The sequence below is a fragment of the Eucalyptus grandis genome, chromosome 6, assembly GCF_016545825.1.
Source record: "Eucalyptus grandis isolate ANBG69807.140 chromosome 6, ASM1654582v1, whole genome shotgun sequence".
Classification (NCBI taxonomy): Eukaryota; Viridiplantae; Streptophyta; class Magnoliopsida; order Myrtales; family Myrtaceae; genus Eucalyptus; species Eucalyptus grandis.
The window spans coordinates 12,352,742-12,422,769 of record NC_052617.1 but is presented as its reverse complement, the minus strand read 5'-3'; the positions used below and the strand labels follow the sequence as shown (position 1 = coordinate 12,422,769).

At 37.8% G+C, this 70,028-nt stretch overlaps 3 protein-coding genes and 2 long non-coding RNA genes across 10 annotated transcripts; all 5 read right to left on the bottom strand.

Annotated features, from left to right (window-relative positions):
• Positions 1 to 13,980: 13,980 nt before the first annotated feature.
• LOC104429254 (disease resistance protein RFL1) lies at positions 13,981 to 17,473 on the bottom strand. 3 transcript variants are annotated; one of them, XM_018866574.2, is made up of 3 exons: positions 17,292 to 17,470; positions 17,060 to 17,097; positions 13,981 to 15,037 (listed from the first exon to the last, which is right to left on the bottom strand). In XM_018866574.2, exon 3 carries the CDS (start codon positions 14,942 to 14,944, stop codon positions 14,117 to 14,119), a length of 828 nt encoding a protein of 275 aa, XP_018722119.1. In that variant the 5' UTR covers positions 14,945 to 15,037; positions 17,060 to 17,097; positions 17,292 to 17,470; the 3' UTR covers positions 13,981 to 14,116. The 3 variants fall into 3 exon arrangements, with proteins under 3 accessions (XP_018722119.1, XP_039171068.1, XP_039171069.1); XM_039315134.1 differs by lacking the exon at positions 17,060 to 17,097 and having other exon boundaries at positions 13,981 to 15,040; positions 17,292 to 17,473; XM_039315135.1 differs by lacking the exon at positions 17,060 to 17,097 and having other exon boundaries at positions 17,292 to 17,471.
• An 11,626-nt stretch (positions 17,474 to 29,099) lies between these two features.
• Positions 29,100 to 31,468, bottom strand: LOC120285912 (disease resistance protein RFL1-like). Its single transcript, XM_010062244.3, has 2 exons — positions 30,523 to 31,468; positions 29,100 to 30,054 (listed from the first exon to the last, which is right to left on the bottom strand). The coding sequence occupies exons 1-2, from the start codon at positions 30,831 to 30,833 to the stop codon at positions 29,124 to 29,126; spliced, it is 1,242 nt and encodes a 413-aa protein (XP_010060546.2). The 5' UTR covers positions 30,834 to 31,468; the 3' UTR covers positions 29,100 to 29,123.
• Positions 31,469 to 32,845: 1,377 nt separating this feature from the next.
• On the bottom strand, positions 32,846 to 35,713 carry LOC104448430. 2 transcript variants are annotated; one of them, XR_001988465.2, is made up of 4 exons: positions 35,509 to 35,713; positions 34,005 to 35,267; positions 33,371 to 33,906; positions 32,846 to 33,093 (listed from the first exon to the last, which is right to left on the bottom strand). It is a non-coding gene; the product is annotated as an uncharacterized LOC104448430 (long non-coding RNA). The 2 variants fall into 2 exon arrangements; XR_005552319.1 differs by lacking the exon at positions 32,846 to 33,093 and having other exon boundaries at positions 33,221 to 33,906; positions 35,509 to 35,712.
• An 18,135-nt stretch (positions 35,714 to 53,848) lies between these two features.
• Positions 53,849 to 55,855, bottom strand: LOC108960580 (disease resistance protein RFL1-like). Of its 2 annotated transcripts, none has more exons than XM_039315250.1 (2): positions 55,343 to 55,855; positions 53,849 to 55,145 (listed from the first exon to the last, which is right to left on the bottom strand). In XM_039315250.1, exon 2 carries the CDS (start codon positions 55,133 to 55,135, stop codon positions 54,221 to 54,223), a length of 915 nt encoding a protein of 304 aa, XP_039171184.1. In that variant the 5' UTR covers positions 55,136 to 55,145; positions 55,343 to 55,855; the 3' UTR covers positions 53,849 to 54,220. The 2 variants fall into 2 exon arrangements, with proteins under 2 accessions (XP_039171184.1, XP_039171183.1); XM_039315249.1 differs by having other exon boundaries at positions 53,849 to 55,142.
• A 6,493-nt stretch (positions 55,856 to 62,348) lies between these two features.
• Positions 62,349 to 64,897, bottom strand: LOC120295010. 2 transcript variants are annotated; one of them, XR_005552378.1, is made up of 3 exons: positions 64,766 to 64,897; positions 62,489 to 62,780; positions 62,349 to 62,370 (listed from the first exon to the last, which is right to left on the bottom strand). It is a non-coding gene; the product is annotated as an uncharacterized LOC120295010 (long non-coding RNA). The 2 variants fall into 2 exon arrangements; XR_005552379.1 differs by having other exon boundaries at positions 62,349 to 62,363.
• Positions 64,898 to 70,028: the final 5,131 nt, after the last annotated feature.

Sequence of the window (70,028 nt, the reverse complement as noted above, 5' to 3'; positions counted from 1 at the left end):
ATCAGACCAATCCCCATGAGAATTGTCAATTCCTAGTGGTCCAGGTGATTCCTGTTCTTTTGCATACCCCTAGTTTTCACAATCTCCTCTCTTCTAGGATAGAAGTCACAATGAAAGAACTAGTAAAATTTTGGATTGAGACCTTACTTATTTCCCTTTCACCAAGCTTTACTCTGTTTCTAGTCCATTTGCATTTTGTTTCAAATTATTCTTCTTGCTTAGCTAATGTTCCAAAAGAAATGAAATTGTGATTGTTTGAGTCAACTTCATGGAGGAGACAATTGAGTTATATGCCTTGTTAATCTAATGGAGAGCCTTGATTGGAAGATCAAATGTGTTTGTGTAGTATTACGGTCATAAATTTTTCAATTCTGTAGCAGAATCAAATTATTAGATTCATAGATTGCAACTTAATATCCATTATGTTTTTTTTTTTTAAGGACAGTGTAACATATGGCTTTCAACGAGTTTGCATGTGCCTGAATAATACATAACAAGAAAATAAGGAACTTTATTGAATTTGCCGCTATGTCCTTCTATCCGCTTCCTTTAATCGAGGCCTCCTTCTCGGTAATGCTACTTGTCATTCGAGTTTTTGAGGAATACTTTGGTTCAACGGCAAGCAAAACGGCTGAGACAGGGAGGAAACTGAACTTTGGAGATGGAGGATCGACCAAAAAGATAAGAAGGGATTATGAAGAAAAAAGTTGCATTTATTCATAGATGGCAAGTTCGTCTTTTGGAGTTACTTAGAAAATAGTTAAAGGGCTGTGGCTGGAGCATATTTGGTCGTGGAAACCGGGTCCCATTGTGAATGGTCCGAGTCAGACATAGAAAATGCCATGATTCCCTAGGCTATGACAAAAAAAAAGGGGGAAAAAAACAACATGGTGCTCTAGGCCAAATTAACAAATAGCCACGCCATTCAACACATCATCTCTATTAGAATATTTAAATAATAAATCGCGCATTCATCTAACAGCTTAAGCTTTTAGAACAGTTGGCAGTGATCCCACAAAATTTCACATGGTATCAGAGCTAAGAGGTCCTGAGTTCGAATTTTCCAGGCCCCTATTTGCCTCCCCAATTAAATTTTCACGCCTAGTACTAGGCAAAAGACCATACTAAGCGTGAGGGGGAGTGTTAGAATATCTAAATAATAAATCATACATTCATCTAACAGTTTAAGCTTTTAGAACAGTTAGCAGTGGTCCCACAAAATCTCACAATCTCGTCAAATTTTTTTCAAAGTGCCTCCCTCCTCTCTCCGAGCCGACTTCTTCGTTCGTCGCTACTCCTCTTCGCACCTGGGTGGGACCTTCTCGGTACTCGATCCGGCAAGAATGAACAAGTGCCCTCAACGCCTGTAGCCTATAGGCATGAGCAAGGCCGCCTTTTACACGATTTTCCTTCTTCTGTATAAGGTCCCCATGTTCCTTTGTATTTATCCCTATGAAAAAGAAAAAGAAAAATTAAGTGATAACCTTTAATCTATCATAAAAATAAGAATCTGTTTTATATCATAAAAAGTTAAATAATAAATATTTTTAAAAATTATTATGGACTTATTCCTTCGAGAATTTATGGCTCATTAGAAGTTGTTATCTAAGTAGCATTGATATTGATATGCAACACACGATATGACATTGTTCTACATTATACGCCAACACGTCGGTTTTAAAAAATAAAGAATTTCGACACCTTATGACACTTTGTATATTAAATATATATTTTTATATATACATGACGAATTATTATTTTTTTGTGATTATTTTAATCAAATTAATTTGATTCAAATTCACAAATAAATAAATAATTAACAAGAACCTAAAATGAATTTACACTAAAAACATTAATAAAATATTTATTAATATTATTCATTGTTTCAATTGGACATATGCAATTTCATTCCAATAATTCATAAAAATTTAAGGGGCAAAAAAACAATCCACATTTTGGACTCGTATGCCAGTATGTTGGAAGAGGAGAAAAACTTGGGATGCATTGTGTGTTACGAGAAGTGAGAGTCGGAGAGAAGAGAATATTAGGTTTTTCTTATTTTGCCTTTATTATTTATTTATTATTTATTATTTTTACATATTTACATTTTGACCCTTAATTTTTTGAAAATTTTTAAAATTGACTTTGTGTGTGTCGAAATTAATTATTGGAATTCCAAATTTGCATAAACTCAAGTGTCAAGAAAGTTGACTAGCCGTTAGATTTTCTGGCATGTGTTGATCAAGTATTGAAGAGTGTTGAAAATTATCGAACACGTGTCGAAGTGTTTAACACGATACGAAAGCTCCCTAACAGTGTCAATGCTTTTTAGGTTGTTATTCTCACATTCACCCAAAGACAATTAACTCTATCCTTATCTTATCCCTTCGTGCGGGGGGACGACCCAAGCCCCACACATACTTACACAGACACCAGCTTCTTCTGCAACGAGAAACTGCTCGATGAAGCTGAGCTTCGTGGGAGAGAGACAATGGGATGGGGAAGCGCATGGCGCGAGGACCAGCGTCTGTGGCTTCGTAGTGAAGCTCTCTTTCATGGAGTTTTATCATTCAATTTGCAGTTGCCAAAAGAGAGAGGGGAGTGAATGAAAGGTGAAGAGCAGTGGAGACGGTAGACGGAGAAGTAACCAAGTGAAAGGGGGTCGAAAAGAGCAGAGAGGGATTTTGAAAATTTTTTGACAGGTGGGGTCGGTTTGGACACATATCACACGCTGAATGGCGTGACTATTTCTTGACTTGGCAAGATTGTCTCACCTAATATTTTTTCGCACCGTCAAGTAAGACATGGTTCTACGCAATATGTTTCAAGTCAGTCAGACATGATTTTGCACAGTATGGTTTAAGTCAGTCAGACAAGTACGGATCAAAATTTTAGGCTTTCACATTAGAGGCACTTGTCCGGAAAAAAAAAACATTTGAGGCATTTTTTATTTTTGGATATGTGCATTATAAATCCTAAAACTTATTACGGAAGTGTAATTAAGTCTTAAAACTTTTTAAAAAATGTAATTAAATCCTAAAATTTATTAAGTTAATGTTTAACTCTGTCTATTTTCATCAAAATGAAATGCTAACATGGTTTTTTTTTTATTGTTTTATTTCCTACATGACATTGACGTGGCTAAAACGACATAGATCCGATCCAAATTTTATGTTTAATAAAAATATTTAAATTATATTCAAAATAATTTTTTTTTTTTTTGAAAAGACCTTAAAAAAACTCCAAACTTTGCCTAAAGTGACAAATTTATCCCAATTTTTTTTTGTGACATGAAAAATTCCAAACTTTGCCAACCGTGACACATTTATTTTAAATTATAGGACATCTTGGTGTTTTTACTTTTTAATTTTTCTTTTCTTTTTTTCTATTTTCTTCTTCTTCTCTCTTTTCTCCGCTGGCCATGGTGAAGGGAAGCCAGCGTCTAGCGAGGGCTGCCCTTGCCGGCGTCGTGCAAGGTTCGCCCTCGCTTGGGCTGGTTAGGGCCGCCCTCGCCAGCGTCGGGTGAGGGGTGCCCTCACTAGATCTGGCAAGGGCTATCCTCGCCCGACACAAGTGAGGGCAACCCTCGTCGGCATCGGGTGAGGGCCGTCCTTGCTCGATGGAGGGGAGGGTGGCCCTCGTCGACGGTGGGCAAGGACAGCCTTCACCAAATCTAGCAAGGGCACCCCTCGCTTGACCTAGCTGAGGGCTGCCCTCGCATGACGCCGGCAAAGGTGACCCTCTCCCGATGTAGGCGAGGGCAGCCCTTGTCGAACGCCAGTTTCCCTCCACCATGGCCGGCGGAGGAAAGAAAGAAGAAGAAGAAAAAAAGAAAGAAAAAAAGACGAAAATGCCCTTGGTAGGGTAAATGTGTCACAGTTTGCAAAGTTTGTGATTTTTCATGTCACAAAAAAAAAAAGTTTAGGGTAACTTTGTCACTTTGGGCAAAATTTGGGGTTTTTGATAGTCTTTTTCCCTTTAAAAAAAAATAGAAAAAGTAAGTGAAACTAGGTGGGGGGTTGCATTTGCCATCTCGCCCTTGCCAAGAAGGGTTGGCGAGCCAAGCGTTGGGAGGGTTGTCGGGCCCTAGCGAATGGCAAGACCCTCACTGACCTTTGATTAGCCATCCTCCACCGTCACTGGCCCTTCCTAGCAATGCTAAGATGACACCGGTGAGGGATGCGTAGGTTCTTGTTGTTTTCCCTTTGTTTTTTTGTTTTTTTTCCTTAAATTTATTTTTAATCTAATTTAAATAATATTTGGATTTAAAAATCATATTTAGACCAAAACGATATTGTTTTAGTCTTATTATACATGTTTTAGCCACGTCATCGCCACGTAGAATAGAAAGAAAAAAACACGTTAATAGTTAGCGAAATTAACAGAATGATTTAATTGCATCAATTTTGACAAGTTTTGGCTTGTAATTTTTTATAATTTTTATGACTTAATTGCACTTTCATGATAAGTTTTATGATTTTCAGTAAATATATCCATTTTTTTCCTTAATTGCACGATTAATTGAAAAACAAATTCCCTTCTTCATCGTAAGACATATTTTTTGCGTAATACAATTGTCATGGAAAAATAAAAACTATAGTAAAATGATACAATTAATCACAAATCTTGGATTTGCCTTTGGGAAGACATCTAAAAGTCGTGGGAGTATTTCATGTGAAAGAACTAGTAGAGACTCAGCGCGTTGCCCTGATATACGTCACGTCTAGTCTATAGGAAATAGTTTTAGACTGTTTATCTCTTTTGTCTCCCAACTAAAATGAAGATTATTAAAACAAACACAATTAAGTATTTGACCTAGTTACGATGAATCCCATTATGAAATACTTCCAGCATAGAGAATGTCTCTTAAGAATTGTATGTATGTTTACTTTAGTGCCATAACTTTAAATGTAGATAAACTTAAATCCATGAAAAATTTCAAATGTTGATAAGGGCAAATTCATGAATTCAATTATGGGATCCAATGCTTACTGATGCATTAGTAGCAGAGGCTAAGGAAACAAGTCACGCTTCGCATGGTTAAGATTATAGAATTGAGTAAATGGTTGATTAAGAAGTATTAACATGTATAATCCCTATGCATACTAATTAGTTTCTATTTCACCAAAAAAGTGCTAATAACTAGAAATGTGCTAAAAAATGCCGTGGCTCTGATATTAGAAAATTTCTCTATGATACGAGTAAAGGAAAATGAAAACAAAATTTGCAGCAGGTTTACCATTCTACACGCATGGCCCTTCCATCCTTAAAATAGGGACTACTTGGTAGTCACAAATTTCCTTTTTATTTTTTGACTCATATCAATTTTTTTTTTTAGATAGTAGAATTCTGATGCATAAATTCCACACTGTGGCAAGTCATTGATCAATGAGTGAATTGACAAAGGTTTTAAAAAAGAAAAGGATACTCGAAGTGCGAAAAGTTGTGTACGATATTAACTTTAGAGCCAATTTTTTTTTTTTTTGGATCACTTAAGTGCTGCTTTAAAAAAAAGGAAAGAAATTTAAGTGCCAACTTCAATCTGGGTTACCGGAAATCTAACGTGATAATATTTTATTAATTTCTTAATCCTATGTGGCCAACCAGTGTGCCCAATCAACATGTAACTCCTAGACAATATCGTGTAGGAGGTTAAAATGTGATTACTTCAGTGTTAGTCTTTGTTAAAAGGAAATTACTTTGGTGCTAATCTCAATGAAAAAATAATCACTCCAGTGCAAAAAAAAAAAAAGAAGCCCAATTCATATAAAAATTTTAATTATTAAAGCCATATAGTTTTTTTGCGCCTGAATTTCTTGTTGGGGACACTTAAGTGATCTTTTTTTCTTTGATTTGACACTTAAGGAAGTCGACAAAAACTTTTGGCACTAAAGTAAGCGTTATGATGCTTCACTTCAAAGGATAGAAGTGGCCTTAAAAGTAGCCAAATAAGGGTAGTAAAAAAGATAAAGCTTCTTGGCCAAATAAAATGAATGAGTTATCAAGACATTAAAAGTTTAAATAAATGATGTAATACATGATATCAAGGTTAAACTAAGTTCAATGTCACAAACTAAGGACATGTAGCTTCAAATACTTGGTAGAAAAATGAAAAAAAGATGTGCACAAGTTAGAGAATAAACCAATGGCTCGACTCTATGGTTTTTAAAGTAGATATTTTTCTAAGTTACAGAAACACTTGATAAATTAGTATATGATTAAGGAAACTAGTGTTTGCTCTGCACATTGATAAATCTAATATTTTGAACTTACTAGAATTATTAGTAAAAGATATCGAATGTTACGAAAATCTCAATTTAGTAATTTAAAACTTGAATAGCATCAAATATACAATTTGATGGAAATTAGCAGTAAAACAAATATCGTCATCTCTACACCATCAACCTACATATCAATATCTATCACTTAAAGCCTGATGCATCTGACTCCGGACAATAATGATCAAGAAAAATCAGCTTAGATATTATTATTGAAAGTCGAAATTTCGAATGTTGCGTCAATTTCTTTGGCCACCAAGGACTTGGCTCTGTTTTTGTTGGACGTCTCCGTCTCTCTTTCATAATGCGAGAGAGAGAGAGAGAGAGAGAGAGAGAGGTCATCATTTTGTGGCCGCCCTGCCTACGTTTAATTTGCACGAGAGGATTCCTTCGTTCACTTGCTGCGTTAAACGAAAGGACAAAGGAGACTCCTATTCTCCTATTCTCCTTTAATTTGCTGCCAAGAAAAGTCAATAAAATATCGCCCTGCTCATGCGGCAGGGAGTCAACAAAGGACATGGGCTGCCAAAGTAAATCCACGCATACTCACTCAGAAAATTCTTTCCATTGCCTTCTTCATCTTTTGGAGAGCGACTTGGCGTGAAGGGAATTAAGGGTGAATTTACTTCGCGAAAAATAAGTGATTAAATATTTTTAAAAATAATTATCTATATTGCTTAAAGTAAGTAATCAATAATAAAAATTTTAATTATCGATAATAATTTATGTGTAAATATTTTTGTAAATAATAATTTCTTTCGTTCATTACTTTTTTGTGAGAGATACAAGTCATCATATTTTAAACACTATTTTACAAAATATTTATTTTTTGCGAAACAAAAGCACCTTAAATGGTAGTTTGCAAAAATCAGTTGCTTTCTTTGTCTTCATCCTTCCTTCTTCCCTTCCTATGCAAAGTATTAAATGGATGAAGTATAGCCAGCGTGCTAAACAAAATCGTAGACGATCACAAAATAATCCAACATGGACTTATCAGATAGACACACACGCTTTAATTTTAGTATTTGTTTAATGTGCTCAATTCAAGACATCATTAAGAGAATTTCATTATGACAAAATACTTTCTCGTGTTTACTGACACGACACGATTAAAAGAACAATTCGTGATGGTTCCAATGTGTCAAGCTCATCAGAAAGGAGGACATCAGTCCCAAAAAAAAAAGGCCTTAGAAAACGGGACTAGAGAGAGAGGAATGCTATGTGTACTAAGAGAACCGTAAGAAATTTTACGAATTGGCATCTGATTATAGTACAGAGACTATAGGAAGGATTCATTCACTCTGGCCCTATTGACCAATATGACTCATGGAGCCGTACCTATGGATTCAAAGTCTTGCACATTTCTCCTGAGCTGTGCAATAATTTCGACTTTGATGGCAGCTATTTTTAATAAAGTAATAACTGAAGATACGAAGCATGCACTAGCGGAGAATGTGAAAGAGGAAGAAGTGAAGCAAGCCAAGTTCCAGTTGGGTGCCTGGAAATCTCCTGCACTTGATGGCTTTGCGGGAATCTTCCTTCAGACTTTCCGGGATGCGGTGAAGGTGGGCCTTTAACAACTAAAGAAGTCATCCGTTTCTTCCACGCAGGTCGGTTTACTTCTCTAATTAACTTGTCATATAGCAATTTGATTATAAAAAATTGACTCCCTGAGGAGTTTTATCGCTTTAGACCAATTGATTCATGTAGGTTTGTGACATCTTATAAAAAATCATTGTGAATGGGACTGAATCTTTTTCTTCTTGATATCATCTCACCTAATAAATGTGCCTTTTGTGAATGTTACACAATTCTAGGACAGCATGGTGATTGCTCATGAACTTTTTCATCAGTTGAGGATTAAGAACAGGGGACCGAAACAGTGGTGTGAAGGATGTGTGGAATAAATCAAGGAACCCTAGGTTAGACAATTTAGCAGCACAAGTCACATGGAATACCACAACGAGAGATTAATTCAAAAATGAATTTAAGAGACAATACCGGCGGAAAGGGAGGGAAGGCTGCGAGAGAGAAGCCAAAGTCGAGGAAAATGGTGAAGAAAGCAGAACTTCAAGTCAATGCCCGTAGCAAAAGTATTGAGGGCCGGGATTTTCGGGACACCTTCCTGGAAGTTGGTTGAGGCAGACAGACGATGCAATTATTATCAAGAGTCTTGCATCCACCTTCTTGGAACTTGCCAAGAGTCTTTTGGGTCATTTGGGAGACGTTTCCTAGTGGCTCTTAGGCGACTAGTTGGTGCCTTGTGCATTGTGCTGCTACATATGTATATTGCATTAGGTACTTGAGACCATATCTAGTGCCTTTTTAGCTTTCCTGCTTCATCATCATATCACGAGATGCTATAATTCAGATGAATATTCCGGATGCATTTCTTTTGCGAAAAATTAACGATTCGAAAAGACTCTTTAAAAACGATTGCTTGCACTTGCTAACAAACACGAATCAATGATTAATACCTTGATTGACAACAAAATTACTTGGGAAAAGTATCATAAAAGTTCTAAATTTTTTAATAGTATATAAACCTTTTAATTTAGAGCTAATTCGGTTTTAAACATTTTGATATAATGTCAATTTAGTCATTTTAGCTAATTTCGGTCAAATATTGTTGACATGAATGCTGGTCAACCTATGTGATACGGTTGATGTTGGTGTAGATAATTTTTAATAATATTTTAATATTTTTTCAAATTATTTTATTATTTATTTTCTTTTTCCTTTATTTTCTCTTTTTTTCCCTTCCCCTTCCTTCTTCCTTCGGCCGGTCGCCAACCGTGCCTACCTTTAGGCTGCCTTGCTAGCCACTAGCGAGGTTGACCTCGCCAAGCCATGGAGTGGCTCAAGCCCTTTGTAGACACCGCGAGTTCTTAGCCCTCAACATATTTTATGAATATATGATATTCGATGATTATTGGAATAGTTACATGTGGTTTATACTGATATATCTACATAGACAATAAATAAATAATAATGGAACATAAAAACGACAATTATATATATTGTTTATAGAGGACAAGTGTATTTTCAACATAATATACAATTTTACAATTCATAAGTAAACATGGCTAAATGTCTAATTAGTTATGGCTCTTATGATTAAATGTGTTATTGTATTATTTTTAAAGGTTTAAATTGATAATTAAATGTCTAAAAAAACCAAAACAAAATTAATGGCATGTTATTGTATAATTTTGAAATTATTACAAGACCTGCTTAAATGAATTATCAATGATAATTCCTACCACCTTATGATTGATGAAGATAATTCCTATCATTTTATAAAAAGTAGTTTCACTATTCTATCGATAAGTCTTGGAGAAATTCTCTCAACAAGGTATACTTTAGTTAGCAAAGATCGTACAAATACGGGATTAAATTGAATGAAATGAATAAATAGGAAATCGAAGGAAATAAATTACCTATGATTTGAAATTTATAAAGGAAAAATATTGCCTCAGTGTTGCTTCACCAGGAATAATGAGATAAATAAATATTGTATTGGCATTAATCTAGCTAAATTTGGTAATGAAAAGTAAGACTTCACATATTTTTATCTTCGCCACAGGTGTTGCTTTTCTTAGAAAAATCAGATAAATTTGTATATGTTGGGACTTGTTAGGAAAAATAAGGTAATTCAGATGAATTTTCTAAAGCAATCAAGACAATTCCGATCAACAATTAAAATATCTAGTAGAATTTATCAATGCATTAAAAATATTTTTGATCAACTATTGGCATTCTGGTGATTTCTTTAAACGTTCAATTGTTATTTTGTTTAGCTGATATAACAACCACGTAGCTTATTTTTACAGTTGCAAGAGGTTCAAAGCCACTAAAACCCCTAAATTATCTGCATTACACTTTAGCATATATTTTATTTTATTTTTCACTGGAAAATTTAAAAAATAATATCTTTCTTCTATTTTCCCTTAATCTTGAAATTCATCCATCTATTATTTTAGTGGGAAAAGCCACTAAAATCCCTAAATTATACCTACCGTAATACATTTATTCTAAACTTTTTTGTGACATAAAAAATCTCAAATTTATACCCACGTGACATATTTACTCAAAACTTTTTTTCTGACACAAAAAACTCCAAACTTATACCCGTGTAATGCATTTAATCCAAATTATTTTTTTGTGACATCAAAAATCTCAAATTGTACTTGTGTGATATATTTATCTGAACTTTTGAAGTAAATGTGTCACACTAATATAAGTTTAGAATTTTTGGTGTCACAAGAGAAAAATTGAGATAAATGTGCCACATAAATACAAGTCTAGGGTTTATTGCATTACAAAAAAAAAATTGTGAGTAAATACGTTATAATAGGCATGATTTCAAGTTTTGGTAACTTTTTCCCTATTTTAATTAAATGCAATTCTATAATATTATTTCATGATACAATGAAAATGTCCTAGGGCGACTTGCAAGAGAACGAGCCGCTCTATTAATACTACACCCTCCTTGAGGGGGTCATCAAGATTAGGGAATTGTACAAGTGACATCTAAGACACAATAAAACATCAGTTAGCACATGTCATTTGTTTGAATTAGTCTTGGTAATGTCACAATTCTCCCAATGTGATTGTGGCTAAGATAGAGTCACCACTAACTTATTAGGATCAACTTGTAGCCAAGTGAGTTATGGGATGAAATCTCACTTCTTACACAAATAGAGTTTCAGAGTTGATGTCTTAATTACACTAGTTATCTAATCAATGCCCTTTCAATATCTAAACTTATTTGTCAACTCATGAGTCAACGCAATCTTTTTACTAAATATGGATCATGAAGTTCATTCGCTAAGTTTCAATGCAATATTGTGTGTGTTTAATATGGCTCTAAAGTGTAACCTAAACAAGCAAAATCACAACTCGGTGAAGACAGCATGAAAGAAACACAATCGACTAATCTAGGAAAGCAATGAAAGAATGAGCGAAAGCAAAGTGCAGTAAAGTAACTCAATACGCGTCGGATAAAAATATGACATGGCCTTATTATTAAACCATAGGGCAGCAATTCCCATGAGCTATGTTTAAATTCAGTCGAATTTATTGTCCAAAAGATTTATCTACTAAGACTAAAATTATACCAAAAGTGCTCACTAAGATCCCTCAACTTAAATGCTTACTAACTAGAAAAACTAAGCATAACCTAATGCTGAAACTTAACAACCTAATCAAGTCCTCTTTCTAAGCAATTTTCTGATTTTTTTTTCTTAATTTTTAAAGTTTTCTCTTTTTCGATTTTTTTCTAAATTATTATTTTAATATTCTGGAAACAGGGACTCCGGATGGGCTCTTGGGCCCGGTCCAAATACGAGCTGTGCCTCGGATACGAAATTGGGCTATGCTATCCGCCCCACTCTTTTCAATTCCAACCTATTCAAGCCCAAATTAGAATATTACCCTTAACGAGACGACTTTTATTATTAAAACTGCATCAAGCCCACACCGAATCCTCCTCACATTCATAACTGCGCCCAGCCTGGTAACACCGACGCTTTCATCGTCTTCCTCGCAGGACCGAAAGCCTACCCATTCGCTCATGCCTCGCAACAATCGAAACACCAGAACATGAACATCTCACATCACGCCGAATCGGGTAAACGTCCATCATTGGACTTCCCTCGTCAGCCGCCATTTCCAGATGCCACTGTCATCCATCAACCGTTGACCGGAGCAGATGGGGCACGAAAAAGGATTTTTATGGACAAACCGGTGTGGACTCATGCAAGGATCATCACAAGGCCTTTGCTTCTCCGACGAGCCATATTGCTTGACCACTGGCACACACATGGTTCACCAGAAAAACAGAGAAGATATTGCTAAAAAACATTCACAGTAGCCATGAATCGCACTAAAAATTTCGACACCCCAGTTTACCAAACGGGACAATAATATATAGAACAGATCAGGAGATGCTCGGATTTGGACGAAAACAGAGATTAACTTATAAGACGGTCTCTCTGGAAATCGTCGAACAGGTTATATGCATCAGTTTTAAAGAAGCCCATTGTAGTCGCTCCAAATCGAGGTTCACAACTACGCTTGAAAAGACTCAATATAGGATGTTTGTACCAAGGAGGAGGAGTTTGAAATTACGATTTCTTTGAGAGAAATCCCACAACATCTCACCTTCTCTCTTCTCATAACAGGGCATCATGGTGGGTTTAAGTTTCTGTTTGAAATTAACGTCGGTTAGCTAGAACCGAGAACGAAGCTCTTCACTCTTCATGGCTAAAAAAACAGAGAGGGAAAGAGTAATAGAGTTTGCAGATCTGGAATGACGAAAAACGGAAGCAGCAAGGGCCAATCGACGTCGGTATAGCAATAGAGAAGCTGTCCAGAGTGTCAATACAAGCTTGTGTCGGTGAAATAGACAAACCGACAACTGCAACTTCATCTCTTCAATGACTGTGACCGAGAACGAAGGTTTAATGCGTAGCGAGGGAGCTGATTTCCTGCAACGATAGGAGGCTATGAAGGTTTGAGGAGAATCCGTGGTCATTTTCTTCCTTCCCCCTTCTCTCTGAGAAAACTCTCCTGCGGTAATTTTCTTCGTCCCCATGTTGGGTATATGGATGATGAGTTCAAATTGCCTTTATATGTAGCTTTGCTTAAAAGAGATGTAATACTCATTTGAATGGAACAGAAAGCAAGCCATTTCTTTTTCTGGCATTCTGATTGCACGGCTCATTTTGTTTTTACTTATGCAAGTGATAAAGGTTGATCATGAGGCTCATGGTGTTGATACTCCAGCAGATGATAAAATATAATCATTTACGCATGAGAGAAACTTGTCCTAAGTATCTGGGATTTTCTTGTTCTTTTTTTCTTCGGTTAATATGCATTTGTAAGCTACAGATGTCACACTTCATCTTGCTCAAAGTTAGTTAGCCCTGTTCGGCTCGAGGGTGAGAGAATTCGGGAGACACGGGAGCACTAATTTTGCATCACGCTTTACTTCGTGAGGTAATGTTATCTACTCGTCCAGATGATCTATAATATACAGGGCTTACGAACACATTATGGCAGATGCCGATGGTAGTACTTTATGATAGTAGGTTTCTGGTTCTCTGTAGTGCATGGAGTCAAGATAAGTGCTAGCGTATGTGGGAAAATTGCGGAACGTAGTCGTAGCTTTTGCTTCTTTTAAGGAAATGATTTGTTAGATTGGAGAATGATTGGTTCTTCGATGATTAGAAGAATGCTTGCCAATTAGACTCTATAAATCACCCCACCGTTGTTGTTAATTATGTGGATGCCATTAAGCGGTATTCGGACCACCTTTGGCTTGTTTTCTTTGGTCGATCACTTGTGTAGATTGTGCGCAAAACCATTTTTCTTTTGGCTTAGGTTCTCGAAGAGTTGTATCATAAGTAGATATACGAAGGAGGATCGCGCATATCTTCTTCACCATTGCTGTTACTAATTACGAAGAAGTCGGAATTATCTCGCTCGAAAATCCACTTTCACTTCTCTCGGAGATGGAGTTGAATAAAGGCGAGCATAGCGAGTGAGAGGACGAGAGTTGAAAGTCGAGTCATTTCATTATTGCGTTTAGTTATTATTTCGGAAGTCGCACGAAAGGGAGATTAGTAAAACAAAAATGAGGAGGTGTTAATGTCAGGTGCACCCGAACATGTTCACATTTGAGGAGTTTGAAGACAAGTTCAAAAGAAAAGTAACAGCACTCGTATTTTAACATGAATAGGCAGAGAAAAGCCATTCGGTGGATACACAAATGTCAAGCTAAGCTCAGACAATGAAATTGTCATCAACTTCCCCAACCCTTCTAATTCTAGTTTTTACAATTCTTCTAACAACTCTTGAGGTATCTCATCGGGAGGAGTTGGTATATGGACAACCTCGTGGCAATTCATTCGCTCACACACCTCTTTTGATCGCGACGTCACGATCAATTTGCATCCATTTCTTTCTAGGGCTATACCCAGTTTTTCCAAAGAGTAAGGTTTCCTAACATCGTCCAAGATAAGGAGGAGTCTCCTACCCTGCAATGCCTCCCGCAGTCTTGCGCCCCAGTAAACACAGCTCACCTCTGTCAAATCTAGTTCGAGATAGTTCACAATATCAGTTTGTATCATACCAACAGTGCCTTCTTGTGATACATTGACCAAACAAGCACCATCGAACCTTGAACAATCTTGCACTATCTGATCATGTATATGCTTCGCGAGAAAGGTTTTGCCCACTCCCGCCTGTCCCCAAACACCCACTTGGAGCACCTCTTCGTTCATCAAGCAATCCCAGATCTCATCCCTTTTTGTCCGAGAAGCTTGTCCCACCAGTTCACCTGGTTGTAGTTCATAGCCTCGGGCCGGTTTCACAGCCAGTGTGAGACCGTTATCAAATCTAGCCTTCTCGTGCAATTTGTCCACTTCATTCGCAAGGCCACGGACCTGATGCGCCAACATGAGACAAGAATAGGAACGCCTCTCTCTAACTTTTTTTCCTAACTTGTGGACTTGATCCTCCAGCGATTGTGCTCTTTGCATCCACAAGTCAACTTCTCTCTTCCTCTTCTTTCCCGGTCTCCTCTCTTCCTGCTCTAGTTGTATACTTATGTCAGCCTTCCTGGCTGACACCATACTCATATTCATTTCCAGAGCACCCATATTCGTTTCAACTCCACTGAGGTCACCGACCTTTTGAACAAGACTCAAGATACTTTGATGAATCCCATAAATTGGTCGACATCCATTGTCAGCCTGCTGAGAGCATTAGGGGAAAAATGTGGTCAGTTAGTATTCCATTTCCAGCTGCAAAACTGTTTAGCTTTCAGCATTTATATTTTGACTTCTATCCAATAAATAAGTACTTCGGCACTTCCAAACTGTTAATTGTAATCGAGGTGCGAGACCAAGAATGAAAATGGAAGGACCCTAAAGAAAGAAAAGAAGCATACAGCATGATTTGGGTTGTTATATTGGTGGAATTTGCTAAAGAGGAAACCTGCAGGGATTTGAAACGGCAACTTAATTTGCTTTTGACCCTGCTATAAATTTGAGGCAAAGAAGCAAATTGGCAAGAGTCAGAACGTCCCAAGGACGTCATGTTCTTCCTTCAATGGCAAATTCCAGGCCCATGAGCTGCTACCCCTAATAACCCTGATGCTGGTAAGGGCAAATCGAAACTTGGGTGGCCACTGGGGATCCGGCAAGCCTTGCTTCAGTGTCGGTGAGCTTTGCATGAGCATTGACCAGGCTACTGGAGGTGAGCATCAGTGAGCTTCACATGAGCATTGACCAGGCTACCAGGGGCAGCCGAGCAAGTGTCAGCGAGCCTCTCATGAGGGTCGACTAGGCGATCATTGGCAAGCTTCGCGAGGGAAGGCTATGACAGGTTTGAGGGGGGTTATTTAGCAAAAAGTCATGGGAACAAGGGGTTTTGATGCTTTTTTTTAATTTTTATTTTCTGGGGTCAGAGTTTTGATGCTGTTTGGATAAAATGGATCATGACTTACCTTATAGACTAGTTATAAAAGGGAAAGAGTCCAGCATCATACGATCTTCTTAGGTGAATAGTCAGGGAGACACTCCATATTCATTTCTATTCATAATTCTCACTGATTGCTTGTCTGCCTAACTCAATAAAGCCGTCGTCCGCATTAAAATGAAGGGTATCAAGGTGAAAAGGAGCTGCTCAATTATCGCACTCTTTTTTTACTGACGCTTCTCCGTTCTTTATAGAAGCTTCTGTTTCTAATTGTAGGACATTGAAGGAACTTTTAGAAGGTTAACCTTGCACGAGGTCAAGAGATTAGTGTGCAGAATCTGCTGTGTTTCGGTCCTGAATCTTCTCAGAACACGAAGAAGTGTGTAATGCTCCAGGTATGAATGTTGCGGAAAACTTTGCTAAATTCCTGGGATTTCCTTCAATATGGACCTCTGAGGAATATCTAAAAGTGAGGCCGTAAACTTTTCAAGGGAAAGCGTGGCCAGAAATATGCACGGTGGAAATGAGTTGATACCATGATTTTCAACAACTACTGGGGACACAGGGGACAAGAGGGTAAACTCCTTGGAAGACTTGCCAGTGTCTTACTCAACCCAAATTTACGGGAGGGTTAGGTTTATAGGACCTTGCTAATGATAGTTCATATTTGCCTCGAGAACAACTGAAGAACATCATGCTTTATGGCTGAAGGTGCTGAAAGGAAGCTGTTACCTTAATTGCTCCCTTTTTAATAGCTAAACAAAGGGGCAAGAGTTTCTAGGGGATGGGCCAGTCTATTAGAAGGAATGGAAATAGTCGGACAGGGAGCAACGCGGCAAGTTCATAATGGAAGAAATCTCAGCACATGGAATGAAGATGGCTACAGAGGGAAGTCGATCAAAGATCAGCAGGCGTAGTAGATGTCAATAAAAGCATGTTAGTGGAGCGCCTAATCGGCAAGGCTACAAATACATGGGGACTTCTCACCCATCCAACCAACTCTGAGCAGGGATAAGAAGTTGACTATTCTAGGTTTTACTAACGGTGGGCGACTTACAGCAAAATCTGTCAATTATTCTTTGGAGTTGTACAGGAGACCATGCAAGAAGGGACATCCAAGCTCAACATAATGTGAATCAGAGGGCATGGGAAGGCCATTTGGAGTGGGATAACAGGGTTATTGATGGTTCTCTGTTCTTTTCAGAAGCTTCTTTTTCTTTTTGTTCTGTTCTGGAAAGTATATTAGAACGAAGTAATTCTTTGGGCAAGGAAAAGAAACGTAAAGAAAAACAAACCTGACCATGTATCTTAATTTGCTCGAGAATTAACAGATCTACAAAGGAGAGAACAGACAAACAACACAACACAGGATGTAAATTTTCTTTTCGTTCCTTGTGCGAAGGATGTGTGGAATAAATCAAGGAAAAATAGGCATGACCATACCAGCACCAGTTACATGAAGAGAGCAGGAAAATTTAGGGAAGAAAAGAGAACTCAAAATTTTCATTTAATCTGGAGAAGTCTCACCTGGTAAAAACTTGCTGATAATCCTCCAAATGAAATACCGCAACGAGAGATTAATCCAAGAATGGAATTAAGAGGCAAAGGAAGGAATGGATACATGAAGGCAGCCAAGGTGGTGGAAAACAGGGGAGCGGGGGAAGCTTATATAGTAGAGCGAACCGAGGCGACTTGACTCAGGTATTCAACGAAGAGAGATCAGAGAAATTTCACCTTCCTGGAAAGGAGGACAGCTTGCTAAACATGAAGATAGTGGAATGACTAAAAACGCCTTCTACGGAATCCCAAGCTTCCTCTAATTTGATTCTTCTTTTAATTGCCACAATCTCTCTCTTCTAGGAGAGACGTCAAAAATAAAATGAAACAAATAGTAAAATTTCGAATTGAGAAATTACTTATTTTCCTTTCACCAAGCTTTACTCTATTTTGACCCAATTCCATTTTGTTTCGCATTATTCTTCTTACTTAGCAAATGTTCCTCAGGAAACGAAATTGTAATTATTTAAGTCAATTTCACTAAGGAAACAATCGAATTATATACCTTGTTAATGTAATGGAGAGCTTTCTATTAGCTTTCCTTAATCGAGGCCTCCTTCTTCAGCTCAACAGCGAAGCAAAACACGAGACAAGGTGGAGACTGAACTTTGGAGATGGAGGTTTGGCCAAAAAGATTATAAAAAAAAAAAGGAATTATGGAGAAGACACTTCCCGAAACATATAATTATATAGAGGGCAAGTTTGTCTATTTGAGTTTCGTCGTAAGTGAAGGGCTGTGGTAGGAGCATACGGTCGTGGAAAAAGCGGGCTCCCATTGTAAATTGCCCGAGTCGGACCTAGAAAACGTGCAAGAAAATGCACGAGTCAGACACGATAACACAATCTTGGGGAGCCAGCAAATTAGAGCACCATTCGGCACGCGACATGGGTCTCGAGATTATCTCATCATCCCCTCGGAAATTATTTTTGAAGTCCCTCTCTCCTTCTCGGACATTGTCGTCTGGGCAACGGATGCACCCCCCATCAAGGATGAAGCTTGACAAGTGTCAAGGTGCCCTCAAAACCTGTAAGCGTTGAGTGTTCTCCGTAATACAAATAAAATAGTGTTTTTCTTTTAAGAAAAAGTGAGCCAATTTTGTGGATATTTTCAAGCTTGTTCCAACGAAGGCAATGAGATGTGACCTAGATTTCATAATATCCGCATGTGGATGCACTCTCGGGAATAATAATTAGCACTAATCCTCATTTATTTTGTATGGTTATCTTGGTTATCATACTTAGTCGGGTCACAACTTTTGAAAGGTTATATTTGTTCAATCGATATTTTTAGAAGTTATGAAATTCGAAGTTAAAAAATACATATATTTTTAATTATTATTTATTATTTTTATTCTCAATTTTAACATGTGTTTTCAAGATAACATTTGAGGATGTACCCTTCACTTTACAACCATTTTTGAAGGGTTACCTTGTTAAAGAATATTGAGATAAGTACGTTGATTTTTCCTTTAAAAAATACAGATGTTATTTTAATCATTTTCCTTGAGAGACTATAGCGAAATACTAAAATTGTTATTTAGTATTCTCAATTGAGATATATTGTATCTTGAAGGATTAATATCGGTAATCATTAACAACGTAATGGGGTAAACAATCTTTTAAAAAGAGTATTATCACGCCTTAAAGTCTGACTTCATTGTTCTTCCTTATCATTCATCATATTTTCCCAATAGTAAGCATGAGCAAGCTCCAGAGATGCACCTCCTTTGATAAAGCTGAGCTTCGTGGGAGAGAGACTATGGGATGGGGATGGGGAAGCGCATGGCGCGAAGACCAGCATCTATGGCTTTGTAGCGAAGTTCGCTTCCACGGAGTTTGAGCTTTGAGGATGCAGGGAGGGAGAGAGAGGGGGGTAGATAAACGGTGAAGAAAAGTGGAGACAATAAACGGAGAAGTAACGAAGAGAAAACGGGTTAGAGAGAGGAGAGAGAGAGAGATTTAAAAAAATTTCTAATAGACGGGCCGTCTAGATATGTATGCTACGCCGAATGACTTGGCTATTTGCTGGTTTGGCAAACGTCCTACCTAATAATATTTTCTTAACAAAAAAATGACAAATGATTCAAGAACTTTGGTTCAATGTATAAGATGGTCCATAATTTTTTATTTATTCAATGTTGCCTATAAACTTTAGCCCAATGCGTAATGTGACCCTTGAACTTTTAAATTATTTAATACGATCCCTAGGCTTTTGTTATATTCAATATAATCTCTAAACTATGTGAAAATATTTAATGTTGTCTCAATGAACAATTTAAAAACCCGGGCATCATATTGGACGTTGAGCCAAAGTTTCAAGACAATTTTTATCATTATCCCTTTATTAGACAGTCAAGTCAAACCTGGTCCTACGCAGTATGGTCCAAGTCAGACTAGTGCATGCACCTTCGTGGAAATGGCCAAAGTTTCAAGCTTTAACAAGGGAGGCATTTATCCGACTAAAAGAAATACATTGGACGGGCAATTCGCGATAGCTCCAATGTCGTGTCAAGGTCATCTGAAGGAAGGACATCAGCAATAATAATAATAACAAGGCCTTAGAAAACTGGACTGGGGAGAGAGTGAGAAGTGCAATGTGTACTAAGAAAAATGTAGGTGATTATTGGTAGTGATTTAGTCTTTGCATCATATCTAACTTGTAAAATATCGAAAAAAATTTGATCACTGTGATTAAACATTATATACTAGAGAGACTATAGTATAGATTCATTCATTCTAGCCCTATTGACCAACATTACGCATGGAGCCAGCCAAGTTCAGCGGTACATATGGATTCAAAGTCCTTGCACCTTGCACCTGAGCTTTGCAATAATTTCGAGTTTGATGGCATCTATTTTTGATAAAATTATAGGTGAGGATATGAAGCACGCACTAACAGAGGATGGGACAGAGGAAGAAGTGAAGCAAGCCATGTTCCAGAGTTGGGTTGCCTGGAACTCTCCTGCACTTGATGGCTTTCCGGGAATTTTCCTTCAGACTTCTTGGGATGTAATGAAGTTGGGCCTTTAATAGCTAAAGAAGTAATCCGTGTCTCCCACGCAGGTCGGATTCCTTCTCTGATTAACTTGTTATATATCATTTTGATTATCAAAAATCGACTCCCTGAGGAGTTTTATCACTTTAGACCAATTAGTTCGTGCAGCTTTGTGACATCATATAAAAAGTCATTGCAAATGGGAATGAATATTTTTCTTCTTGACATCACCTCACCTAATCAATGTGCCTTTATGCAATTTCAGGACGACATGGTGATTGCTCATGAACTTTTTCGAGGATTAAGAACAGGGGATAGAAAGAGTGGCGTAAAGAATGTGCAGAAAAAATCAAGGAACCCTAGGCATGGCCATATTTACTAGTTCAGTTACACGGAGAGCGCCAGAAAATTTAGGTTAAAAAAGAAAAGCTCCAAGTTTCCACTGATCTAAAGCAGTCTCGCCTGATAAAATCTTGCTGATAATCCTCCAAATAAATTACCGCAACGAGAGATTAATTTATCAACGGAATTAAGACATTTATACAGGCAGAGTAAAGGGAGGGATGGTTGCGAGAGAGAGGCCAAAGTCGAGGAAAATGGCGAAGTCAATAGAAGCAGAACAAGTCAATGCCCGAAGCAAAAGTCTTGAGGCGCGGGGTCTACGGGACACATTCTTGGAAGTTGGTTGATGCTGACAGGCGATGGAATCATCATCGAGAGTCTTGCACCCACTTTCCTGGAAATAGCCATAGTCTTTTGGGTCATTTTGGAGGCGTTTCCTAGTCGCTTTCATGCGACTTAGTTGGTGCCTTGTGATCGTGCTGCTAAACATATACATTCTATTATGTATTTCAGACTATATCTATTTGTCCTTTAGCTTTCCTGCTTCATCATCATATCACAAGATGCTATAATTATATAATAAAATGAGTTTTCAAGATGCATTTATTTGGCGAAAAATTAACAATTTGAAGAAGATTTTTTGAAAGTGATTATTTGTATCACTAATAAAAATGAATCAATGATAAATACATTGACTGACAACATAAATACTTAGACATAGATTGTTATGGATAATATAAATATTTTTCATTAATTAATAATTCTAAGCGATGCAGATAATTTATTTGTTAGTGAAATGTCTGCAAAACAATTGCTTTTAGGAGGAACAAATACACCATTGGTTTGAAAAATGAAAATCTCTCCTTTTATCACAAAACCTACTTATTGCATGATACCCTTCTCATGGTAGATTAAAAATTATAGTAAAACGATAGAACTGATCATGGCAGAGTAAAACTTGGAGTGTTTTTGCACGACTCACATGGGAGGGAAAACTACTGTTAATAATACCTTTACTTTGGCCGCGTTTGTCTCATGTTAAGAACTAATTGAGACTCAGTGTGTTGCGCGGACAGACATCTGATTAACGGAACATAGTTTTTAGACTATTTTATCTTTTCTGTTTTGGAACTCATATGAAACTTTATCAAAACAAACAAAGTAAGTATATGACCCCGTTACAACAACTCCATTTAGAAAATACAATATGAAGAAATTATCTCCACAGAAAAAAGATATTACGTTAATATATAAAAAAGAAAAAAAAACATGTATAGTACGAAGCCCCTATTTCACGAATTCATGATATTGGATGATTATTAGAATAGTTACATGTGGTTTTTACAGATATGTCAACGTAGACAATAAATTAATAATCATAAAGCATAAAAACGACAATCTCATATTATTTCATAGAGGAAAAGTATATTTTCAACATAATGTACAGTTTTCCAATTCATAAGTGAACATGGCTAAATGTCTAATTAGTTATCACTCTTATGATTAAATGCATAATTGTTGATAACCTATTGATGTTATTTTTAAACATTTGCGTCTGAAAATTAAATGTCTTCAAAAACTAAAACAAAATCAATGGCCTTTATTGTAAAATTTTGAAATTATTGCAAAATATGATTAAATGAATTATCAACGATAAATCCTATCACTTTATGATTGATGAAGATAATGCCTATCGTTTTATAATTATTGAAGAATTGCAATATATTTTTAAAGGAGTTTCAGTATTCTATGGATCCATAAGTCTTGGAGAAATTCTCACAGCAAAGTATACTTTAGTTACCACAAATTGTACAAAAACGTGATTAAATTGAATGAAATGAATATATAAAAAATGAGTTACCTATGATTTCGCAATTTACAAAGGAAAAATATTGCCTCGGTATTGCTTCACCAGGAATAATGAGATAAATAAATATTATATTGGCATCTACTCAATCTAGCTAAATCTGCTTATGAAAAGTAGACTTCGCATTTTTTTTATCTTCGTCAGGGGTGTTACTTTTCTAAAAATCAGATAAATTGGTATATGTTGGGACTCTTTAGGTAAATTTAAGGTAATTTGGATAAATTTTCTAAAGCAATTAAGACAATTCCAATCAACATTTAACATATCTAGTAGAATTTGTCAATGCATTCAAAATATTTTTGATCAATCATTGGCGCTCTGGTGATTTTTTTAAACATTCAATTGTTATTTTGTTTAGCTAATATAACTATCACATAGCTAATGTTTACGGTTGCAAGAGGTTCAAAGTATAATCTGCATCATACTTTAACATGTATCTTATTTATATTTCATTGTAAATTCTTAAAAATCTCATTCTTTTATTTTCCCTTAATCTTGAAACTCATCCATCTATTATTTTAATGGAAAAAATCACTAAAAATCCTAAATTATGTCTATTGTGACATTTATCTCAATCTTTTTTGTGACACCAAAAACTCCAAACTTATACTTTACAACACAAAAACTCCAAACTTATGTTTGTGGGACACATTTAATCTCAAAATTATATTCATGTGATATTTTTATCCTAAATTTTGAGGTAAATATGTCACATGCATACAAGTTTAGGGTTTTTTGCATCACAAGAAAAAAGTTTAGAATAAACGTATCATATTATTATAATTTTGACGTAAATGTGTCACATGAGTACACATTTGGGATTTTTTGTGTCACCAAAAAAAGGTGAGGAATGTGTTATAATGTGCATAATTTAGAATTTTGGGTGACTTTTTTACTATTTTAATTAAATATAGTTCCACAATATCATCTCCTGATACAGTGAAAAATCTACTAAGGCAAATTTTAAGAGAATGAGCCACTCTATTAATACTACACCTTTCTTGAGAGGATCATCAAGATTAGGCAAATGTACCAGTAACATCTAAGACACAATAAAACATTAATCAGCACATGTCATCCATTTGAATTAGTCTTGGAAATGCCACGACCCTCCTGACATGATTGTTGGGGAAAAGACAAGTTTAGAGGTAATGTCAAGTTGGGACCAACAATTCACAATTGGCACAAGTTTTCCCAAACTCTTACCTCGTGTGGTGTTGAAATATTATGATTGAAATTGATCCATCCCTAAAGTCTAAACTAACTTAGAATCACTAGGAACCAAGTGAGATATGGAACCCACTTCTTATGCAACCAGAGATCTAGAGTGGGTGATTATACTAGTTATCTAACTAGTGCCCTTTCCATATCTAAACTTATTTGTCAACTAACGTGTCCACGCAGTCTTCTTACTAAATTATTGTTCTTAAAGTTCTTGTCCGTTAAGTGTCCATGCAATATTTTTGTGTGTTTGATATGGCTCTAAAGTGTAACCTAAACATTCAATTGAAACAAGGAAATTACAACTTAGAAAAAAAAAAACATGGAAGAAACACAATCAATTTATCTAAGAAAGCAATGTAAGAAAGATTAAATGTAAAATGCAGTAAAGTAACCCAATAAATGTTGGGCTTATATCATAAAATGACCTTGTCATTAAATCTTAGGATAACTACCCCATGAGTTATGATCAAAATCAGCCTAATTCATTACGTAAAAGATTTATCTACTAAGACTAAAATTAGAAATTATTTCTGGAACAGAATGGTTGTCATGCGCGCCCTTATTAAAACTGCATCAACTGCTCACTTTCATGACTACACCCAGCCTCGTAACACCGACGATTGTATCGTCTTCCTCGTAGGACCGAAAGCCTCCCCATTCGCTCACATCTCGCAACAATCAAAACACCAGAACATGAACACCTCACTTTACACTGAATCGGGTAAACGTCCTTCGCTGGACTTCCATCGTCACCTGCCATTTCAGGATGCTGCTATCATCCATCAACCATCAAAGAATTCACAAATAAGGTGACAACGTTGACCTGAGCAGATGGAGCACAAAAAAGACCTCTATGGACAAACCAGTATGGACTCATTCAAGGATCATCACAAGGCCTTTGCTTCTCCGACGAGCCTTATTGCTTGACCACCAGCACATACATGGTTCACCAGAAAAACAGAGAAGATATTGCTCAAAAACATTCACCGTAGCCTTTAATTGTACTAAAAATTTCGACACGGCAGTTTGCCAAACAGATCAGGAGATGCTCAGTTTTAAAGAAATCCTTTGTAATCGCTCCATCACAACTAGGCTCGAAGAGACTGAATATAGGATGTTTGTACCAAGGAGAAGGAGTTCGAACAAAATGGATTACGATTTCTCTTAGAGAAATCGCACAACATCTCAGCCACTCTCTTCTCAAAACAGAGTATCATGGTGGATTGAGTTTCAGGTTGAAATTAATGTCGGTTATGAAGCTTGACCGAGAACAAAGCTCTTCACGCTTCATGTTAAAAAAACAGAGAGGGGAAGAGTAACGGAGTTTGCAGATCTGGAATGACAAAAAACGGAAGCAGTGAGGGCCAATCGACGTCAGTATAGCAACAGAGAAGCCCTCCGGTGTCAATACAAGCTAGGATCGGTGAAATTGACAACGACAACTGCAATTTCAATTTCATCTCTTCAATGATCATGACCAAGAACAAAGCTGTAGTATGTGGTGAGCGAGCTGGTTTCCAACAAGGATTAGAGGCTATGAAGGTTTAGCATCGGGAAAGATGAAAGGAACAAGGATTTGAGGAGAATTTGTGGTAATTTTCTCCCTTCTAGCTTCTTCTACGAGAAAACCCCAAAATTTCTTCTTTTCTTTTTAGAGCCAACACCCTGCTCTCTCCTCCAGCGTGGTAAATCCAGTAGTAATTTTCGACCTTCCCCTTCTTGGGGATAAGTACACTAATTGTGCCATAAGTTGTGTACGGCGCTCACTTTGGTGCCAAAAGTTTCCGTCGGATCACTTACGTGCCAAAAAATTTGAAAAACGCTCATTTTGGTGCCAACGCCGATCTGAACTGCCGGAAATCTGACGTGGCCTTTTTTTTTTTATTAATTTCTTATACTGATGTGGCTCGCCGGAGAGTCCAGTTAGCAAGTAAACCACCAAACGACATCGTTTGGTGTCTTAAACCCCAAGTCGAAACCCTAAATCCCCAAATTGAGAGAGAGAGAGAGAGAGAGAGAGAGAGAGGCCATGGCGGCGGCGTTGTCTTCTTCCCCGAAGAACAACACCGGCGCAGAGAGAGAGAAGCCATGGCAGCATCATCTTCTTCTCCGAAGAACAACACCAACAGAGAGAGAGAAGCCATGGCGATGTCGTCTTCTTCCTCGAAGAACAACACCAACAGAGAGAAGCCATGGCGGCGGTGTCTTCTTCCTCGAAGAACAACGCCAGCACCAGCCACTCTTTGAACAGAGCCCAATCCACCATCTCTATCTGCGCCTTCCTTGTTTCCCTTGCACTCCTCGTCTTCTCTCTCTCTCTCTCTGCATCTTCAATCCCCCTTCTTCCTCCTTCTCCTCTACCGTCGCCTCCTATTTTCCCATCAGTTCTTGGCCGAGCAACGGTGGCTGAGCGACGGTGGCCGAGCACCGTGGCCAAGCGACGGTGGTTGAGCAAGCTTGGTTGGCGAGGATGAACAAAAAAAAACCCTAATTTTAATCACAAATGAGCTATACGGCATCGTTTTTCCTAAGCCATCCACATAGGACGGCAAAACGACGTCGTTTTCTTAAGTAGGACAGAAAACAACGTCGTTTAAAGAGTTTATTGATTTTTTTTTTTAAATATAAAGCCACGTAATCATTTTGGCCGGAATTTCTCGCCGGTGGCACCAAAGTGATCGTTTTTTCTCCGATTTGGCACTTAAGTGATCCGGCGGAAACTTTTGGCACCAAAGTGAGCGCCGTACACAACTTATGGCACCATTAGTGTACTTATCTCCCCCTTCTTGGGTTTGGATTATGAATTTTAGTATTGCTTTTATATCTGCATAGTGGATACTTGATTTACTTATAAGACATGCATAACTCACTGGTGGATGTAGTTGCTTATTCCATTCATTTTTTTTGTTTTACAAATTCCTCGATTAGCCACAAATAGAATGATGGCCTTTGTGTCATCACCAGGACTTTTGATAGTAGGATTTTTGGGTATGCTGAACTCTAAGTTGTACAAATTCTTTTTAGATGTATTATAGAAACTCTACCCATTGGTTTATCATATATATATGGATGTAGATATATATTGACAACAAGTTGGTTTTTGTTTGATGCAGTGTCCTTCTAGTAGAAGGATGGCCGAGTCATCCTATTCTTATTGATTTCAGGGTGTAACATTAAAAACCTAAAGATGCATTTGATCTAGATCATTTTAAATGTGTTGGGATAGTCGTGGCGATGCTATTCATTCTTGAGGGGATTAATTGCACATAACAAGTAAGTTTCAAATCATCCATATTTCACTTTCACTCCTATGCTCTCCTATGATTAAGGAGTGCTGGATACTTGAAGTGCCAAAACTTGACACGGAGGGACACTTTAGTGCCAAAAGTGAGGAAAGTGACACTTGTCAAAATCGGAGCAAAATGAATCACTTAAATGCTAATGGCAAGAAAATCCGGCCAAAATGCTGACGTGACAATTTTCCGGCGAAGTAAGTACAAAAAGAAGTCGTTTTGGACGTTGACATGATTAGACAAATGCAAAACGATGTCGTTTTGTTGCTGACATGGTAAAAAATTTAATTTGAAATTAATTAAATTAAATTTAAAGCTAAATTTATTAAAACATTTAAAAATATGAATATTTAAAACAAAAAACAAAAAGCAAGGGAGAAGGCTGAGGGTTGAGCCCTCGCTATCGTCGCCTCCCTATCGCCGCCGAGAAAGGCCTGCGACGGTGGGGGGGTCGGCGGGGTTGTAACCGGCTAGGCGAGATCTGGCGAGGTAGTGGTCGACGATCGGCTAGGCGAGGTCCAGTGAGCTTGCCAGAGCATCGCCAAGCTAGGGCAAGGGTCGGTGAGCTTGCCGGTGGCCGGGCAATGCTCAACCTCGTCCAAGCGGCATGAGGACGGCCTCGCCAGCTAAAAGGAAGAAGTAGAAAAGGAAAGAGAAGAACAGAGAAAAGAAAAGAAAAAATTAGACTTGATTCTAGGAATTATTCTTGGAAACAAGAAGTAACTTTTTTTTTTCTTCATTCTGTTCCAAATCTATTTTTATAGACAAAAAAATGTATTTTTGTTTCCGGGAATAAAAAACTTATCAAACAGATTTATATTCTTTTTTTGTTCTAGAGAACAAAAGAACATAATCAATTATTCTCGGGAGTGTTACCAAGCAGACCCTTAGCATTGTTTGGCTTAGGGATGAGAGAATCCGGGAGATGGGGGAGCACTAATTTTGTGTCATGCTTTGCTTCGCTAGGTAATGTTGAGTTATCTACTCGTCCAGATGATCTTCTAATATATAGGACTTACAAACACATCTTGGCAGTTGTTAACGCCTTCTGATAGTAGGTTTCTAGTTCTCTGTGGTGCATGGAGTCAAGAGAAGTGCTAACGCATGTGGGAAAATTGCGGAACGTAGTCGTCCCTTTGGCTCCTTTTTAGGAAATGATTGTAAATGGAAAAATGATTGGTTCTCCGACTATAGAAGAATGCTTCCCAATTAGACTCTATGAATCACCCCCATTGTTGTTGTTAATTACGTGGATGCCATTAAGTGGTATCCGGACCACTTTTGGGTTGTTTTTTTCGGTTGATTACTTTTGTAGATCATGTGCAAAACCATTTTCCTTTTGGCTTAAATTCTCTAAGAGTTGTATCATAAGTAGACATACGAAGGAGGATCGCGCATATCTTCTTTCACCATTGCCGTAATTAATTATGAAAAAGTCGAAATTATCTCGCTCGAAATTCTGCTTTCACTTCTCCCAGAGATGGAGTTGAACAAAGGCGAGCAGAGCCAGTGAGAGAACAAGAGTTGCAAGTGAGACATTTCATTATTGCATTTAGTTATTATTTCGGAAGTCGGACAGAAGGGAGATAAGTAAAAGAAAAAAAAAATGAAGAGTGGTTAATGTCAAGTGTACCCGAAGATGTTCACATTTAAGGAGTTTGACAATAAGTTTAAAAGAAAAGTAAAAGCACTCGAATTTCAACATGAGTAGGCAAAGGGAAAAGTCATTCGGTGGATACACAAATGTCAAGCTAAGCTCAGCCAATGAAAATGCCATCAAGATAAACCACCCAAAAATAAAGGCAAAAAAGAAAAAAGAAACCCTTTAGTCCTGATATCCTTCTTCAAACATCGCTTGTCAAAATGCTACAGTATCATGTTAAATGGAAATGATGAAGAGAGGTCTTTCTAAAATCCTCTCTAACTTGGGACATCTGCAAATCCCAAGTTGCTTATTGAAATCACAGATGATCTTGCCCCACCAACGTTCCAGTCAAAATTTATCAACTTCCTCAGCAGCCCCCGCCGCGCCCGCGCACCAAACCCACCCCCTTCCCTCTTCCAACTTAACCCTTCTAATTCTAGTTTTTGCACTGCTTCTTCCAACCCTTGAGATTTCTCCTAGGAGTTCGTACATGGACAAGCTTGTGGCAATTCATTTGCTCGCATACCTCCTTCGATCGCGATGTCACGATCAATTTGCATCCATTCCTTTCTAGGGCTATACCCACTTCTTCCAAAGAATAAGATTTCCTAACGTCATCTAAGATAAGGAGGAGTCTCCTACCCCGCAATGCCTCCCTCAGTTTTGCGCCCCTGTAAACAGCGCTTTCCCCCATCAAATTCGGTAGGACTCGGAAATATTTCGCAATGTCAGTTTGTATCGTGCCAACAGTGCCATCTTGTGATACATCGACCAAACAAGCGCCATCGAACCTTGTGCAACCTTGCACTATCTGATCATGTATGTGTACCGCAAGAAAGGTTTTGCCCGCTCCCGCCCGTCCCCAAACACCGACACGAAGCACCTCTTCCTTCATCAAGCAATCCCAGATCTCATTTCTTTTTGTTTGAGAAGCTTGTCCCACTAGTTCACCCGGTTGCAGTTCAAGGCCTCGGTTCGGTGTCACATCCACCGTGAGTCCGTCATCAAATCTACCCTTCTCGTGCAATTTTTCCACTTGAGTCATAATGAACCTCACCCGATCCGTCAACTTGAGAAGAGTAAAGAAATTCCCCCCTTCGACGTCTCGTCCTAACTCGCGGACTTGACCCTCCCACCGTTCTACATGTTGTATCCACAAGTCAATTTCTTCCTTCCTTCTCTTTAGTGGTCTCCTCTCTTCCTGCTCTAGTTGCAAACTTATGTCAGTCTTCCTGGCTGACACCAATCCCATAGTCATTTCCAGAGCATACATGTTCGCTTTAACTCCGGTGAGGTTGCTGACCTTTTGAACAAGACCCAGGAAATTTATGAGGGATCCCAAAAGTTTGTCGACATCCATTGTTAGACTGCATGGAGCATTAGGGGAAAAATGTGGTCAGTTAGTATTCCAGTTCCAGGCACAAAACTTTTTAGCTTTCAACATTTATATTTTGATTCCTATCCAATAAATGAGTACTTCGGCATTTCCGAACTGTAAAATGTTATTTAGTATTCGAGGTGCAAGACCGAGAATGAAAATGGAAAGACCTTAAAGAAAGAAAAGAAGGGTACAGCCATGAATTTGAGGCAAAGAAGCAATTGGCAAGAGTCGGAACGTCCCAAGGACATCATGTTCTTCCTTCTTTGGGAAATTCCAAGCCCATGAGCTACTACCCCGAATAACCCTGACCCTGGTAAGGTGCAATAATACTTCACATGCAATAGTCTTCTGAAGCGTTGGGAGAGCGTTGGTATAATGCAAGTCCTTCTCCCTCACTCCTTTCCCTCAAAAGTGTATTTGCTCAGAGAAAGGAAAAAAGAGAGGGTGGGGTTACCGGGGCGACCGGCAAGCCTCCGCGAGGCAAGCAGAGGCGACTGGGCGAGCGTCGACCGGGCCACCAGAGGCGACCAGAGTAGACCAGAGGTGAGCTTCACACGAGGTCGACCGAGCGACCAGGGCGACCAGGCCAGCCTCGCTCGAGCGTCGACCAGGCGACCGGTTGCAACCAGAGGCGAGCCTCGGCGAGCTTCGCTCGACCATCGACCAGGCAACCAGCGGCGCCCGGGCGAGTCTTGCGGAGCCTCGCTTTAGCGGCCACCAGGCGAGCCTCGCTCGAGCATCGACCAGGCGACCAGAGGCGAGCATCGCACGAGCGTCTATCGGGCGAGCATTGGCAAGCCTCGTGCAAGGGTCGACCAGTCGACCAGCAGCGACCTGGCGAGAGTGGGCGAGCCTCGTGCGAACGTCGACCAGGCAACCGGAGGCAACCGGAGGCAAGCATCAGCGGCGTGTCGCCAAGATCGCACAACCTCAGGCGAGCTAGATCTGAACCCTCCCACGACCCTCGGCAACCCTCCTCGCACCGCCCTCGGTGCCTAGTGCTAGAGCGAGAACAAGAATGACGATCGAAGGGATTGATGGGTTGTTGAAGTTTCAGAGAATTTGAGACATGAAGAAGACGAAGACGAAGAAGGAAGCGAGAAGCACAGACTCGTACGGCCCAAATTAAAGAGAGGCGCAGAGGGGGGTGGAGATATTTTGGGAAGGGATAGGGAAGGTCTGATGGGCTAATGGGCGCAACGTGCAGACCGTGGAAAAGAACAAGTTGAAAACGGGACTAGCGAGAGAGATTGAGAAATGCCGTGGGCACTATGGAAAATGCACCGCCTTTTGTTTTGTCTTACCAAATCAAATGACAACCGACTCCCAGAACTGGGTCACATTGAGAGCGCACGCAATTTCAGGAAACGAAAGAGGGCTCTAAATTTTGCCCTTAAATCTCATCTAAAGAGAGTTAAAGCTGTCTCACCTGGGTCAAAAACTTGCTGATATCTCTTCGAATGAAAAACCCCAACGGTGGACTTGAGAGACTATCCAGGCAGCGGGAATGATAGAATGGCTAAGCCAGAGAGAAGTTTTTTTCCCTTTTTTTGGGTAAGTAGAGAGAAGCTTCAGTCCAGGTAAATAGAGAGAAGCTTCAGTCAACGATCGACTTGAGAGGCTATCCAGGCAGAGGGAATGAAAGAATGGCTAAGCAAGAGAGAAGTTTTTTTTTTTTTTTTTTTTTTTTAGGGGAAGCTTCAGTCCATATAAAGAGGCATGAGGTCTCCGGCAACCCACCCCCCCAAACCCCTTCTTGGAAGATGAACTTTTAATGTTATGTTTATTTCGCGAAAAAAAATTCGAAAATATTTTTTTAAATGATTACTTAAATAATTCATCAATAAAAAGTATTTTCATTAATGATAATTAGTTTTTGTATAAATATTTTTGTGGATAATGAAAATATTTTTTGTTCATTGATTTTGGTTAATGGTACAATTTTTTTAAATATTTTTTTAATTATTCATTTTCTAAAAAATAAACGCACCTTCAGTTTAAAATTTTTAAGCCCTACTTACCTATTGTCATCTACTTATTGTTATAATATTTAAATAATAAATCACCTTTCATCTAATAGCAGTGGCGGTCCTATATAAATGTCCTTAGTTTGAATCTTTTCATGTCTCATTTGTCGATATAATTATATTTTAATATGAAGGGGCAAAAAGTCCGGACTAAATATGAAGGGGAATGTTAAAATACTTAAATAATAAACCATATTCTTATTTGATAGTTTAAATTTTTAAAATAATTTGCGGTGATTTTACAAAATTGACAGTTATGCTGCGTTCTTGTTCGAGGCAGATAATCGATAGAATAACAATCAAGAGTCTTTGCACACCTTCTTGGAAGAAGAGCAAAAGTCTTGAGGCCACATTGGAGGCAACTTCCCCACGCCCTTATCACCACACACGCACACACGCAAATGTAAATCTAATGTCAAAATCAAGTCGATGCCTTGTCCATCGGGCTCACGGTTGGGGGAAGATATTCGAGACACTTTCCGATCGTCTTTGGCTATTTAGCTTCGTTATCATATTACATCGCATTAGCCAAAGTTTGCAGAAAATACGATAATGTTTGCAATCAAATGAATTTTGGGTGCATTAGAACGACTTAATTTATGAAAAATATTTTCATCAGTGACAAAATTATTTAGACATAAATTATTATTAATGATGAAAATATTTTATGTTCATAATAAATTTAAGAGATACATAAAATCACTTTAAGAAAGATGTTTTCCAAATCATTAATTTCAGGGGAAACAAATGCACATTAATTGAAAACCAAAATCTCTATTTTGTTGCAAAATTTACTTATTGCATAATACCCTTTTCATAGTAGATTACAAATCATAGTGAAACGATAGAAATGATCTCGAATAGTGGATTTTCCTTCTCGGAAGATATCTAAAAGACTTGGGGAGGGGAGACTCGGCGTGTCGCCCTGACGTACATGTACAGAAGTTTTAGGCTATTTCTCTTTTCTGCTGCTCCCAACAAATATTACCTAGTTGTTGCTTCACCCCAAAAAAAAAAGGAAAAATAAATTCTAGGTTGACAAGTCATTAACTAGTTACATCTAATAATGATAACGACAACTCATGTTTTCTATATTCACTAAGGATGTTGCTTCTCTAAGAAATATAGTGTAAATCGGTATATGTTTGAATTAATTGAAGCAAAAAAAAAAGAGGCAAATCCAATTAATTTTCAAAGCGATGAAGACAATACCAATCATTATTTAATATATCAAACAAACCTTGTTAAAGCACTAAAAATATTTTTGTGTCTTACCTCAATTTGCAAATAAATAAGGGTATTTGCGTTTTACATCCTCCTCGAGCTCCCAAGTGGCTCTTTCTTAGTGTGGTTATAGTTCCACGTCACAACACTTGATCCTTGCTATCAATAATCCATATAGCTTGCTCCTTAAAAGCTGAGTTCTCCTTTGACTTCGAAGGTGTAATCTAGCACATGTTTAAGATTTTGCATATATTTTCCCAATAAAGATACATGAAATATAAAATAAGACGGTTGTCTCACCAGTTCACCCAGTTGTAGTTCATAGCCTCAAGCTAGTTTCACATCCAGCGTGAGACCGTCACCAAATCTACCATTCTTGAGTAATTTGTCCACTTCAGTCGCTGATACACCAATGTAAGAAGTGAAAAGTATTGGGGTTTATCCCACGTCGGTTGTGGAAGGGACATGTAATATTTATAAATGTGGGGGAAAATCTCACCCCTTGAATTAGATTTTGAGGGAGAGAGGTCCAAGATCACTCAATACTAGCATTAGAGCCTAGGTGAGTGACTGTTGTGGCCTCCAACCTAAGCTTGATATGTGAGAGGAGATTTGTTAGAGTTTATCCCATATCGATTATGGAAAAGGCAAGTAGTCACTTTATAAGTGTGAGGAAAAGCCTCACCCTTGAGCTATCTTTTGGATGAAAGAGGTCCAAATTCACCCGATAAAAAGAAATACCCTCCTTAACTTTTCGTCTTAGCTCATGGACTTGATCCTCCAGCGATACTGCTCTCTGCATCCAAAGGTCAACTTCTCTTTTCTTTTCTTTTCCGGTCTCCCCTGTTCCTGCTCTGCTTGGTCACCTATGTCTGCCTTCTTGGTTGACACCGTTTCCATATTCCCTTCCAGAGCATCCATCTTCGCTTTAACTCCATAGACATAGCTGACCTCTTGGACAAAAATGAATGCATGGTTGGTGATTCCCGGAATTTTGTTGACGTCCACTGTCAGGCTGCTGAGAGCACTCGGGGAAAAATGTCGTCAGTTAGCATTCCAGGTACAAAACTTTTAGCTTTCAGCATTTATATTTGGACATTTATCCTGAGTACCTCAGTAATGTTTAATTAGTGTTCCGAAGTGCAAGACAAGAATTAGAATGGAAGGATTCTAGAGAAAGAAAAGAAGCATACAGCCCTGATTTAGGTTATCTTGGTCGAATTTACGAGCACAATTTGAGGCAGAGAGGGAATTTGGCAAGAGTTGGAACGTCCCTGAGGACATCATGTTCTTCCTCTGTTGGGACGTTCCAAGCCCATTACCTACCCCCGCTAACCCTATTCAAGGATCCCGGTATGGTGCAAATCCAAACTTGGGTGGCTGACTCCAACATGCAAACTCTTCATATAGAGGTATGAATTTTGTTGTGCCATAATCCGCACGTACAACTGTTGAGCGTATGCTATTAACCTGTGATGGAGCATTAAAATTGACCGAGCAAATGTTGCAACCTTGGATGCATAGTAGATGAAATTAAGCTCCAACTAGATGGAGAAGAGACAAAAACGAAAAAAGCTAGATTGAATCGTACTGGGTGATCTTGGGTCTCTTTGATCCCGAAAGTTAACTCAAAATGTGTGGTTTTCCCTCATATATAAATTGATCACCAACCCATTTCATAATTGATATGAGATAACTCCAACAAATGTTCATTTATTTTCGAACATTAGAAATCCTTGGAGCACTTTGAATCTATTTCAGTAGACTATCTCATTAGGAAAATGTGCCAACTGTGTTTCCAATGGATGCTCCTGCCGGTAGGAATGAACCCCCATATCCTTCAACGTCTCTTTTGCTCCACGATGTCAAAGGCTTTTCCCCCACTAAGGGGGTTCTTCTATACTGGATGGTTTATTGGACTGAAGTGATTCTTTCGGCAAAAACAGATCTACAAAAGAGAGAACACACATAACAACGTATGCCATCGTGGTAATTTGCTCATGAATTAACAGAGGTACAAAAGAGAGAACACAAAAGCGACACAACACGGGATGCAAATTTTCTTTTCGTTCCTTGCGTGAAGGATGTGCGAGATAAATCAAGGAAATCTAGGACTTAAACAGACGTGGAGAGTGCAGGAAAATTTGGGGAGAAAGCTCCAACTCTTCACAAATCTCAAGCAGTCTCACCTGGTAAAAACTTGCCGATAAGCCTTATGATGAAATTCCGCAACAGAGATTGATTCAACAAAAGGATCGGCAGAGACGAGGAATCAGCTGGCAGAGAGAAACGAGATGAGTGAAGTGAGGACGTGCCTTAGTGAACAGAATCACAGGGAACTTGCAATTCTTTGAAGTCCATGGCCGACAAACAGTACATGGGGTGGGACCTACCTGGAAGATGGGTTTAAAGTGACTTTAAAATTTTCGAGACGCCTTACGCTTTATGCTTGATTATCTCTTTGCTCACCAGTCCGAGTCAGGCAAACGACAAGATTTATCGTCGAGAGGCTTCCATGCACCTTCTCGGAAGATAACCAAAGTGTTTTGGGGTCAAATGGGAGACATTTCTTTTTCCTTTAAAAAAAAAAAAGTCGATTTCATGTCAGAAACTTAGTTATTTTTTGTCAGAAAATATATTCAAGCTTTGTTAGTTGACATAGTTTCTTCGTGACAAAAAACACAGGCCGCATAAACAATGAGGTCCCATAATGTACTGGGAGGATTAGTAAGCCAAACTTTAGGAAATAATTACCTTTATGGGCTTCAACTATTTAGTCTGTTACTTTATTTGCTTCTCTTAGGTAATGGGCTATACTATTGGGTCATCTCTAATTTGATGGCGTTGACTATAGTTTCCTCCTCCCACGAAGCTTTTTCTTGATTTTTCAGTGCCCTTATCACATTTAAGTTGTCTGACTCCACACTTAAGTTCAGCAAAGTGTTCTTAGACATCAATGTCAGAAACTTAGTTGATGCCTCGTGCACTGTGCCGATAAACTTATATTTTGTAAAAGATATTTGAGATTGTTTCTAGCCTGCTTTCACATGGACCTACTTTTTTTGGAAGGAATGATAGTTTTGCAATAAAATGAATTTTTAGGATATGTTTATTTTGCAAAAATTAATAATTTGAAAAATATTTTTTTTGAAAATGACAAAAATAAATAAGTGAAAAACATCTTCATTGACAACAATCATATTTAGATATTCATGTTTTGGGAGGATTAGATATTCATTAACAAACAATCATATTTAGATATTCATTGACAAACAATCATATTTAAATATTCAGAAACAATGAGGTCCCATAATGTACTGGGGGGATTAGTAAGCCAAACTTTAGGAAATAATTACCTCTATGGGCCTCAATTATCCAGTCCGCTATTTTATTTGCTTCTCTTGGGCAGTGGGCTATACTCAAGTTTTCAAATTGGGTCATCTCTAATTTGCAAGCGTTGACTCCTCCCAAGAAGCTTTTTTAATCACATCTAAGTTGTCTAACTCCACACTTAAGTTTAGCGAAGTGTTCTTAGACATTGATGTCAGAAACTTAGTTGACGCCTTGTGCACTGTGCTGATAAATTTATATTCCGTAAAAGATATTTGAAATTGTTTCTAGTCTGCTTTCACATGGACCTACTTTTCTGGAAGGAATGATAATTTTGCAATAAAATGAATTTTCAGGATATACTTATTTTGCAAAAATTAATAATTTGAAAAATATTCTTATTGAAAATGACGGTCATATTACTTACAAAGAATAAATAAGCGAAAAACATCTTCATTGACAACAATCATATTTAGGTATTCATGTTCTGGGAAGATTAGATATTCATTGACAAACAGTCATATTTAAATATTCAAAAACAATGAGGTTCTATAATGTACTGGGAGGATTAGTAAGCCAAACTTTAGGAAATAATTACCTTTATGGGTCTCAACTATCCAGTCTGCTACTTTATTTGCTTCTCTTGGGCAGTGGGCTACACTCAAGTTTTCAAATTGGGTCATCTCTAATTTGTAGGCGTTGAGTATAGTTTCCTCCTCCCACAAAGCTTTTTCTTGATTTATCATTGCCCTTATCACATCTAAGTTGTCTGACTCCACACTTAAGTTCAGTGAAGTGTTCTTAGACATCGATGTCAAAAACTTAGTTGATGCCTTGTGCACTGTGCTAATAAACTTATATTCTGTAAAAGATATTTGAGATTGTTTTTAGTTTGCTTTCACATGGACCTACTTTTCTGGAAGGAATGATAATTTTGCAATAAAATGAATTTTCAGGATATATATATTTGGTAAAAAAATTTCAGGATATATTTATTTCGCAAAAATTAATAATTTGAAAAATATTATTTTTTTCGAAAATGACAGTCATATTACTTACAAAGAATAAATAAGCGAAAAACATCTTCATTGACAACAATCATATTACTTACAATGCATAATTGTAGATAACCCTAATGATGTTATTTTTAAACGTTTGCATCTGAAAATTAAATGCCTTAAAAAACTAAAACAAAATCAATGGCCTTTTATTGTAAAATTTTGAAATTATTGCAAAATATGATTAAATGAATTGTCGACAATAATTCCTATCACTTTATGATTGATGAAGATAATTCCTATTGTTTTATAATTATTGAAGAATTGCAATGAATTTTTAAAGGAGTTTCAGTATTCTATGGATATCCACAAGTCTTGGAGAAATTCTCACGACAAAGTATACTTTAGTTACCACAAATTGTACAAATACGTGATTAAATTGAATGAAATGAATATATAAAAAATAGGGAAAAGTGCCAAAAAAGTCCTAAACCTTTTTTTTGGTGCCGATTTAGTCCTAAACCTTTTTACATTATGCCAATTCAATCATTTCCAACCAATTTTGGCCGGATTTTACTAATTGGAAGTCGGTTGGCCGACGTGGCCTGATCGGCGCTAACGTGAACAACTTTTAATAATATTTTAATACTTTTCTTTTTCTTTTTCTTTTTCTTTTCTCCTCTTCTTCCTTCAGCCGGTCGCCGGGCCTTGGCAACCGGCCAAAGGAAACAGCCGTCGAGGTCAAGGCCGATCTCACCGGCCACCTCGCCAGTGGCCGCGAGGGCGGCCTCACCCATAGCCGGCAAGGGCGAGCCTCGCCCTCGAGGCCTAGGCAATGAGACTTGCCCTCGCTGGATCTGGTGAGGGTCGAGCCTTGCCCATGGTCGGCGAGGGCAAGCCCTGCCAACTCGGCAAGAAGAGGCGGCCTTGAGCTGGCCTTGTGCCGAGCAACTGGAAGCTTCCAACCAGACAACGAGCTCCACGTGCCATTGAAGATCTCTCTCTCTCTCTCTGGCACAACTGTCGAGATTCCCTCTGCTTTGTGATCCTCTCATTCTCCGCGTCTCTCACGTCTCCGACAATGCGAGATGCTTCATCTCAATCGACTACGGAGTGATCCTTCCCCGATCGGAGGAACTCGCGCAATTTGCATGATTCCAAGTTCGGCAAGTAGTGTGCCCGCACACGCTCTTGAGGAAATTCGAATGAGCCCGCCGCCCGCAAGGGCCGAGCTGCCGATGGCGATGTCTGACAACGCCGGGGGGCTCGTACTGGCCGTGGCCTTGAGCGCGTTCATCGGTGCGAGCTTCATCCTCAAGAAGAAGGGCCTCAAGCATGCCACCTCCGACGATACTTGCACAGGTCGGCTTTTTTTCCTACCTTGTGCATTCGTGTTGCTCTGGAATCATGCCTCGGTTCGCAAGTGTAGTGGCTGAGGTCAACCTCAACCTCGCCGACCGTCGCCTCTGGCCGATTGTCGAGGTACAACGACTAGCTAGAGGAAGAAGTGGAGAAGAAAAAAAAAGAAAAATAAATAATAAATAATAAAATAATAAAGAAAAATATTAAAACATTAAAATATTATTAAAAGTTATCCACGTCAGTACCAATTAGGCCATGTCAGCCGACTGATGTCTAGTATGCAAAATCTGGCGAAAATTGGCCGAAAATGACTGAATTGGCACAACGTAAAAATGTTTAGAACTAAATCGGCACCAAAAAAATGTTTAGGACTAAATCGGCACAAAGACAAAAGGTTGGTTTAGGACTTTTTTGGCACTTTTCCCCTTGAGTGGGTCATCAAGATTAGGCAAATGTACCAATAACATCTAAGACACAATAAAACATCAATTGGCCCATGTCATCCATTTGAATTATTCTTGGAAATGCCACGACCCTCCCAGCATGGTTGTTGGGGAAATGACAAGTTTAGAGGTAATGTTGAGTTGGGACCAACAATTCACAATTGGTGCAAGTTTTCCCAAACTCTTACCTCGTGTGGTGTTGGAATATTATGATTGAAATTGATCCATCCCTGAAATCTAAACTAACTTAGAGTCACTAGGAGCCAAGTGAGATATGGAATGATGTCTCATTTCTTATGCAATTAGAGATCTAGAGTGGGTGATTACACTAGTTATCTAACTAGTGCCCTTTCGATTCTAAACTTATTTGTCAACTAATGTGTTAATGCAGTCTTCTTACAAAATTATCGATCTTAAAGTTCTTGTCCGTTAAGTGTCCATGCAATATTTTGTGTGTGTTTAATATGGCTCTAAAGTTTAACCTAAACATTCAACTGAAACAAGCAAATTACAACTTTAAAAAAAAAAAAAAAGACAACAACAACAACAACATGGAAGAAATGCAATCAATTTATCTAAGAAAGCAATGTAAGAACAATTAAATGTAAAGTGCAGTAAAGTAACCAAATATATGTTGGGCAAATAACATAATCTTAGGATAGCAACCCCATGAGTTATGATCAAAATCAGCCTAATTCATTACGTAAAAGATTTATCTACTAAGACTAAAATTATATCAAAAGTGCTCACTAAAATTCCTGAACTAAATGGTTACTAATTTAAAAAACTAAGCATAAACTAATGCTAAAGCTTAACAACCTAATCAAGGCCTCTTTCCAAGCTATATTTCGATATGTTTTTTTTCAATGTTTAAAATTTCCTCTTTTTCGATTATTTTAAAAAATATTATTTTCAGGAAACAAGGACTCGGGTTGGGCTCTTGGGCCCGGTCCGAATACAAGCCGTGCGACGGATATGAAATTGGGCTATTATATCCGCCCCTCTCTTTTTAATTCTAACCTAACTAAGCCCAAATCAGATATACCCTTGACGAGCCGACTTTTATCAAAACTGCATCAAGCCCACACTAAATCCAGTGACCGAAAGCCTACCCATTCGCTCATACCTCACAACAATCAAAACACCATAACACGAATATCTTACTTCAAGCCGAATCAGGTTAACGTCCATCACTGGACTTCCATTGTTAGCCGCCATTTCCAGATGCCACTGTCATCCATCAACTATTCAAGAATTCACAAATACGGTCACTATGATGAACCACGTCCTTACAGGTGGTATTAGAGCCGACTCTTGCAGTGTGTCAGTTTGTGGGGCGTTGTGCCTTAAGGGGTGGAGAATATGACAACTCATGTCCCACAAAAAAACATAACCAATGTGACGACTCCTGTCCCACAAAAGAACAAAACCGTGAGAACAATGGACTATAAGGACCTGGGTCTCAACTGTACACATATTATCAAAATCCTCACGGTTTTATTCTTCTCAAGGTAGCCCATACTACCCTAAGAAAATGCGTATGTATAGTTGGAGGGGTCCAAGTCTTATAAGCTAGCCCAAGACTCCCCTCCTAAACGATGTGAGACATGAGACATGTCCTTAACCTTGCCCACGTGTTGCATACTGCCCCGGGTCTAAGTCGTCACATTCTCCACCCTCGCTCCACATGCTGCCAGAGTTGGTATTCTATGGACAAACTGGTATGGACTCATTCAAGTATCATCACAAGGCCTTTACTTCTCCAACGAGCCTTATTGCTTGACCACCGGCACACGCAAGGTTCACCAGAAAAACAGAGAAGATATTGCTCAGAAACAGTCACGTTAGCCATGAATCATACTAAAAATTTCAACAAACAAGTTTACCAAACGGGTCACCAATATATAGAACAGATCGGGACATGCTCAGATTCGGACGACAACAGAGATTAACTTATAACATAGTCTCATAGGAAATTCGTCAAACAGGTTTTATGCATCAGTTCTAAAGAAATCCAATCGCTCCAAATTGAGGTTCACAACTAGGCCTGAAAAGACTCAATATAGGATGTTTGTACCAAGGAGAAGGAGTTGAAGAAAACGGTTGCGATTTCTTTGGGAGAAATCGCACAACACCTCAGCCACTCTATCTCAAAAACGGGGTATCATGGTGGATTGAGTTTCCGGTTGAAATTAATGTCGGTTATGAAGCTTGAACCAAGAACGAAGCTCTTTGCACTTCATGGTAAAAAACAGAGAAGGGAAGAGTGAGGGAGTTTGCAGATCTGGAATGAAGAAAAAAAAAGCAAAGAGGGCCAATCGACGTTGGTATAGCAACAGAGAAGCTCCCCTAAGTTTTAATACAAGCTTGGGTCGGTGAAATAAACAACGACAACTACAACTTCATCTCTTCAATGACTATGACAGAACACAAAGCTGTAATATGTGGTGAGGGAGCTGATTTCCAACAACGGGCTAAGAAGGTGATGAAAGGAACGAGAATTTGAGGAGAATCCGTGGTAATTTTCTTTCTCCTCCTTCTCTATGAGAAAATCCTCCTGTGGTAATTTTCTTCGTCCCCTTCTTGAGTTTGGATTATGAGTTCTTGTATTGCTTTATAATATGCATAGTAAATACTCAATCTGCTTAAAAGAGACGTATTGCTCAATGAATTGTAATTCTAAGTTATAAAATCTCCGATATTCTAATCAATCTGCTGGATATTTATGTTGATAACAAATTGCTGATTTTTATTTGAGGGAGCATCGGATAGAAGGACAACCGTGTTATCTCCATTCTTGTTGGTTGTGGTGCTTGACATTAAACTTGAAGGCACATTTGATCCAAATCGTTTTAAATTTGTTGGGAACAAACATTGCTATGCTATTTGCTTCTCTAGGGGATTAGTAAGTTTCAAATCATCCCTGTTTCACCCCTATGCTCTCATATGATTGTGTGTATTGATTTTGCACTCTTGTCTCTATATTTCTCAGAATTCTCTATATATGTAATTGTTACTTTGTTAAACATGATAGCACCCGACTATTTGAATGAAACAGGTCTAGAAAGGTCAATCCACAGTTTCCCTATTTGCTTCATCTTAGAATGAAGGTAGATTTTTAGTTTGCTTCTTGAATTTTGGCGAAGACCAGTTTCCAACGTGGGTTTTGTTGTATCTTTGTTTCTGATCTCTCTTAGAACTATGATTCGAAGTTTCTTAAGATATATCCAAAGCTTCAGCCTACCCCGCTCCGGCTTGAGGAGGATCTAGAATAGCTTGAAGTTCTTGAGAATGGTTATAAAATGAAGGTAAAACAGACATTTCCTTGCTTCTTTTCATCAGTAAATCCTCGAGCTACTTGAAAAATGCAAAGATGTAAAGTTTTGGTAGTTATGAAGGTGGTGTAACATATTGGCGGTTGTTTTTGGCCAAAATAAGGATGGCAATTTCTCAACTTTTTTGGATTCCTCATCTAATGTGAGGCTAAAATTAGGAAGTAGATCTCATACCATGTTGGTGAAATCTTCATCTTCTAAATAAATACTTTTCTAGCTAGAATTTCAATCAACTCTCTTCTTGAAGCTATTAGGATGCCTTCATCCAACAAAAAACATCTATATACTAAAATTCCTGAACAAGCATCACTACTAATAGAAAATAAACAAGCAGTTTCTTTTTCTGGCATTCTGATTGCACGACCAATTTTTGTTTTTTACTTGAACAGGATGATAAAGGTTGATCGTGAAGCTCATGGTGTTGATCCTCCAGAAGATGTTGATAAAATAGAATCATTTATTTCTTTACTTTTTTGGTCGATAAATAAAATTATTTATGCATGAAAGGAACTTGACCTAGGTTGATGGGATTTTATTGTTTTTTTTTTCTTTTTTGGGTCAATGTGTACTTGTAAGTTTATGTCAGACTTCAACTTGGTCAAAGTTATTTAGCCTTGTTCGGCTCGAGCGTGAGCGAATTCGGGAGACACGGTAGCACTGATTTTGTGTCATGCTTTTTTTCGTTAGGTAACGTTATCTACTCGTCTAGATGATCTTTAATATACGGGCTTACAAACACATCGTGGCAGCTGGTCATCTCACCCCTCTCTTCTTGTCCTTTTCTTTTTTTTCTCACCCCAAGGCTTGCGGCCGCCATGCCCAGAGCTCAACCTTGAGTAATCGAGGTCCCGAGCTTGAGATACAGCAGACTAGCCAAATGCTAATATTGATCATTGCCCATTATTGTAGCTATGTTGGTGCCGGGCGGACCTGCTCAATTGCTATTTGCAATAGTGCCTGAACTGCTGCTGCTAGTCTGTGCGGAGTGTACAGCCGCTATGGGAGCATTCCTTTTGCGTGCCTTTCCAACTTTCCCTGGATCCTAATTTGGAGGATATCCATTCAATTCATCTCATGCCTAACCTTCTCACTTTAGGTTTCCTGAACAGTACTTTCCTAGGACTTTGCTCTTCCAACCCAGACGGCAGCATCCTCGATCTTCTTTTCCCTGCCCCTGACAATTGATCATTGGCAATCCTCCTGATCATGGAATAAATCTTATCGAAGGAATGGAGTGGCTTAAAGTTGACAATTTGAGAACAAACATTGTCATAGGTCTCGACATTAAGGCTCATAAGAAACTAGTAAACCTTCTTCAGCTCTTTCTTCTTTGCGTACTTCATGGCTGCAACATGGGTGAATTCTAGGATATCATCATAATCCTATAAGGCCTTCAATTTGGTGCAAATATTCCATGAGTGAGAGTCCTCCTTATTGTAGCAGCCCAATCTTGGTTTTGATCTCGTGGATTCGAGATCCATTACCTTGGTCAATCTCTCCTTTAGCTCCTCCCACATTATCTTGGCTTCCTTTGCATATGCCACGCTTCTCTATATACTCTTGTCAAGGAAATTGAAAATCCATGAAACTATTATGGAATTACAATGTATCGAGTATTAAATTGGGATGCCATTGGATTTGGATTCTCTAACAGTCAGTCGATATACAGAGTTTGTTTTTCACCTGCAATGTTTTGTCGCTTTCGACTATGTTGCCTAATTATCTTTGGGTTAGCACACATGAAACAAGTATGCTTTTGGGTTTGTGTGAGGTGTTGAGGTGATATGGTGAGGAAAGGTCAATCACCCTCTTTGCAGGTGCTTCCTCAGCCACATCGCAAATGATGTGGGTTGATTTGTTTGACGTGTTCTAAACACTTTGCTCGATTACCACAAGAGAAACTGTAATTACATGCATTACTTAATTGTACAGTATAAACAAAAATCCAGTATGTAGTTTAATAGGAAAGGAAAAGAAATAATTACAAAATAGCTCTAGCTAATTATGAGAGATATACCAGATATTATGTTAACTAACAAGTATTGATAAGAGATATGCTAAATATTAACCAAAACAGCAAGAAAAATTTCAGCTAATCTTTCATAATAGTCCTGTTAGAACATCATACTAGTCAAAATGCTGCAGCGATAGGAGGAAGAGTAGAAGGGGAACCACCAAAAGTCGGATCCAGTTCAGGCGGTTCTTCAAGATGTTGCAGTCCTCTGCAAGGAGTCAGATGCAGTTTCTCGAACAATCGCACTATTTCGAGTTCCCAAAGAGGCGGAAGATTGAGGTAGTCGCGAAGATGGGTCCATTGATTGGTTCGGGGTTGCTCACCTAGTTGTAATTCAGAGCCTCCAGATTGCAGTCCTTCGAGTTCCAAAAGAGGCGGATCATTGAGGCATTCGGGAAGAGGGGTCAATTCATTTGTCCGGGATTGTTCACTTAAGTGGAGTTCAGAGCCTCCTGATCCCCGTCCTTCGAGTTCCAAAGGAGGCAGATGGTCGAGGCAGTCGTGAAAAAGGGTCGATTCATTTGTCGGGCATCGCTCGAGGCAGTTGGAAAGAGGGGTCGATTCGTTTGTTCGGGATTGCTCACCTAGTTGCAGTTCAGGGCCACGGTCCAGTGTCATATCCAGCGTGAGACCATGATCAAATCTACCCATGTCATGCAAATTTTTCACTTTAGTCGCGAGGCCACTCACCTGATCCTTGGACAAGAGATGAGAAAAGAAATGTCCCTCTCTAACTTTGCGTCCTAGGTCGTGGACTTGATCCTCCAGCGATCCTACACTTTGCATCCACAACTCAATTTCTTTCTTCCTTTTCTTTCCCGGTCTCCTCTCTTCCTGCTTTAATTGGTTACCCACGTCGTCCTTCCTGGCTGACAAGATTCGCATATTCATTTCCAGATCATCCATCTTCGCTTTGACTCCAAGGACCTCGCTGACTTTTTGAAAAATACCGATGCCATAGGCGGCTCCCACTGTAAGACTGCAGGTAGCATTAGGGTAAAGTTGCTATTAATTAGGGGAAAAACTGTGGGAATTCAAACCAACAACTTAATGCGCTTTTGATGCTGCTATAAATTGAGGCAAAGAAGCAATTGGCAAATGGGAACGTCTCAAGGACAAGTTCGTTCTTTCTTGAGAAATTCCAGGCCCATGAGCTAATCCCTATTATTAGTGCAAATCAATGCAATAGTTGATAAAAAATTATTCGATCTGAATTGACCCATTTTTTTTAAAATACCATTTTAGTGATCTTTACTAGGTCCAACCACAAATAGACCATATCAACGCGACCCATAGTATTTTAACACATCCTTATTTAAACAAACCTATGAAAACAAATACCCACCCATATAAAAAATCTAAGCTATTCACGTAAATATCTACTTGAATAAAATTTCATATCAAATTAAGAAAAGTGAATTAACAAAATAAAAAGATGTTAGTAAATAAAATAAAAATGTAAAAAGAAACTAAAAATTATAACATTCGTAAATAATTAGAAAAGAATGCACGTATTGTAGCCGCATACATTTTGAATGCATGCCTTAACATGTGTTTTAGGGCTATCCTAAAGAAAACACCCTCGAAAGACAGAAATACAGAATTGGTGTTTCAAAAAGTGGTAAGAGACAAAATTGTACTAAATGAGAAGAACCAAATTAAGTAAAATGATTACGCTTTCAACAGCAGACCCCACATCAAGTAGATAGCTCCCGACGTCTCCCTCGTCGTCGTTGTCTCCATCCTCATCGTCCAGGGCATCCTCACTGCCTCCTACAGAGTGAATGGCGACCAAACGAAAAGTTGTTCAGTGAACGCATCTTGAATTAATCCGAAAGAAAAAGAAAGGACTACCCCACAACATCGTCCTTTATGGATTGAATATGGCTACCAAGCCTAGAATGATGTCTATTAAGATCAGCAGGCGGAGTAGATGCCAGTGGAAGCACGTTAATGGAGCGCCTAATCGGCAAGGACGCAAATGCGTGGGCCTTCTAAACGATCCAACGAAGTCTGACCAGGGATAAGAAGTTGGCAATTCTAAGTGTCACTATTGGTGGGCAACTTACAGTGAAATCTGCCTATTATTCTTTGGAACTGTGCAGGAGATACCATGGAAGAAGGGACATTCAAACTCAAACAACGTGAATCAGAAGGCATGGGGAAGGCCATTTGGAGTCGGAACCGTGAATGCCTATTTCATTTAATGTCGACCTCAATTCTTTTAAGGCCTTTCCCCCATTGACAGGGTTGTTCTGTGCTGAAAAGTGTATTGGAATGAAGCAATTCTTTTGGCAAGAAAAGAAAAGAAACGAAAAAAGAAAAAGAAAAAAGAAAACACAAATATAGCAATGTATGGTATCATGGTAATTTGCTCATAAATTAACATCTACAAAACGAGAGAACAGACAATTCACACAACACAGGATGTCAATTTTCTTCTCGTTTCTTGTGTGAAGGATGTGTGAAATAAATCAAGGAAAACGAGGCCCGACAGTTTACCAGTACCATTTCCACGGAGAGCGCAGGAACATCTAGAGAAAAAGATAAAAAGAAAAAAAAAAAAAAAAAAGCTCCGGATTTGCACTAATCGAAAGCAGTCTCACCTGGTAAGAGCTTGCCGATAATCCTCCGAAGGAAGTACCGCAACCAGAGATTAATTCAAAAATGGAATTAACAGACAGTACAGGGAGAGTAAAGGAAGGAATGGCTGCGAGAGAGAGAAGCCAAAGTCGGGGAAAATGGTGAAGTGAACAGACGCGTAGTGAACTTCGCAGACGCACTGCTCTTTTAATTCAATGCACGGAGTGAAATTCTTGAGGCATGGTGTCTCCGCGGAGGACACCTTCCTGGAAGATGGTTGAGGCGGACAGCCGCTGGGATCATCATCGAGAGTCTCGCATCCACCTTCTTGGAAATAGCCGAAGTCTTTCAGTTCACACTCATCGGTGGCACCTTTTAACCCCAAGATGGTTGGTTTCATGTAAGAAACTAGTTGATTAATGCCCTCTTTTCTGGAAGACAGGATAATCGGGTAATCAAATAAATAATCACCGTACGTTTGTTTCAGGAAAAATCAATAATTCCAAAATGATTTTTATAAAAATAATTACTTGCATCGCTTATTAATATAGATCGATGAAAAGCATTTTTTTAATGATGAAAATATTTACATATAAATTATTATTGATAATTATATTATTATCTATTAATTAATTAATTCTAAATGCTTTAGACAATCATTTTAATAAAATTATCGATTTTTGATGGAACAACGGAGTCTTGGTTGGAAAGCGAAATCTCTTTTTTGTGGTAATATTAGTTATTGCGTAAAAACCCTTTTTCATATGTTGCAAAACTACACGCGACAATGTTCTCCGACCGAGGGGAGAGACGCAAGATTTGACCGAGGGGAGGGAGGTGTACCAGACCTTCCTGGAACTTCTTTTCTTCTCCTTTCTTTTTTGTTTCCTGACCTTTTTCTACTCAGAGGAAGCACGAAAACGCGGGAAAAGATGAGACCGCGATCGAGTTAACTTGGCTTGAAAACAGTATTAGATGTTTAAAGTAAAATAAGAATTGAAGAAAAAAAATTAAATGTTTAAAGTGTTATATTCCATAATAACAATCATATATAGATTATCGTGCATATTTTTGGGAATTTTACTTTTTATGAGTATACTTTCTATACATGAAGATTTTGTTTCAAATATCTGTATGTAATGTAAACATTAATTCCATAAATATCGAGTATAATTCCAATTACTTATTTCACTTGCACACTTTTTATACATTGATTATTTGGATTATCAAATCATGGGATAATTCCAAATAAGGATCCAAAGTTGACCGAATTTCTCAAATAATTATCTGAAATGAACTTTGTGTCAAATAAAGACCTAAAGTTGACCCATTGTCTCAAATAAGGACCCAAAGTGGTTGAATCAATTCCAAATAAGAACCCGAGCTTACATGTGACATTTCCGACAATTAGAGTTTGGGCAATTTTGTCCAAAAAAAATATAGGGAAAATTAACAAATCCTAAAACAAAAAAAAAAAAAAAAAAAAAAAAAAAACCCTAGGTTTTCTATGGTCTCCCCGAAGTCAAAAACCAAAGTTCTCCCATTCCTTGTACCCATCCTCCGCAAAGTCGAAAACCCAAATTCTCCACTTGATTGAGGCATGAATTCAAAAAAAAAGAAGAAAACTAGATGCTTCTTTCTTTGTTTGCGAAGACCTAAATTCTCCACCGGTCGAGCAAGGTGAGGAGCGACAAGAATCAAGTTGTGATGATGATTGGGCAGCGATTTGGTTGAGGAGTAGCGGGGAGAAGAAAGAAGAAAACGTAAATATCTAAATGAATAACCTAAACTTAATTAATTTAGAATTTTCCCTTTTTTTCCAATCACAAATTTCTAACAAAATTGCTCCCATTTTAATTGCCGAAAAATGTCCACCGGCGAACTAAGGCCCTCAATAGAGATTAACTTGATCACTTCGGGTCCTTATTTGAAACAATAATTCTATTTCGGATCATTATTTGACACAATGTTCACTTTAGATCCTTATTTAAGAAAATAGATTCACTCCAGGTCCTTATTTGGAATTTTTCCTCAAATCATTCATCTCAAGAGCAACTATTTTGTAGATCATGAATCCTCATTCCAATTTCATGCGTTAAACAAAGAGGTGGGAGTCAAATTTAATTTTTCCTTTTTGGAATTATGTTGTTTGTATTGGCTTTTTCAATAGAATTGTATGTTGCTCATGATCAATTTGTTTAGCCACGAAAGATGACAAATAGTCCCTTTACCAAAAAAAAAAAAAAAAAGATGATAAATAGTCAGTATTAGAGGACTTGAAGGTTGCAAAAGAAGATTAAAGATAACCTCTACCATCATGACCATGCTCATCTGCCACTTTCTTCCCATGAAGAAAAAAATTGGTCAAATGGTTCTTCTATATGAGAAGGTAAGTTGTCATTCTTTCTTATTTGCACTTTGCTTTGTTTGAGTTATTTCCAATAATACATCCATGTTACAATCAAGGACAACATTGCTGACGTTTTCGAGATTTGCTGAAGGAAGGAAATATATATTTGTTGAAGAATTCTTCAGTTGTTAAGAAATAGGATGTTTATCTTTGTCATTGTAATTTCAATTAAAAAGGTCTATCCTTCTTTTAGTTACTATGACCCTCACTACCTCGAGACCTACTAAGATTTATATAGATTATTGTGTTGCAGGAAATAATCTTTTTTATATTTCTTTGTTTTTCTAAACTAAATTATTCATTGTTTGGCAACTATGGAGAGCATTTGAAGAAAGAACAGTTGGTTCTACGTTTCTAGTGGTTTTAAGCGAATGATCACGGTAAGAGGTCAAGCTTTTTATCGTGATATATGCGTATCTGTTAACTACCCAATAATAAGTTCTCTACATAATGTATACAACGTTGGTTTATTTATAATCTTTGATTTTGCAATTACGAGAAATATATACATACGCTGTTATTTTCTAGGTTTCGTGGTGAAGTTGAGGTAGAAGACAGTACAGCATGTGGAGCGTTTAGAATCTTTTAACAAGAAGCTCAGAAGAAATAGGGAAGTCAGCAAGCGAATTGAACAATGAGGATTGTGAGAATGCGAAAAGTGATGAAAGTGTACATTACTAGTTAGTGTCCTTTCTAATTAATCCTATGTCAATTGTTTTATCATTCATTTATGTTCCATTTGGTCATCTAGATCTAAATAGGATAGAATGTGAAATTCATGGATTTTATTATATCCTATCTATTATTTAATGAGTCGCGATAACAAAGATGGATATTTTCCCATCATAAATGAAACCAAAGAGAGATGATAACAATCTCTCTCAATATTCTTGCCTACTTCATTTATTTTTCTTATCTTTTCCTCTCTTTTTTATTTATTTTTTCTCCTTCCATCATTCTCTAATAAATTTTTATTAAATAGGAAATTTTATAAATATATTTAAAATACTTAAAATATGTAATAAATATATTACATATATACATATACATATGTGTGTGTGTATATATATATATATATATAGATGATGATCGACCGATTATGGAGTGTTGATCCCGACCAAGCTTTCTCGCTGACAAGGACGAAGGAAACGTCTTGCTTAAGCTTCTTCCCTTTGGCTTTTATTTTATATTATTTTATTTATAACCTTTCTTTTGGCTTAAGCTTCCGCACACCACCGCTTACGTTCTCCCTTTTTCTTCTTTCCAGTGAAATTTTTCGTTGACCAAAACTACCGATTGTATCTCTTTCGCTCAATCATTCTTGTCCTCTCCTTGACCCCCACGAAAAAAACAAAAGAGACGAAAAGCCCACCGCTTCCAGCTCTTTGACCCCGCGCGCGCGCTCTTCTCCTTTAGCCCCTTCACGTGGTGATGGCGAGAGATCCCCATGTGGGGTGGTCGAGCTCGAGATGCCCGGATGGAGGCTTCCGCAGGATCGCGGGGCAGCGGACGAGGCGCGATCGACAAGCACCGGCGCTTGCTCGGGGAAGGAGGTCCACGGCCTGTGGTGGACCATCAAGATTTTCCCCTGACCGAGAATCACGTTCAAAAAAGGCATAAACCTATTACAATTGTTCCAATTCAGTTCTAACTTCTTTTTATCAAATAAAAAAATTATGAGAAGTTATTACATAATATAATAGCCCATACATAACAAATAAATAATATTAATATTAATTTAATCTGTGCTCAGTAAGATGCTTACTAGGAATTTAACAAGGTGGAAATATCTTTTGTCAAACAACAGACTCTATATTTGAAAAGTAAAATATATTGGCCTATTAAAAGAATCATCCCTCATCACAAAAAGAACTACATTAGATGTTTTAATTAATAACTTATAGGAAATTAAAAGAAAAAAGTTATCGATTATTACAAAAAGTCTATAGAACAAATATAATAATTTTTTTTAGGTTATATAGTCATGGGCATTAGTCATAAATTAATATGGCGAAGCACATAATTATTGATAACTCTTATTATTAAAACTCTACCTCTAGCAGAATTCTGATAACTTTGTAGTTGATGTGAATAAAGCCCTGCATTCAATATCATTCGTACCCCGTTCAGTTGATGAGAACAAAGTAAGTTGAATAATGTATATAAAAATCCGTATGACAAAGCATTTCACCAACAAATAATCTCAATGTCTCAATAAAAAATTTCTTGACTTGGTAGCCCATATTTGACAAACAAACGAGATCAATATGATCAAAACAAGATAATACATATTTTATGTACAAGCGAACATTATCAAATAAACAATAAATTACCTATTAAAATGAACACTTTATCGAAAAAAAATAATCACTATAAAAGGAATATGACTTGATACCCACTGTTTAAAAAATAATATGATTTTAAAGGATCAACAAAAAAGAATCATCACTAAAGCATTATAACTAATGTGTTCCAGATAAATGAATGCTATATGACTAATAAAATAATCACATTAAACATAAATAAAATAATCCATTAACTACTAAAATTTATAGAATATATTTCAAGGGTCATATTACATGATTATGCATATTTCATTAATAAATATTGAAAACACAATTAGTTGTGACCAATGGTTAAATGCATAATCAAAGATAACTCTTTTCATTTTGAATAATAACGATTTATGCAATGTTTCCATGTCATCTTACTAGTTAAGAGTATTTGGTGCAATTTTTCTATTTTTTGTGGATTTCCTCATGTAAATTGCAGCTAAAATGAGGAAGTAGATCTCGTTACATGTTGGAGATATCACCTTCAAGATAAATACTTTCTAAAATTTCGATCACTTCTTTTCGTTACTCTTTAGGATTCTTTCATCCGACAAAAAACTCCATATACTGACATTACTGGATCCCAAACGGGTCACGAATGGAACAGAAAGCTAACCATTTCTTTTTCCGGCATCCTAATTGCACGGTTCATTTTCTTTTTACTTATGCAGGTGATAAAGGTTGATCATGAGGCTTATGGTGTTGATACTCCAGCAGATGATAAAATATATTCATTTATGCACGAGAAGAACTTGTCCTAAGTACACGGAATTTTCTTGTTCTTTTTTTCTTCAGTTAATATGTACTTGTAAGCTAAAGATGTCACACTTCCATCTTGCTCAAAGTTAGTTAGCCTTGTTCGGCTCGAGGGTGAGAGAATTCAAGAGACACGGGAGCTCTGATTTTGCGTCGTGCTTTGCTTTGTTATGTAATGTTGACTTATCTTATTGTCCAGGCGATCTATAACATACGGGGCTTACGAATACATCGTGTCAGATGGTAATACCTTCTGATAATAGGTTTCTGGTTCTCTGCAGTGCATGGAGTCAAGATAGGTGCTAGTGTATGTGGGAAAATTGCCAATAGTAGTCGTACCTTTGGCCCTTTTTAAGGAAATTGTAGATTGAAAAATGATTGATTCTCTGATTTTAGAAGAATGCTTCCCAATTAGACTCTATAAATCACCCCTATTGTTGTTGTTAATTACATGGATGCCATTAAGCGGCATTCGGACCACTTTTGGGTTGTTTTCTTCAGTTGATCACTCTTGTAGATTATGTGCAAAACCGTTTTTCTTTCGGTTAAAGTTCTCGAAGAGTTGTGTCATAAGTAGCATACAAAGAAGGATCGCGCATATCTTCTTTCACCGTTGCCGTAATTAATTATGAAGAATCCGTAATTATCTCGCTCGAATCTGCTTTCACTTCTTCCAAAGATAGAGTTGGATAAAGGAGAGCAGAGCATGTGAGAGAGGACGAGAGTTGAAAGCGAGTCATTATATTATTGGATTTAGTTATTATTTCAGAAGTCAGAGAAAAGGGAGATAAAAATAAATAAAAATGAAGAGGGGTTATGTCAAGTGCAGTGCACCCAGACATGTTAGCATTTGAGGAGTTTCACGATAAGTTTAAAAGAGAACTTGGGCTGAACATAAACTAAAAGCACTCGAATTTGAACATGAGTAGGCAGAGAGGAAATGTCATTTAGTGGATACCCAACTGTCAATCTAAGCTCAGTCAACATATATGCCATCAAGATAACTCCCCCAATAAATAAAGGCAAAAAAGAAGAAAGAAACCCTTTAAGCTGTAAGTTCTCGTCCAAACATCAAGCTTGTCATAATGCTGCAATAACACAGAAACGAAAAAAAATGAAAATATAAATTTCCACTATCACGGGTTACGTTAAATGGAAATGATAAAGAGAGGTGGTTCTAAAATTCTCTCTAACTTGGGACCATCTGCAAATCCCGAGTTGCTTAATGAAATCACAGATGATCTTGCCCGCCAACATCCCGGTCATATTCATCAACGCCCTCAGACCCACCGCCACAACCCCCACTTCCAGCTTCCCCAACCCGTCTATTCTAGTTTTTACACTTCCGCTTCCAGCCCTTGAGATATCTCCTCGGGAGGAGTTGATACATGGACAAGCTCGTGGCAATTCATTTGCTCGCACACATCCCTCGATCGCGACGTCACGATTAATTTGCATCCATTTCTTCCTAGGGCTATACCTACTTCTTTCAAAGAGTAATATTTCCCAACGCCATCCAAGATAAAGAGGAGTCTCCTACCCTGCAATGCCGCCTTCAGTCTTGCGCCCCAGTAAACACAGCCCACCTTCGTCAAATCTAGTTCGAGATAGTTCGCAATTTCAGTTTGTATTGTACCGACAGTGCCTGCTTGCGATACAGTGACCAGACAAGCACCATCGAACCTTGAACAATCTTGCACTATCTGATCATGTATATGCTTCGCAAGAAAGGTTTTGCCCACTCCTGCCTGTCCCCAAACACCCACTTGGAGCAACTCTTCGTTCATCAAGCAATCCCAGATCTCATCCCTTTTTGTTTGAGAAGCTTGTCCCACTAGTTCACCTGGTTGTAGTTCATAGCCTCGGGCCGGTTTCACATCCAGCGTGAGACCGGTATCAAATCTACCCTTCTCTTGCAATTTGTCCACTTTAGTCGCAAGGCCACTCACCTGATACGCCAATATGAGACGAGAAAGGAAATGCCCATCTCTGACTTTTCGTCCTAACTCATGGACTTGATCCTCCAGCGATCCTGCTCTTTGCATCCACCGGTCAACTTCTCTCTTCCTTTTCTTTCCCGGTCTCCTCTCGTCTTGCTCTAGTTGGGAACTTATGTCAGCCTTCCTGGCTGACACCGTTTCCATATTCATTTCCAGAGCATCCATATTCGCTTCGACTCTGCTGAGGTCGATGATCTTTGGAGTAAGACTCAAGACATTGTTGGCGAGTCCCACAATTGCGTTGACATCCATTGTCCGACTGCTGAGACCATTAGGGGAAAGATGCAAATTAGTACTCCAGGCACAAAACTTTTTAGCTTTCAGCATTATGTTTTGACTTTTCTCCCACAATTGAGTACTTACAGCAGATATTTCCGAGTTTTAATTGCAAATTAGGATTCGAGGTGCAACAAAAGAATGAAAATGGAAGGACTCTAGAGAAAGAAAAAAGAAGCATACAGCCATGGCGTGGGTTGTCTTTGGGGAATTTGCTATGGGAGAACCTGCAGGGAATCGAAACGACAACTTAAATCGTTTTGGACGCTGCTATAATTTGAGGCGAAGAAACGATTGGCAAGAGTGGGAACGTCCCGAGGATACGTTCTTCCTTCGTTGAGAAATTCCAACTTCATGAGCTCCCCCGAAAAACCCTGACCATGGTAAACTGCAAATCGAAACTTGGGCGGCTGACTCCACAGGCCTCAAGTAAGTGTATCGGAGAGCTTTGGAAAAATGTGAAGTCCTTGGACTCAGGCGACTGGAAGCGAGCTCCGCGGCGAGCGCCGACCAGGCAACAGGCGACGACCGGCCAAGCCTCCGACCAGGCGACCGGAGGCGAGCATCGGTGGGGCGCCGAGATCGCGCGATCTTGGGCGAGGTAGATCTGGACCCTCCTCGGCGACTGGCGGAAGAGCGAGAAGAAGAATGAGAATGGAAGGAATTGAAAGTGGTTTTTCTTTTTCTTTCTTCCTTTTTTTTTTTTTTGGGGTGGGGGTGGTGGTGAATTTGGGATTTTGAAGAAGAAGAAGACGACGACGAAGATAGAAGGGGGAGTCGTCAGATTCGTGTGCGCTAATGGACGCCAGACGCAAACAGTGGTGGCGTGAATTATGTTGTGTCACAATCCACCCCTCCAAAAGTAATCCTTTCGGGATCAGTTATCGGAGGAAAACGAGCAAAAATCATTCTCCAAATTAACGTTTGGACTGAAAACAAGGCGCTCTTTGATATAAGATAATCGATTGGAAAGCGAAAAAGCTTTCGGAAACATATTGCTTTTTCTCATTTTCTCTTCCTACTTGTGATTTCACTAGTGATTTCACTAACTACCGACGTGATCAGACGAGCAATTCGAGATGGTTAAGGTTCGAATGTGTCGAGGCCATCAACAGAGGAGGACAGTCACGAGAAAGGAAAAAGAAAAACAGGACTAGAGACGGTGAGAAATGATAGTTCTGCTAAAAAAATGTGCCGAATCTAATCTAGCAAATCAAATGACGGCCCACCGGCACTAGCTACGAGGAGAGCGCCGGACAAATTTAGGAAACGGAGGAGAGCTCACCCGGTAAAAAAACTTGCCAATAATCCTCCGAATGAAACCCCGCAACGAGAGATTAATTCAAAAACGGAATATATGCGGGAGGAAGGAGTAAAGGAAGGAAATAGCTAGGAGAGAAAAGCTTCCCATCGAGATATATAATGAAGTGAATAGAAGCATAGTTTCCAGACGTACCCCCAAGTACACGCCTGCGGGCATGCAAGGGGTCAACCGGGGACTGTCTCGAAATACCGACGTTGACATTGGAGGCATTCTTTTCCTCTTTTAGCTCTGCTTCGTCACCGCATCGCGTGAGCCAACGTACCCGGACGATACGTTCTTCTTTTTTCTGAACCAAAAAAAAAAAGTTATCGTTGATGATGAAAATAGAGTTAAGGTTTTAAACTATATAGACAATTGTTTTCAAGAAAATGACTCGCAAGTTGTTGATTTTAAGTGAAATAAACGGATCATCAGTTGAAAAAAATGTAATCTCTCCTTTGTTATAAATCTTGCTGATTGTGATAGCCTAGCACCATCAAGAATAGAGGATACTCAAAAGACATAACCTCATATAGAAATCAATAACTTGTTATCAATATATGTATTTCTATACATATGTATGATACATCAACAAGTTAATTATAATATCAGAGTTGGCTCACACGAACCCAACAAGTACAAACTCAGAAACAATAAACTAGCTAAGCTCATACTTTAGAACTCCTACTACCAAAAGTTCTCTACTGACATCAATAGTCAAATCCATTGATCAATATTTATCAAATTATAAGGCAAGGCAATGGTTCATTCCATCGACCAATCTATTATTCAATATCTAACCATGGTAACAACATGACATCTAGTGACTAGGTGACCAATATTCCCATCAACAAGGTCTTTACTTATTATCAGCCGGTGGTTCGGCCCCGAAAGATATCTTAGAACTCGTATGCATACTCAAAACTCCTAATTGGCTTCATAATGATATTGAGCACCAAACCATTATCCTCCAAAACCAGAAATCCATACCTTAGGCCATATGACAAACCAAAGTAAATAACCTTTCACAACTCAACTCATCTACCAAAAATACATTCCATAAGTCATTTCTCAAATCATTATAGAAATTTATTTTATAAACCAGATTTGCAAAGCAAAACATACATATAAACTTTCATAATACCTTTTGTAACACATTTCTAAAACCATTCATGAATAACTAAAGAGGAGTAATTGTCCGATTCAGATTTTATACAATAAAAATACCATTTCATAATTCATAATACATCACTTACAAAATATGAGTTTACAAACTTGAAAAGGAAATAAAGTGTCACTCACTTGGGGAAGTCTAAAAACCAACATCAATCAATGCTCACACAAATCAATGAACTCCTGATCTTCAACATCAAAATCAAGTAAAATGATACATCAACTATAAATCAACTAAACTATGCTTAATCGCCAATAAAACGAGTCCTACACACTAATAACGAGTCCTACACACTAATAAAATGCTTGCTCAAAGCAAAAAGTCAAAGCTGTCCAAGTCCCTTTGTGTCAAACCCCATGGCTCTATAATACCCTAATCTCTTGTTTCCATGTAATTTCACAATTTAAAAACTCATAAATCAGACCCTGTAGTTCAAATTTCATATAACTCAAAGGTTATGCCATAATTCTAAAAACTACTCCGATTAAATGGATAAAAGACATTAATCCTTAGCGAGCGTTGCAAAAACGAAGTCAATCCAGTTTGGCGAGGTCTCTGTGATGTATATGCGAGAAACCCTTCTTTTCTTCTTTCTATTATTTCTCTTTTTTTCTTCTCTTTTCTTTTCCTACCCTATGCGTGCCCTTTTTTTCCAATATAACTCTTCTTTTTTCATTTTTTTTTCATTTTAAATTCAACCCCACTTTCGATGAAGTCAACAAGGCAACATTACACTTGTTGCATCATATCCTTGTCATGGTAGATTAAAAATAGTTTGAAAAACGGTAGAACTTAGCACGAATCTTGGGTTTGCCTTCTAGGAAGATAGCTAGAAGACTTGGAGTATGTTCACGTTACCTTCTAGGAACATAGCTAGAAGGCCGGAGAGTATTGGGAGGGGCGAGTTTTTGACGAGGAACAGTACCTTACTTTGGCCGCGTTTCTTTTATGTTAAAAACTAGCCGAGGATATAAGAGGATATAATGCGATAGCCCATATTGGGAAAATTAATGATATTAGAGGAGTATAATAATGGTTAGACATTTTTCCACAAATAAATGACTATTAAAAATAAATAAATAAATAAATAAATAAATAAAGGAAATAAGATGACAATTTCGTTTTTTTCACTTGTTAATGTGACTAAATTTGTAATTACAGATAACTTTAATAATAATACTTTTTCAAAAAATTATATGGAAGCTAAACATAAACAAAAAAGAAAAAAAAAATTAAGGGCTAGTTTATTTAAATTTTTAAAATTATTCAAATATCATTAAATAGAAAATCAATGACAATTCCTATCACTCTAACAAAAAAAAAGTCTTAAACCTATTGCAATTGTGACAATTCAGTCATAAACTTTTTTTGGCCAATTTAGTCCTAAATCTTTTACAATTGTGCTAATTCAGTCCATCGGCCAAAATTTGCCAATCGGCGTTGACGTGGACGCGGGCGTCCGCGAACGCTAACGTGGCATTTTTAATTATTTTTTAAAATTTTTAAATATTTTTTTGAATTTTTGAATTCTTTTTTTTTTTTTTTTTTCCCCATCTTCTTCTTCCCCTGGCCGATCGGCGAGGTCAACCTTGCCGGCCAATGGCGAGACTCGCCCCTGCCGGCCGGTGGCAAGGGCCGGTGAGGTCAGCCTCACTAGTCACTGGCGAGGGCAAGGCCGCACTAGATTTGGCGAGGTCAACCTCGCCGGCCACTGGTGAGGGCAAGGCCCCGCCAGATCCAACAAGCTCGACCCTCACTAGATTCGACAGGGCGATTTGGCGATGGCAGCCTTGCTAACCACTAGCAAGGTCGACTCTTGCTTTGGTTGGGCGAGGCCCTACCGGATCTGGAAAGGGCTGAGCTCATCGGATCTGGTGGGGCCTCACCTTCGCCGGCCCTCGCCTCCGGTCGGCATCAGCTGGCTAGGGGAAGGAGAAGATGAGGAAAAAGAAGGAATTAAAGAATTCTAAGAAATATTTCAAAATTTGAAAAATAAAAGAAAATAAAATTTAAAAATGCTACATTAGCATTCACCGGGCATACCGACGTGCACATCAGCGCCAGCTGGCCAATTTTGATTTGATGGATTGAATTGACACAATTGTAAAAGGTTTAGGACTAAATTGGCTCAAAAAAAAAGTTTAGGACTGAATTGGCACAATTGCAATAGGTTTATGACTTTTTTGGTAATTCTCCCCTCTAATTGACGAACATAATTTGTATCACTTTATATTTGACAAGAATAAACTTTGACTTAAGAAATACAGTAATTTTTTGAGGGAGCTTTAGTATTATATGCGTTTCAATAAGTTTTGAAGAGATCCTGACAATATATAAACAAAATAAATTGATGAAAATGAATAGAAAATCAACAAAAAAATTACCTTTGAAAATTTATAAAAGAAAAGTACAGCCTAGGTTTTGCTTCACTGAAAAACATGAGATAAATTTATCTTAGATTGACATCTAATGGACCAACCTACATTAAATAAATAAATAAATCTTCATGTTTTTTATTTTCATCACGGGGGTTGCTTCTCCGAAAAATATCAGATAAATTGCTATACATTTGGACTCATTGAAGCAAAAGATAAGGTAATTCGAAAGAATTTCTAAAGCAATCAAAACAATGTTGATCCACATTTAATTTATCCAACATAATTCGTTAACGTAATAAAAATATTTTTACAACTTACCTCAACTTTCAAATAAATGAGAGTTTTTGCGTCTTGCCTCCTCTTTGAGCTCCCAATTAGCCTCTTTAAGTGTAGTTTTGCCGTTGGACTTCACATAGGGAATATTTAGGGTCACAACATTTGATCAACTCTGTCAACAATTGGAATAGATTGCTCCTCATAAGTTAAGTTATCCTTTAACCTAAAGGTATAAAATTTAGCACATGTTTAGGAGTAAACACATATGTTCTTAATAAAAATACATAAAACACATTATGTATGTCGATAGAGCTGGTGGTAAAGCAAATTTATAAACAACATTGCCAATCTTTTGTAAAATCAAGAATGATCTCACATATTTTAGACCTGTTATGTGTGCCAAATTTCATAACGTCATTCTATGACACCTTTGAATCAACTCACTTAAAATATTATCTGTTTTGATCCAACCCATACTGAACCTCAATTTTGTCCTTGGCATACAGGAATGCACTTTTCTAGGTCACACATCCTAGTAATACTTTCATCTAAGCATGCTTAACATTGTAGTACCAGTGGCAAATGTCGTTGTTATGTGAAAATGCATCTCTTGTAAAGCAAATTTTAGTTTCACAATTAAGTTCATTCCTTACCCCATTGCTATCTTGGAAGCTTGTCAAGAGTTGCTCTTTTTCTAGACCCATATGGCTCCAACGATTACTACCCACCCTAATTAGATCAAATCGTCACAAGTATATCAGCTTCTACGTGATTTATTTGTGAATCGCAGTCCTTATGGAGGGGGTTTTGCTCTACTACCATATTGTGACACTCTTGGATCAACTCATTTGAGATTTTGTTTTCTTTGGCCCATCTCATACCTAATCTCATAGTTTTGTCTTTTGGTATACAGGTAAACACTATTCCCAAAGATCATCATTCCTAGTAATGCTCACACCTAAGCATGGTTAACATTGTAGTTCCAATGCCAAATGTTACTATTACGTCAAAAGATGCCTCTTGTAATGCTCCCCCTATTCTCGCATAATTCGATTCATTGCTAGCCACTTCGCCACCCTAGAAGCCTGCCAAGATCTGCTTTTTGTTGAAGACCTCTGATCTTGACAATCACTCACTGCGCTTATTGGACTGGGTCGGTACACTTTCATAGGAGAAACCCCCATAAACAAGTGACCCCTACCTTTAATTGCACTCTACACCTTTTAAGGTTTGCACAACTTTTCTCTCAACCCTGTGCTATTTTTAAATGCTCCAGCACTAACTTGACTTTCTCTTTTAATTGTTTAATAGACATTGGGACGATCGGTCTTTTCATTTTCAACCATACGACACTTTAAAAAGAGTCATTTTAGTCAATCGATCAACAATCACCCATAAAATATTCTTACCACTAGCGTTCTCGATAGATCAATGATAAAATCATGTTGCTCCAACTGGTTTTCGATGCTCACTTTTCACTTGTTGACATCATTTTTCACATAAATCCACTAGGAGTATTTTCTCAAATCCCTATAAATTCTAGTGTCCCCGGGATAAATTGGGAATCTGGTGTTGTGGGCTCCCTGCTTTTTCTACTATGAATCATTAGGAACATATGGCCGACCACAAATCGGACCTGTCCACTTAGATAGTAAAATTTGCTTGTCCTGCAATTTCTCCAATTGAGGATCTTCGTCTTGTTCCAACTTGATTCTGTTAATCAAGATCAGTCGTACTCAAAGATTAGCTAAGCGAGTATCAAGTTGATGAGTCAATGCCTCTAGACTCAGTTTTCTCATATTCTCGAGAATATGTATCTGATGTCGCCGACCTTTAAAACAAGACTGATGGCATGCTTGTCGATTCCCAGTATTTTGTTGACATCCATCGTAAGACTGCTGAAAGCTTTAGGGGTAAGCCGTTGTCGGTTGCATTCGAGGTGTTAAGAGTATAACACAAGATATGGGTGCAAACTTTTTTCAATAGCCTTGATGAAAACAAAGCATTCAGTATTTTGACTTTTGCCCGATAAGTTAGTTAGTTCTGTTAAGCTTTAGTTTCAGAATTTCCGACCTATGAACTGTCAATTAATATTTGAGGTGCAAGACAGCCTTCAGCATTCAATTTTGACTTTGCCCGATAATTGCAAGACCTAGGAATGAAAATGGGAGGACTCTGGAGAAAGAAAAGAAGCATACAGCCCATGATGTGGATTGTCGTGGTGGAATTTTGTTAGGGGAAAGCTGCGGGGAATCAAAACGGCAACTTAATTCGCTTTTGACGCTGCCATGATATGAGGCAAAGAAGCAAATGGCAAGAGTAGGTACGTCCCAAGGATATGTTCTTCCTTCGTTGAGAGATTCCAAGCCCATGCGCTATCTTCACTAGCCCGATTAAAGGAACCCGGAGGAGCAAATCGAAACTTGGGCCTGACTCAACATGCGATAGTCTTCAAGTGGAGTAATGAATTACGTCGTGCCATAGCCACACCTACAAAAGTAATCTTTCTTAGATCAGTTTTCAAATGAACACAAGGAAATATTGATTTCCCAATTAACTAATAGACTGAAAATAAGGGACTACTTGATATAAGAAATCAAATGAAAAGTGAAAAAGTTTTGGCGTTTTTTGGGGGCGATGAAGCCATTCAAAGTAAATTGCTTTTTTTTTTCATTATTATTATTAAAAGACATCGTTTCACTAGCTGCTGAATCGATTAGATGAGTAATTTGAGATAGTTCAACTATGTCAGAGACATTAACAAGGGAGGTTAAAAAAAAATACAAAACAGAACCAGAGAGAGAGAGAGAGAGAAAATGTTAAATGCACTGAGAAAAATGTACTACATTTTGTTTACCAAATCAGATGACAATCTTGTGCAGGAGATACCAAGCAAAATCTGCCTTTGCTTTGAGATTGTACAGGAGATACCATGCAAGAAGGGACATTCAAGCTCACATAACGTGAATCAGAAGGCATGCGAGGCCTTATGGAGTAAAGATTCTCCACCCAAACAGAACAACTTTTTCTTGGAGGACCGTTTCTGATGCAATTGCTACCATGTGCCGAACGAGAATAAAGCAGAAGGCTAGCTGTTGTCCTTTCGGCAAGGAAGATACCATTGAGCATATGCTGCTAAAATGTGACTGGGCATCTTTTCTTTGGTTCCGTGTATTGGGCATTAAAATTGACTAGGAATTGACGCATATAGCCATTAAATTCTAGCTCAATATGCAATGCTATCCTTGAATATTTAATTAGTTTAATGTGGTATTTGAACTATTTATGAATGGTCAATATAGTCATGAAACTTACGTGTTTTATCTAGTGCCTCTATTTTTCATGACAGAGTCATCAATCATTTGACATTAATATATCTATAATCATATTTATATTAATCTAAATCATGTTCCTTACAAATATGTATAAATATGATTATAGATATATTAATATCGTTTCCACGTATCCAGATGAAAACACTTAAACATAAAATGGCAAGAGTATCAACTGGATACAACTCTAAACGAGAGTCTACTTCTATTACTATAGAGATAATAAGCTAAATTTTACTTGAATGAAAAATTGTAATATTTATGAAAACTAAAAATGTAACAGAAAGATAGCATATATTTTTCTTGATTTAGGTAGATGATTCAAATAAAACGATATTCTGAAATCTAGGTAATAATGCAATTGTAAAACTTATTAATAATATTCTTATTAATAATATTGAATTACCAAATGAACTTTTCTAGAAAGTTGATGGATTAAATTGAACAATTAAAATTTTAGAGACTGCATTAAACATTTAAGAATCGTTTAAGGACTACATCTAACGGAATGATATTGGCAGAAGTTTAGGGATTATTCGTGTCATTTCCTAAAATTGACAGGGCAATAGTTGCACAGTGGACGAAATTAAGCCCCATAGATGCAAAGTTGGTACCACAAGGTGTGTCTGGTCCTTCAACCAGGAGGGGTTGTGTTCCTCTGTTTTCGAACTTTAGAAATCTTTTTGAGCTGTTTGAATCTATTTCGGCGAAGTATGTCGCTAGCAAGTCCAGTGAATGCGCCAATTGGGTTTCATTGGCTGCTGCTGCTAGTAGGAAGATGTGTCCTCGGAACAGGATCAGTTAACCCCCCATCTGCTCTAATGTCGCTATTACGTGATGATGTGAAGGCCTTTCACCCATTAACAGGCTTGTTCTGTACTGGGAAATTCAGGGGAACGAAGCGATGCTTTTGGCCAGTGAAAGAAATAACAATGTATCGTCTAACACATCTACGAAAGAGAGAACGGACAAACAAAACAACACAGGACGTAAAGTTTCGCATTCGTTCCTTGTGTGAAATAAATCAAGGGAAACTAGGCACGACAATTTACGGTAACCAGTTAACATGGAGAGCGCAGGAAAATCTACGAAAAATAACAGAAAAGCAAGCTCCAAATTTGCGCTAATCTAAAGGAGTCTCACCTGGTTAAAGCTTGCTGATAGTCCTCCAAATGAAATACCGGAAGAAGAGGTTAATTCAACCATGGAATTAAGAGACGGATAGAGGGAGAGTAAAAGAAGGAAGGGCTGCGAGAGAGAGAGAGAGAAGCCATGGTCGAGGAAAATGGTGAAGGGAATATGAGCAGAGTAACCTCTATTTATAGGCCGCTCTGATCTTCCCCAAGTCAAGCCGAGAGAAAGTCACGCCCCGCGGTCAAAGTGAGGACAATCTGTCGGGGGACACCTTCCCAGAAGAGTATCTTTACTCCTCAATAGAAGTTTTAAACGGCCTTTTTCCACTTTATTATTATAATCCAGAGTCTTGCATACTTCTTCTTGGAACATGACCCAAAAAATATAAAGAAATACACCTTCTTGGAAGATAGCTGGGGGTCACATTGGAGGCGTTCACCCAAAGTGGCTTTCATATGGTGAAAAATTTTAAACTAGTACATATCTCAAACTTATTTTCTAACCATCAAAAACCTAAAATCAGTGCACTTGTGATAAATTATCATAAATTAATTTCTTGACTATCAAAAATCCTAAATTGATACAATTATAACAAATTTACCTTATATTAGTTTATGTTAAATTGGATTGATAATAAGAAAAATCATAAACCGGTATACCTATCAACTATCATATATCATCAAACTCAACAATTTGACAGTAAAATTTGATAAAAATTAACGGATAGTAAGTTTGTCATAAATGTACCAATTTGGAAGTTTTGATGGTTAGAAAATTACTTTTGGTTAAATTTATTACAAATATACTAATTAGGGTTTTTGTGGCATTAATCATTTTTTTATGTGTACTTTGCAAAAAAAATCAACAATTTGGATTTTTTTTTTTAAATAATAAGTTGCCTACGGAAATAAACTAGTGAAAAGTATTTTCATTAGTTACAAAAATGTTTTGTTATAAATTATTGTTGATGATGAAGATATCTTCCGTTAATTAATAATTTTAATCAGTACAAATAATTATTTTTAGGAAAATATCTTTCAAATCATTGATTTTAATTGAAATAAATGGGTCAGTTCAAAAACCAAAGCCCTTCTTTCTCGTAAAACCTACTTATTGCATAATACCCTTCTCATGATAGACTATAAATTTTTGAAAAACGGTAGAACTTATCAAGAATTTTGGTTTCGCCTTCGCAGAAGATGACGAAAAGACTTGGGATGTCTCTTCACAACTCACATGGGAGGCGCATTCAATCACGTCTAGTCTATAGAACATGGTTTTAGACTATCTATCTTTTCTGATTCAAAAGTCAAATGAAAATTTATTGGAACAAACAAAATTACGTATATGGACCCCTTATGATGACTCCATTTAGAAAATACATCCGGCCGAGAGAATGCGTCATGAGAGTTGAATGCATTATGTTCATAAATGAAGGCAGTCACCGAAGCTACTACCAACGCAGTAAACCAAGATCTCAAAAACATCACGATAAGATCTTGTATCTAATATGGATCCTTCAGATGTTCATAAGGCTAAATTCATGAATTTGAGCCTAGGAGCCAACGCTTACTGATGCGTTAGCAGGAGAGAATAAGGAAACAAGTTGCGCTTTGCAGAGTTAAGAAAATAGAATCGAGTAAATGGTCAATTGAGAAGTATTAATACACATAATCCCTTAGCATACTGACTGGTTTCATTGCCATCTAGTGGTGAAACAGAAGAAATCAGGACTGATTGAGTATGGACTTGAAACAACAAACTTGAGTAAAATTCAGATTGAAGCGATCTGTATCAGGAGAGAGCTGAAACTGGATTTGAATGACCCTTACTCAAACTCTGGACCTGTAGTAAACAGAACTGAAACATCCTGATCCAAAATCAAATTGATCAGCCTAGCTGCAACAACAAGGCATTAAGTCGAAGCTTCTTTCTGAGGAAGAGTTGCTATCTGAACCAGTTCATTACAATTCATTTGATCACAGACATCACGTGATCGTGAAGTCAATATTAGTTTACATCCATTTCTTTCATGGCCTATTCACAAGGTCACTAAAGAAAAATACTTATGAATATTATCTAAGGTAAGAACTAATTCCCTACCCTCCGACACGTGCTTCAGTCTTGCACCCCGATGATTAGGATTGACATTTGCCAGATCCACTCCAAGATAATTAGCAATGTCACCCCGTGCTTTGTCAACTGTGTTTTCCTGTGGAACCGTGACCAACAGCCTTGTACTACACGACTATGTATGTGCTTCAGGATATTAGTTTTGCCTGCTCTTTTCGCTAACACCAACACTGAGCACGTCCTCCTTCATGAAATAATCCCAGATCTCATCCAATTTAACTCGAGAAGCTTGTCCCATTAGTTCTCCTACTGGCAGTTCTTAACCTCCAGGAGGTTTCCAACCCACCGGGAGGCCTTCAGCTATTTCTAATGGAATTCTTTCCCGTACTCTCCTAGGATCGTTGATCCAATTCTCCAATGTTAGACGAGCCCAGAGGCTCCCATCTTTAACTCTCCGTCTTAACTCTTTGTCTCGATCCTTGAGCGTTTTACATTCTGCGATCATAGGCCAACCTCTCCCTTCCTTTTCTTTCGGGGCCTCGAGCTTATGAGAATTGGACACCATTTCCATTTTACTTTTGAGAGTATTCATCGTTGATTCGACTTCTTTGACGTCGCTGATCTTTGGGGCCAGACTGAAGCTACCGTCGCCGAATTCGGCGACTTCTTAAGCTTGCATCAGAAGCAGAACATGACCGTGCACTATTACCTTCATTGACTTAATGATTGCTTTTGTTATCTGGCTGGTCGATAACAAAATGTTTTGGGGACAAAAGTAAAATGGAATTGAAAAGATTGGCTCGCGGATCTACAAAAGAGAGAACAGACAAGAGTAAGGACACGGGGGAAATTGACCGAGCAAAACTGCACGCGACAACGTACGCCGAACCGAGAAGGAGAGAGGACAGAAGCGAAACCGAGGGAAAGGGTAAAGTGAGAAGAACGACACCTTATTTGGTAACATTTTTATTTCTTAATTTAATATTTTTTTATTTTTGGCATATAAAAAGAATAAAATTATATTTGATAACATCAGTTAATTTTTATATTTTGAGAACAAATTAGTGGCCAGTGAATATATTTGGAATTGAAACAAGAAATAGAAAAAGTTTACTTTTTTGTTTGCGAGAATAATTTCTGAAACATGTTATTTTCTTTTCTAACTCTTCTTCTTCTTCCTCCTCCTTTGGGTGACCAGACCTCACTTAGCCACCGCGAGGTCAGCTTCACCTAGAACCTCACCATGGGCCACAATCCTTGAGGCCAATGTGGTCGTCGGCTCATCTGTGGGCGATTGTTAGAAAAAATTCAAAAAAATTAGAAGAATCTCATAAGATTATTATAAAAAAAAGAAATTTGATGTCACAAAAAAATTTGAGAGTCGTACAAATCGCATTTATATTCTTTTCTTGTTTCAAAAGTAAAAATTTATACAATTATCAAAAACATTTAAATACTAAAAATAAAAAGGAAAAAAATATTTCAAAATAGAAATTATTTGAAAAATAGAAATATTATTAAACGCATTCCAGGAGGAGGAAACTTCACAGCTGCACACTTCATGAGACGCCTCAAAAGTCAAAGTCTTCGAAAGATGAGGCCTACCGGACACGTTCCTGGAAGTTTAGATTAAGTTTACCGGGACATCTTTCTGCTGGGGCGCCGACAAGGAAACTTTTTTTTTTTTTTTTAAACTAAGCCGACAAGGAAATTGCATAGCATTTAAAAGTGCTGTCTCAGAGAATATTATGTCGTTCCTCATATTCTGTCTTCATCTTTTCTCTAATAATCTTTCGTCATTAAATTGAGATGTGACGAAGCTCAACGGTTCAACGTATATCAAGCTGAACAATTGTGATTTTTTCGTTTTCGGATTCCACGATGAGAAACCAAAGAGGCACGGTGCCTCCTGGAAACCGTAAATTATATCGTGAGATTTGAGCCATGCGGCACGCTTAGGCATAAGCTTTATCAAGCTATTTGCAATTGCTGATTTGTTTAGCAGATATTTTAATTCTTATGCATATATTGTTTATGTACGTAAAGATTCTATTTTAAGCTTTATTCAGTCTTTAATTCTTTTGCTTATATACTGTTAACGTGTATATGGATTCTAATTTATTTCTATTTTGCAATATGTATATATAATTCAATAAGAAGAGTTATATTTCATGATAAAAGTTAAATGGCATGGTTGCAAATATATTCAGTAATAAATATTTTATCCTATATAGATTCTCTTTGGAAATACCTATTTAACAAGATATTGGAGGATAAAAGAGAAATATCCATCATGAAAAAGCATAAAATTTCACCTTACATGTTTTACCAAATGACTGAATGAGAAGTGACTAATTGGACACATCCAGCGTGAGACCGTGGTCAAATCTACCCTTCGCATCTCTTCCTGCACTTCTTCGAAACACACATCAGCCTTCTCGCTGACGTCATTCTCATATTCATTTACAGAGAATCCACCTTCGCTTTGACTTTGCTGACCTTAGGGACAAGACTTATGGCTTTGTCGGCGATTCGCAGGATTGTGTTGCCTTCCATTATAAGACTGCTGAGGGCATTATAGGTGTTGTCTATTAGTATTACAGGGACGAAAGTTTTTAGCTTTCGGGATTTATATTTTGACTCTTGGGTCAATTGTTATTAGTATTCAAGATGCAAGACAAGAATCAGAATGGGAGGACTGTAGAAAAAAACAGAACCATAATTATGGTTTTCCAAAAAATAATTTATAGGAGAGCGTTTTTTGGAATTTCTACCATTTGATTTATGGAAAATGAATTGGTCAATGAAAATATTAAGTCTTCTAAAATAGGGGACATAAAACATTTTCTTTACTCACATTCTCTTGTCTCACACTCTAGCAAAACCTTGCTAACTCCATCTTCTTTCTTTCTTTTTTCTTTTAAAAAAATTCAATTTTTTATTTTATTTATTTATTTTTGGTGATCCGAGAACCACCGCACTTTTTCTTCTTTTCCTTTCCTTTTTTGGAGTTTTTTTTTTCTTCCTTTTCTTTTTTTTTTTTTTTTTTTCCTTTTTCCTTCTTACGATCGAACTAGCCATAAAGGAGTTCAAGCTCACCAAATCAACAAGCCTTTTTGGGGCCAACGAGCTCACTAGGCTTGCTAGAAATCGGCTCATTGGAATTCGGCAAGCTTGAGCTGACCTAAGAGTAGTCACT

Excerpts from the sequence above, each read along its gene's own strand:
- LOC120285912 (XM_010062244.3), bottom strand. The coding sequence starts at position 30,833 with ATGCTCGCCTCTGGTCGCCTGGTCGATGCTCGAGCGAGGCTCGCCTGG. Across the intron at positions 30,055-30,522 it reads GAGGCTTGCCGGTCGCCCCG|TCTAACAATGGATGTCGACA; the intron begins GTAACCCCACCC and ends TGCTCCATGCAG.
- LOC104429254 (XM_039315134.1), bottom strand. The coding sequence starts at position 17,387 with ATGTATCCATTCCTTCCTTTGCCTCTTAATTCCATTCTTGGATTAATC. Across the intron at positions 15,041-17,291 it reads TATCAGCAAGTTTTTACCAG|CAGGCTGACAATGGATGTCG; the intron begins GTGAGACTTCTC and ends TAATGCTCTCAG.
- LOC108960580 (XM_039315250.1), bottom strand. The coding sequence starts at position 55,135 with ATGGATGTCAACGCAATTGTGGGACTCGCCAACAATGTCTTGAGTCTT.